Below are 60,948 nucleotides of genomic sequence, written 5' to 3'. Positions count from 1 at the left end.
CTGTGTTGGAGGAGTTTAAGGAGGTGAAGTCTCTTGAGCTTCCAAAGAGATTACCTCATCGAAGGGAGATAAATCATGAGATTGAACTCCTACCATACGTTAAGCCCCCTGCTATGGCCCCATACTGCATGGCTCTACCAGAGTTGAAGGATCTATGAAGGCAGCTAGATGATATGCTGGCCTCTGGCACTATTCGTTCCTCAAAGCACCCTTTAGTGCACCCGTGTTTTTTCAGAAGAAATATGACAGGTCCCAATGGCTATGCATGGACTATAGGGCACTGAACAAGGTGATAGTCAAGAACAAGTATCCTCTGCCATTGATCACTGCCAACCTGCTCAATCAGCTGATCAATGTTTAAGTGTTTTCAAAGCTAGACCTACGATCAGGTTATTGGCACGTCAGGATCGTAGAAGGAGATGAGCCCAAGACTACGTGCGTAATAAGATATGACGCATATGAGTTCTTAGTTATGTGGTTCAGTCTGACAAACACTCCTGCAACCTTCTCGACCCTTATGAACAAAATTTTCTACCCGTACTTGGACTAGTTTGTAGTCGTCTACTTGGATGACATCGTTGTCTACAACAAAAATTTGGAGGAGCATGAGCGTCACTTGCGCAATGTGTTTCAGTTGTTGAAGGATAATAATCTATGTGTGTTTCAGTTTGGCATCCCTACCTCTTGGGATCTCAGTTCATCGTTAAGATGGACAATATAGCTACTAGCTACTTTCAGACACAAGAAGCTTAGACCTAAGCAAGCTAGATGGCAACATTTTCTAGCAGAGTTTGATATGGTAGTGGAGTATAAGCTTGAAAAGACCAATGTCGTAGCTGATGCAATAAGTAGAAAGATCGAGTTGGCGGCCTTGCAAAAGGAGGAAGCTTCGTCTGCTTAGCCTTAGAGCGACCTCCTCAACCGTATTCGGGAAGGCATCCAATCTGATTCGTCATCTCAACACCTAGTGACCCTAGTTTAGCAAGGGAAAACTAAGAGACTCTGGATGCAAGATAACCTCCTTGTGACTAAGGGCGGCCACATTTTTGTACCGTGATGGGGATTATTGTAGAGATTGATAATCAAGGAGTGTGATGATACTCGGTACTCAGGGCACCCAGGGCAACATCAGACGCTCTCTTTAGTAGAGCAGACCTACTACTGGCCTTTTATGTAGGATGATATTGAAGGTTACGTTCTCATCTGCCTGGTCCGTCAGCAGGATAAGCCGAGTAATCAGAAGCTCGCAAAACTACTCAAACCTCTTCCTATTCCAAGCCGTATATGAGAGAGTCTCTATGGACTTCATTTTGGGACTACCGAAGGTGAACGATTGCAGTTTGATCTTTGTGGTGGTGGTTCAGTTCTCGAAGTATGCTATCTTCATGTCGATGTTGCCCATCGGTACAACCGAGCAAGTTGCAGGTTTGTTAGTGAAGCATATTGTGACCAATTGGGGGATCCCAGAAAACATTGTCAGCGACCACAACCTGCGCTTTACAGGAAAGTTCTGGCAGGAAGTGTTTCGATTGTTGGAGACAGAGTTACACTTTTTAATGTGCTTTTACTCCTGGACAAATGGCCAAACAGAGAGAACCAACGCTCTCTTTGAAGAATATATGTGACACTATACAGGTTCAAATCAGAAAGATTGGGTTGACCTTCTGGACATTGCTCGGTTCTGCAGAAGTGTGAATCAACTGGCCATAGTCCTTTTAAGTTGGCAATAGGGAGACAACTCCAGACGCTGCACACCATTGCGGGAAATTATAAGGGCAAGGCACCACTTGCCCATCGTTTTGCTCAAGACTGACAAGATCAAGCAGAGCTTGCCAAGGTGTTCCTGCACAAAGCTGCCAAGAGGATGACGAAGTTGGTGGATCAGAAGTGTCGCCCTGCAAAGTTCAAAGTCTGAGACCTAATATTGGTCAAGTTGTACCCGGAGAAAACCAGGGTCTTTCAGGGTCTCTATCAGGGCCTCGTCAGCAAATACGAAGGTCCTTTTCCTATCATCAAGCGTGTAGGCAACCTCACCTATAAGCTTGAAGTTCCTCTGCACTTTCAAACACATCCAATCGTTCATGCCAGTAACTTAAAGTCATTTCATGTCGATGAAGAAGACAACAGCCACAACCAGCTGACGCGAGCGCCAACACCTCTCTGCACAACTAAAGCCAAAAAAGTAGAGTACGTCATGAATCATCTGTGCAATCGTCAAAGACAGATCAAAGAGTATCTTGTCAAGTGAAAATAATTGTCAGAAGAAGAAGTAAGTTGGGAGAAAACGAAGAACATCTACCGGTTTCCCTCAACAGTGGATGAGTATGAAGCATGGCCCTTGTCGTCGATGACGTTGATAGCCTATATATGAGAGAATGTTAGGTCCAAACTTTTTATGCAGTTTTTGCCTTGTACTAAGCCTACCGAAAACCCTGCGTGGCTCACATGAGCCTTTTGGCCTTGTAATGTTTGTACAACTTTAAATACCTATAATTTGCATTTTTCTTAATGAGATTGTGGTGCCCGACACTACTGAATATTTTTTGCATTCAATGAATTGATTGTTATTGAACGTTTCTCTCTCCCTCTTTATTTTCTTCTTCTCTTTGTACTCTCTCTCTTCAGTATGATTGTTGTCTTCTTGCAATTATGTGTTTGCATGCAACACTGTCTGCACACTTGTTGCTTTGAAAGATCTGTTGCCTTCGCTTTTGAAATTCACTAAAGGGCTTGTTGGGTCAAGGTTTCCCACCGCCGCACGGGCATATGAAATTTAGCCCGTGACAGTACACCCCATTATCCATGTATGTCCAAGTTATCCACACAACATAAATCAAACAATGGACATAAGAAACACCACTTCTATGACAACAGAACATAAAAAACTTCTGTCTGTTTTGTTCGTTGTTCCATCCAATTTGTTTAAAGCCATTAAACATAACCTAAGAAACCTCTGAATCTCAAATTGAATTTCGATGAATTCATGGTTTTGAAAGCCATCGCCCGTAGTTACTCCACTATGATCCCCCCCTTCCCGTCAAAAATCCATGCCACCAAACAGCAGAAAATGCTTCCAAAACAGGCTCCCTCCCAAAAAGAGCCTTAAAAGGAAACCCCCCTTCCCTTCCCTTCCCAAATCTGTGCCACAAAACAGCGGAAAATGCTTCCAAAACAGGCTCCCAAACAGAGCCTTAAAAGGAAATATCAACAATCCATGTGATCTTTCTTGCCTCCTCCCTGTTAGGCAAGTGAGGATATCAAAATAATGTGTGGGATTCCATCAACCAGATTAAAAAATCAAGACCAGTTGTCTAATTAATGGATCCACCAACGGCAATTGGATCGACTTGCCTTCTATAAAATGTACCCACCTACTTGACTGACTCCCTCGTTGAGTTGAGGAAAGGCTTCCCCGTAACCATAACCATAACCATAGGGTTGCTTCCATAAATAAATAAAGACGTGAAGATATATAAGGATGAATTGCGAAATTTGTTGGCTCACAAAGGTTTTCATATTCTCTCCAAAACAAGACAAAACATTTCAAGGAATACCGTTCCTGGTTATTTATTAAATAGGTAAAACATTAATAAGTTCGGTTGATTTCGGGTCGTAATCCATGGGGCTGAGAGCGACCCATCCTAATCTTAAGTTACTCCTGAACTCAACAAAAAGCATCAAAATGCGCTTGCAGGTTTTTTCTTATTTTTTTAAAAGGCAAGCTGGGGTTATACAACTATATCATTGGGTTTTGAACCTGCAACGTCCAAACACAAGGCGACGTGCACTTACTGCTCCTACCAGCCGAGCGGAAGCCCCGTTGGTGCGCTAGCAGGTTTTGATCTGTTGCAACGTTGCTATCCGCTGCATCAACTTGCTCCATCGGCTCGGTGGGCAACCATCAAGAGTGGTGAGAGTTTTACACACCACAACTTTTACTCTTCATCTGAGCCAACCGCTCATGATCCATGCAAAACATGCAATGTTGTCGGAATCTCAACGTCGTGAATTGATCTTCAATTCGATTCTAAACTGATTTCTGATAAATACGATACGATACTGATAACATTGGTTTCGAGTCTGTGTACTGATGTGCCAAAAAGGCAGCATAATGAAAATAATCTTTCAGGTAATGACGTGCCATCGGTGCCGCCACCGCCACAGTTTGATTGTGGCTAAAATTTGCGAGAGCCCTCCATCCAAAAGGGCCGTCGGGGTAGGGATGGCAGTGGACCGGGGCAGGGGCGGGGGACAAGGTCTCCACCCCTGCCCCGTTTCAAAATCCTAACCTTCATCCTCACCTCCATCCCCATAAGTCAATTCCCGCCTTCATTCTGGCACGGGGATAGATTTTAACCTTCATCCCCGCTTCCATTCCCGTTTCATGCTCTTCAACCCCGGTCCAAACAGAGCGAGGCGGGGTGGAGTCCCATTGTCCCCCGGTCCACTGCCATCCCTACGTCGTCCATGGTTTCTAGCCCATCGTGGGGACCCGTCAAAGTGGAAGAAAAACAGGTTGTTTTCCACCACCAAGCTCCTAAATTTTCACTACCAACTATGCACGATAATGAAACCCCACAAATACCCAAGCAAGAGAGAAGGAATAATGAATAATCAAACAAATCAAATCGGCCATAAACTAGACAAGCTCTTTCTCTTTCTCTCTCTCTTTTAATATACAAGATTTTCTTTTTGTTTATGCGATCTTGCGTATGCATCTTAGTGATCTTCCACTCCCTCCTGCTGATGCTACCTATCCTTTGTCACAATTTGGGCTATGGCGTGAGCTCATTTTTATCTGTCTAATGTTCTTTTCTCTTGTGCTTTCTTTATTTGTTTTGGCTTTTGTTCTTGTTCAGTTCATGGGTTCAACATTTTGTTGATCTTCATGAGTGGTAATGTTGAATTACTTTCGGCTCTCTCTCTCTCTCTCTCTTTTTTATTTTTTCCCCTTGTGTTTGTTGGCTTGGGGAAGCAGGAACCAAGTGGTGTTAAAAAGATCCGCGGACAGTAACTCTCGAAGCAAGCGAACTTGAGCATCATTCACGTGATGTAAAGTATCCCTACTTTCCGGGAAACTAAAAGAGAGATGCGATCTAAAGACAAAAGGGCATCAGTTAATTTTAGTATTTTTTTCTCCCCCGTTATAATTCATGAGCCCATGATTTAGTAGGCTTGCCTCTTTTCACCTTTTTTATTTTCTTACCAAGGCCTCATAAATACTCCCCCAGTTATTTACTGTGATTCCACCAAAAACCAGGAAGAGAGAGAAAAAAAAGGATCATGAAATAAAGGAAAAAGAGAAAGCAAACACTATCCACCGATCAAGCTCGCAATAATAATAATGATAATAATGATGGTCACGCCAATAGCTCTACCAAACCACCACCACTACAGCTACTGCTGCAGAGGCACAGTACTAGTGCTAACACACACAAAAAGAACCCATACCATCATATTTCTAACAAAAAAATCAGGTCTCTACCCCAGATGGAAATGTTATTACACAACCAAGATATCACAGAAGAATAGAAATCATCCACCGATCAGAAACTCCCCAGAAGCTAAAAAAACTATAATAAAATCCGTCCATCTCTGCATGGAAGACCGGCTCAGGAAGGAAGGGTGTTCGATTACCGCACGAAGGCAAGGCAAGCAGCCACGGCGAGAAGGATAGCCCATCCGAGGCCGCCGCTGAGGGAAGACGCGGGATTCTTCTGGTTGGGTGAAGAAGCAGGACCAGCAGGACCACCGGGAGACCCGCTAGGAGATCCGGCAGAAGGAAGAGGTGACGATCCAGCAGCAGGAGGAGGAGATCCAGCAGCAGGAGGAGGAGCGGGCGAGGCGGGGGATTTGGCCGGGGGAGGGGAGGAGGCGGGGGATTTGGCCGGGGGAGGGGAGGAGGCGGTGGCCGCGATGACGTTGATGGTGACCTTCTGCCCGAAGGTACAGTGCTGGCCGATGCTGCAGAGGAAGTAATGGGCTCCTGTAGAGTTGAGAGTCACGGTCGCCGGACCGGTGGCGAAGCTGTCGATGGGGCTCACGAACGTGCACGCGTCGAACTCCTTCTTTGACACCACTATCACGTTGTGGGCTCCCGTCGGGAAAGTAAAGACTGGCCAAATACCAAATCGAAACCGATCACCACCCATTGCCATCAGCAACCGTGATACCAAGCTTGCAGCTCGGAAAAGAAAGAAAAAAAGAGCAAAGAAGGTGCGGGATCTGCACACTCACCAAGTTTATCGTTAGGGCGGAAGGTCTTGGATGAGGCCCATGTGTTGTAGAATGAAGTGTCGCCTGGGATGGTCCAGCCGGTGCTGTCGCCGACGGTGTAAGTGGCTGCCGATGCAGCGGCAACCATCGTCATAAGCGCCAAGAAGACCGAGGAGGAAACCGTATCCCGGGATGCCATTTGTGTTCCAAGGTCGACCCCTGTTGTTGGATTCTGTAGTCCTCTTTGTCTTTTGTCTCTTGCTCTGTTTCCTCTCTCTCTCTCTCATCAACATGAGAATGGAAAGGGCAGCCCTCTCCTCCTTTATTTATAGGAAGAGTAGGACGGTGGACAGAGAGGGTTTACAAAGTCCCGCCCTACTCTTCCTAATTAGACAGTAATACAAAACATTGTTGTATCATATCGTAGACGATAAGTATTGTTATTTTGGATGAAAACAATACGATACCATACTTGTATAGAGTGTATCATATAATATACCTTTTATATTATATTATCATATTATACGGTGCATATTATTTTTTTAATCATATTTTATAAACTTGGTTATTTTATTTTTGTTTATATAATATGAAAGTATGAGTTTGATGACATTGTTTTTGTAAAATATATATGCAATATTATCTATAATTCTATATTAGTTGATGTTTGATGATGTTTTAAGTAGTTTATAGAGACATAAATGTGATTTTATGATTGTATTTTGTGCAATGTTTCATGTGTTATGATTTTCTTAAAATTTTGGTTAATTTTTTCTGATTTTTTTGAAATTCTTTTATTAAAAATGTACGTACCTTTACGATACTTTTGGTTCAACCAATTAATACAGATAACAATAGGATACTTTTACAACCTTGAAACATAAGATATGGAAGAAAGTTGTACGGAATTCCCATTCTGCCACCCATCGTCATATTACGCCACGTTGTGATGTCAGCCGATGAACTTTGGAGACGTGGGAGGGAAGTGGTCCCTTCGGGTTGAAAGTCCAAATCCCAGTGTGGAAACGCGGAGTCACGAGATCTAAGGTGATTTTTTTTTGCTATATGATCGGACGGCTGAGATTGAAGGATAGAGATTGCGTGATCCCAGCCGCCAAGTGCCGACCGTTTCCATAATAAAATATGAAAAGATTTCTTCTCTTTTTTCCAGCGGAATAGTCAAAGTCAAAGGGACGGACTTTGGGCCTCAATTTGTCGGTACTTGCCTACCTAACCTACTCGGTCCAATCAGTCAACGCCAAGAAACAAAGAACGAGGCCCGGACCAGTTTCAGCCCCGCTTGCTTGCTGGGTCTATTCAGTTACTATGCATTCGATTAATTTAATAAATCTATCTTTAGAGATTTCGGATATGGATCTTCCTTTTCTTTGTTGCTAAGTTGAATTTTAATAAAAGAAAGACCCGCAAGTCTACACTTATATTCCATTATTGTCCAAGCCTGGGGTTCATACCAACTACTTGGGCTGCCTCAATGGAAAAAACAAAAACTCATTAATTTGTGTTAAGTCGAAGCGTGGCTTTCTTTAGGGCAAGGGATAAGCTCACCAAGTTTTACATAACTATTCAGAACTATGCGGTGGCGGTGGCGGTGGCGCTGGCGCTGGCGGTGGCGCTGGCTCATCCTGTCATACCTATAGTTGTCGTGCCCACAGCCTAAAACTCTGAGGCTACGACCCCTCTCTCGGGCACTATGCTATGCATGGGCTTAAGCAAAGGAGCGACGTGAATCAAACCTTGACTGTCCGTCTAGCAGCTAAGGCCCCACCCCCGCTACGCCAACCCCTCATGGGGCTCATCCTTGCGTGATTAATTCGACAATTAGGAAAAATCCAGATTTCCTTCCTTTCTATTCTACCGAGCTTCTCAATGAATGTAAAAAATATTTAAAAGCAATTTTTTAATATTATTTTAATCATTTTAACATGTGTTACATTCTGATTGTGACAGAAAATATTTTTTAATTGTTTTTAGACTATTTAGAACCATTCACTTGAGAACACACACACACACCTTCTCTAAGAAGGATTTCTCTGCCACGAGTGTGCCCCTATGTGTCATCTGGGATCCTCATACCCTTCTTAAATCTTATGATTCAAGTTGTTTTGATCAAATCTAACCATGAGCATGATCAATTCAGTAAGAATCAACCCTTGGAGCGTATTCTTTTCAATAAAAAAATATGATTTTTTTAAATCACAAAAAATTGTGTTTTGCCAACCATTGATTTTTGGATCGACAAAAAATTTGGCAAACAAGTCGGATTTCAGCTATTTAAATGTCGATATTTACTAAATGAATGATATAGATCACATATGAAGAGTCTGCTTTGATTAAATCAACTTCCATCAAGAAATCCTAAAAAGCTGTCAGGACTATTGGGCAAAGCATACAATGCAATAGAAATAGTAAAGCATAAAAGAAATTAAAAAAAAAAATACACTGATTTACATGGTCAACCCTATATAAAAGAAAAGAAAATAAAATAGCAAAGAATTCACTATGTGAAATCCGAATACTTTATTCTCAAGATCTCAAGCTTGAGGATATATTGTTCTTGCTTATAACAACAATCCCCCTTTAAAGTATTGTTTTTTAGCATAATGTACTCTTTTGGTGGTAGAAGTAGGGATGGACCTTGTCCCCTGCCCCCGCCCTCCATCTCGGCACCGGTTTTGATTTTAACCTCCATCCCCACCTCCATCATTGTTTCATGTCCTCCATCCTCGGTCCAAACGAGGCGGGGCGGGGCCCATTTTTCCAGTCCACTGCCATCCCTAAGAAGAAGCTTAAGTCTTGTTTTCTCCCATAATATAATCTTATATTCTCATGTCTCACATATCTCTTAAATAGAAGGCTTAAAACTAGGGATGGCAGTGAACCGGGGGAAAGCGGGGCCCCACCCCGCCTCGCCCCGTTTGGACCAGGGATGAAGGGTATGAAACGGGGATGGAGGCGGGGACGAAGGTTAAAATCCATCCCCATCCGGGGGTGGAGGCGGGGATGGACGTGCACTTTTCCCCGCCTCGCCCCGTTTGGACCGGGGATGAAGGGTATGAAACGGGGATGGAGGCGGGGACGAAGGTTAAAATCCATCCCCATCCGGGGGTGGAGGCGGGGATGAACGTGCACTTTTCCCCGCCCCGCCCCGTCCCCGCCACGATCCCCGCCTCATCCCCGCACCGACCACTTTTCCCCGCAATATCCCCGCCCCGCCTCATCCCCGTTTGAACCGGGGATGGAGGACATGAAACAGGGATGAAGGTGGGGATGGAGGATAAAATCCATTCCCCGCCGGGGATGGAGGCGGGGGTGAAGGATAAAATCTTGAGGCAGGGCGGGGGTGGAGACCTTGTCCCCCCCCCCCCCCCCCCCCCCCCGCCCCACTGCCATCCCTACTTAAAACTAATAAACCCACTGCTTAAAATATGGACAAAGTCAAAGACACAATTGACTCTCTACAAAAAGGGACTCAAGATGTGGGCCACCCAAATGAGGATGGACCTACCCAACCCAACAAAATTTTGACCGGAACTTGATTCAATGTTAATCAAGTTCAGACTCGAGATTGGATATGAGTACAAGTGTAAACTCACCTGAGTTATTGGTTCTAGTATAAATCAGACCTATTTTAAATCAGGTCTAGGAGTTAAACCCAGACCTGAACTGAAACAGAAAGGGTTCAATTTTGTTTTAGGAATAAACTAGGTTGAGCTTTCATGGGTTTGAGTGTGAAATGAATTGGGTCTATAACCTTCAGGAGTAACTTGGTCCTTGTTCATACAAGATTAGGTTTGGATTGGGTTAAATTTGAGTGAGACAAATTAGTTCGAACTCCTTACAAATTTTTTAAACTTCTAAAATCTAAGAAGTCTTGAGCTAAAAAAATAATCTTGAACAAGTTTGTTCATATTAATAAGCTCTACCATGTCCACTTATAAATTGATGAAGAAATTTGAGTTTTATTTTTTTTTAAGAAAATTTGTTTATCATAAAGGAAAGTGATTGGGCTATATATATATATATATATATATATATATATATATAGAGAGAGAGAGAGAGAGAGAGAGAGGTAGTAAACCCGTCTAAGTTGCTCAAAAGAGCTCAGCGCATCTGTTAAGACTCTTTTGTGCATGTCACCCAGTTGATGGGATGTCATGAGTTCGAAACTGGGGTCTCCCTTGCAGCAAGGAAATTGAAGCTGGGTTCCGGTGGGAAAGGGAGACCTCAAGGGTTTTACCAAGTAGAGTTCTGCTAATGTGTGGTTGGTGATAGGGGGTTTTCCTTAGCTTAGCTGAAGAATAAATAATTAAAAAAAAAAAAAATATATATATATATATATATATATATATATATAGAGAGAGAGAGAGAGAGAGAGAGAGAGAGAGAGAGAGAGAGAAAAACTCGTAACAGTGGATGAGCAAATCGTCCACTGTTATCGGACTGTTTTCTGCCACCAATCATGCATCGATCAGTGGACAATTACCGGTGGTCTTGACCGCCGCTAATTGTCCAAAATCAACGCTGGATGAGCGTTCGATGGGCATCCAGCGTTTGAGGTGTTTACTGTTATTGACTCTGTCTCTCTCATATATTTATACTAAGTTGGATTCAGTAGAACTGTGTGGGACAGAAGCTTGGTTCAATTCTATACGGGTCAGAAGGCAAACTTGTTCGAGTACAAACAAAGTTTGCATTCTAAGTTCGTGCTGGTATATAATTTAATGAACCAACTGGGTTGGGTAAAAAATGGTTTGGGTTTGGTATGGGATGGGTAGAAGATAGGTTCAGTTTTGGTCGGTTTAGGTACAAACTACGTGGAATAGGAATAGACACAGTTTTGGGTACATATATATGCATTCCGGTCTATAATTTTCTTACTGAAGAATCAACCTTTTTTTCAAATGGGACTAAATTTTAGGCCTGACCCCCACCTCATAGGTTTATCAAAATCAGATTGGATCAGGTCTAGTTCATTTTAGAAATTGGTTCAGGTAGCGTATGCCTGAACCAGTTGCACCTTTTTTTAGATTTTCATTATTCCACCAAACTCAACTACACCAGGCAACAATGAATAGCTGTATGCAACAGGTATGGCTAGCCCACGGGTTTTTTGAACCCCGGACCGGCTGGGCTGAGCTTGGGCAAGAACCCAGTTGGCCCATTCAAATTGCAGGTCAGGCTAACCGTTGCCCACCTCTATTATTATATGAAATGGGCAACTAGGGATGGCAGTGGTCCAGGTTGTGGGCGGGGGACAAGGTCTCCACCCCTGCCCCATCTCAAAATCCGGACCTCCATCCCCGGTCCAAACAGGGTGAGGTGGGGCGGGGCCTCGTTTCCCCTCAGTCCATTGCCATCATTAGAAGGATTGGGGACAGGACGGGGCGGGGAAAAGCGTAAGTTCATCCTCGCCTCCATCCCCGCACAGGTTTTGATTTTAACTTTCATCCCTGCCTCCAACCCCGCACGGATTTTGATTTTAACTTTCATCTCCGCCTCCATCCCTGTTTCATGTCCTCCACCCCTGGTCCAAACTGGGTGGGGCCCCGGGTTTTGATTTTGGATTTTGATCTCTTATCCTGGTGATCCCTCGGATCCATTATCCACTATCACCGAAGCAAGGCAGTTGCTATATCCCTCTAATTCAGGATGGCCTCCTCCATGGACAACCTTCTCATCCTTTTACTGGTCCTTATTTTATTGAAACATGAGGCATCCTTTTAATTATCAGTTTAGTTTTTTTCCATGAAGGATGAGGAAATCAATCATAGATCTAGTGACGTTGGCAAGCCCAGTGGCGGAGCCACAGGGGGGGCAGGGTAGGGTAGGCACGTGCCCACCCTGACTTGAAAAACCTCCCTTAGGGGTTATCTGGCCCACCCTGACCTGGAACTCTAAAGAGAGGACCAGATCACAAGGGGGCTCAACCCACCAGGGAGGAAGTGTCCTCTTCCCCACCCGACTCTCTCTGTCTCTCTCTCTCTCTCTCTCTCTCAAGTCCCAAGCATGTAATCCAAGTCCAACATTCGCAGGCTCTCCAACGGGCACAGGATGGTGGCTACTGCATCTTCTTTTTGTTGTTTTTTTTAAGGGTTTAAGGCTTTAGAGTTTTTTTGAGTGTTTTTTCAATTAGCAATTAGGCTTTTAAATGTTTTTTTTTTGCAAATGAGATGAATTCCACATTAATTTATGTTTTTTTATTTTCAATCAACATTAATGTAAGGGCCTCGACACTCATGGGATTGGAACCTTGATCACCCATCTAGTGGCCAAGATCCCCTCCACTGCACCAAACCCATTGGAGCTTTTTTATCAGTTTAGTTGTTTGTTCATTTGGTGATGGTGTTGTGTGCTCACAGCTATTTAGGTAAAGCAGACCTTCTACATAAAACTATCCAATGTACCTTGGATACCGTCCATCATCGAAATGAACCGACACCCAAGAACCATCAAAAGCTTCTCTTTTTGAATGAACCGCAACCGTCTTTTATTCAACCACTCATGGTTTTTGAACTTGTGACGAAAAATCTAGCTTACTTATCCTTCAACGTTGCCACTCTCCCTATCAGAGAACATGAATTTTAGATGATGGACGATCAAAGCCCAAAGATCTCAATTCACCTCAGTTACTGCCAGCTCCCTCTCTCTCTCTCTCTCTCTCTCTCTCTCTATATATATATATATATATATATAAAGGTTAATATTTAGTGCTATTATAAGCATTGAACTATTTAGAATAAATTACCTTCTTTTCATTTTTTTTAGATTGAACCTTATGGATGTGATTGGCAAGGCTCTTTTAGTAAAATATAGGTTTTGAATAATGTGATTGTAACAGGTACACAGGTTTTTAAAGGCTCTAAAAATCAACAGCCCATAATACACTAAAATTTCATTATTCAAAAACGTTATATTTTAAATCAAAATAACACAATCCAAGGTTTAATCCTTAGCAAACAAACCATGCTAACCACGTCTATGCGGTTAGATTTGGTCTAAAGCTTGTACTTATGATTTCTAGTATGTGTGTGTGTGTGCGCTTCTATGTTGGTACTTTTAACCATCATAACTCCTAGTGGTACAAGCTTGATTTACATATATCAATACCTAAAAGAAAAATCTAATCTTCAAATCATGTTTAGCATATTCAATTATTTTTTCATGTGTTAAAGTTGATTCCAATATGATGTTTTATACCATTTTTAAACCACCTTTGCCTTCATAAATTGTGAGCCGTTGATTTTTCATCGTATCAAAAATCAAATAAGGTGGTGTAGTAGACATTATAAAGCTCCCTAAAGTATTAAATAAACCCATGATTAGCGTTCCTTGCCGCAAGTTCAAAACCCATGATTAGCGTTCCTTGCCGCAAGGTCGAAGCTGGATGTACTCTTCGAAGGACAGGATTCATGTGGGACCTCAAAGCTTTTATCAGCCGAAGGCCAGCAGCCAACGTACACTGGGTGACAGGATTTTTTCCTTGGATTAACCCAAAAAAGAAAATTGGGAGAGAGGTTTGATTAAAAATCTGCCATAAATCTGTAACGTATCGACACGGTGACGTGTTGCTTACTCGATTGGATCATTGTTTGTTTGGTAATTGATCGTTGCGGTGGACAATCCCAAGAAAGAAAGGCACAGGGAAGGCTCCGCCGATGCCGTTTTCGCCCCCACAAAACCTTACTCTTCCTCCTTCCTGAATTCCTTGCGTCGGACATCCCTTTTGATTTCTTGGTTTTGGGTGTTGGGTGACGGGGTATTCGATGGCGCCCATCAAAACTCTCCTCCCCTTCTTCGTTGCTTTCTTCCTCCTCGCAAGTCCCATTTTCGCAAGGGACGTCGAGTACTGTGGTGAGCCCACTTTAACTCCTTCCCCAACATCTTTCCCTTTCAAACTCTTCTTTTTCTCCGGTTTCTCACCCTTTTGTTTTCTGGGGGTCTTTCTCTTTCGGGTGCGGTTGCAGGTGGGAGAGATGACTTCGCTGTGAAGGTGAAGGGAGTCGACATCGATCCTGATCCGGTCGTGAGGGGAAAGCCCGCTACTTTCAGCATATTCTCCTCCACAGGTAACCATTTATTTTCTGGATTTTCTTCTTCTGTTTTTTATCTCACTGTGATTAGAATGTTAGTCACCCGCCCTCAGCTTCTTAGCTGATAGGCATGAGCGTTGCTTTCCCTGAGTTTTTTGTCTTTTTTTTTATCGATCATGGTGGGGAAGGACGTCGCTTTTTTGTTGTATGTTGAATTAACTGGTTGTGGTTCACTCTAAGAAGAAATAAACTAAGATGTTCTTTTGTTTCTCTGAATTCCTCAAGTTCCATCAAACATTTGGGTGGGCGTTCCCCTTATACCTCAAACGCCATTGATGGGTGGGATGCTATTTGTTTCCGTTGAATGTTTTTTGTTCAATGGATCTTTCCCATCCATCAATGTATGTGGTCTGTTTTTCTTTTTCTTTGTGATACAGAAGGGAAAGTTTATTGCAATATACTATAGTCATCTGTATCAGTCCCGGCTACTTCTCAGGGATAGCTTTCCTCAAAGGTTTGAGAAGAGTTGGTTTTTATTGGAAAAAATTCAGAGAAAATCTCAGCATTTTAAAAATGAAAAAAGTAATGAATAGTACAAAAGATAAGAACTAGTGAGGTTTTAAAATTTAAAAGAAACAAAGGATTAAAAATATATATTTAAAACATATAAAAATAAGACTTGAAAATATCATGATGCATCACAATATTAATGTGATATTTATACTGTTGTTATATTTTGAAAATATTGCGACATTTTCACATTTTTTATTGGCTGTTTTAAAAAAAGAATGTTAATATCATTATCTTTTCATAATATCAGCGATACTGGTTACCATAGGTAAAACAAATGCAGATTCCTATTTCATAATCCTTGCCATTATTAAGAGAGGTGAATCTCTCCCTCTCTGGCTCTATCTTTGGACTGGCTCAAGTTGGGAAGGATGAGGCAGATGTAGGGTGCCTTCATAGACAACTTCCACATGAGAACGAGGAGGTAAAATATTCAAACAACCTTGGCTCAAATTAAGTCATTTGTCTACATGTTTCCCAACTTGCACAAGACTGACAAATAAGGGATGATATTTAATTGCATTATCAAGAGGCCAATCGGATCACTGGCAGATGGCATCAAGAAGACGTCATTATATTGATGAATTTCATGAGCAATGCCAATTTACGTTGGTGTTTGAGGAATTAGGCATAGTTCATGCTAATTTACGTTGGTGCTTGAGGAATTAGGCATAGTTCAAGAGGATAGAGTTCCAACAAATGGATATGGTATGGCGAGGGATTGTTTTAAAAAATGTACAATGGGTATTTAGGCATGAGAAACTACTTTCATGTGAAAGGTCACATAAAGTATAGAACCAACACTTAACCATACAGCCTGTCCATCAAACCGCTGAGCTTCAAACACATGTATGGTTCTACAGAAGGGTTCTCCGAGGTAGATGAAGCTGGTGGTGCACGCAGAGAGGAATGTAATGATCTTTCAATGAGGGAAGAAAAACATCTCCGGTTGCATTCTTGATGCAGAGCACGAACCAGACATGGTTGGGGTCCACAGGATCAACTGGATGCAATTTTATACTTTGGATTTTATTTTTTTTTTGGATCGTAGCTTGTATATAGATATCGGATCCATATTAGATCCATACATATTTAGGAAATTTATCTTAATTAGAGTTTATCTAATTAGGCAGTTGGTATCTGTTAGAATTAGGATTACATGCCTCTAAAAAGATGAGATCATGAGAGACTAGGAATTTGAGCAGTTCAGATTTGAGATTAATTCCATTTTTATTTTAATTCAGTTATTTCCTTTTTTCTCCTTTTTTAGATAATTTAGCTTCTTAGCTGCACTAGGGTGCCAATTCTTGCAGGGTTCAGGAACGATCCTCCTGTTCACTGCATCAATTCTCCATCCTATAGCAATGGTAGCTGCATTTTGTTGTTACAATTTAGCAAGATGGGTTGAGACACCTAAGCTATAGATGGCCACTGTTTTTGCATGATTGTGCTTGTGCCTGCACAATCATGAGCACCCATGTTGCTAATCCACAATGTGCTCTATATCAGCTCCAATTTTGTTTTTTCCCTTTTCTCCTATTTTAAGAGTGGCAAAGGAGGATTATTGAGGTGGGAATCTGCATTTATTAGAGGCAGATGGGTTGGTGGAGATGAGCAACTTCTTTTGCTCATTGAGTTAAATAGGTTATCTATGCTGACTGGAGGACAGGGCAGATTTTGCAATCTTTGCATATCTCGATCCTATCATGGTCGCTCCCTTTGGAATTAGCCAAACTTGAGAGGGAAACTTGGATATTGAAACTGATCAGGAATGTGGACAGGAATGGAGGGGTTGCTTAAGGAGATCTTATAGATGCTTGGTCACATAGGCATGTAGCAATGATAGTTCAACTCTTTATTTTTTCTTTATAGCATCTTAGGAATTGTATTTTTGTTTATTTCATTATCTGTCCCTGAATGTGCTCCTTGGTACAATTCAATCTTCTTTATTTTTATCTTAGTGCCTGCAAGTTCTGCTAGCCTTTTTTTCAGAGCGTTGCTTCTTTGTTTGAAATATGGTTAAAGTTGTTGAATAGCTAGTACTCTTATGTTGCACCCAGCTTGATAGCATAGGTCTAAATGATCGATCCATCCTATCCATTCTGCTCCTCTTCTTAGTCGCTTCTTTCAACGTCAACTAGTGCTGGATTTAAACCATGGTGTTCTTCCTCACAATATTGGAGAACTTGCCATCCTAAATCTTGGATATTATTAGGGAAATTCTTCAGGTTCTATTTGGTGAATATGACTGAACAAGCTTAGCAATCGCTAAATGATGAGTTATACATGAACTTGAACTCTCAAAGGATTAAGAACTATTGGAGAAGCTTAGAATTACAGAATATGGTTAACATAGAATATCGACTTCATTCTACTGTGAACAACAGGATTTTTTACTTGATCAATTATCTTAGAATGAGGTTTAAAAATGAGGTTTCCAAATGTGACTGCAGAAATTTACTTTGATCTAAAATAATGTTGACAGTCTTTTCCGTTTGATCAGGGGAAGCTATCTCTGGTGGGAAGCTGGTAATTGAAGTCTCCTACTTCGGTATACATGTTCATACTGAAACCCACGAGGTTTGCACTGAGACGTCCTGCCCGGTTTCAGCAGGTGACTTTGTGCTTGCACATTCCCAGAGTTTGCCGGGTTTCACTCCTCCTGTAAGTCTTGCTTATATTTCCTTTGACTAGTTATGCTTGCATGAGCTTTCCTGAAAACACGATTTGATTTTTAATCCATCTCTAAATTGTTCACTTGTTTAATTTGTACAGATCATACTATCATTCTTTTCTATTCATTTTTCATTTTTTTTTCATTATTGTTCTCTTTTCTTTTTCTGGATTCTGAATAGGATATTTCATGTATGTTTTATTTGTAGGGCAACTACAAGCTGACCATGAGGATGATCGGCAGTACGGGCGAGCAGTTGACTTGCATCAACTTTGGCTTCAGAATTGGTGTAGCCTCATCTGTTGCTGCGGAGTGATCAGCTGGAATTTACTCAGCAAGAAGTTTATTTGTCTCTTCGTCCATGAAGCTGATCTTGTTTATGAATCTATGAAACTATACTGGATGCTTCAACATACTGCCTTTTGTGTTTCAGAAGAAAGCAAAGAGGAAGGGTCAACAGACTACTTTTATATTATAACTTATTTCTGTTATCGTGTGTAATATTTCATTAAGATGAAGGGAAAATATGACATGAGACCTAAAGATTTTAAAAGAAAATCCCTGATTCAAAATGAGGATCTCATCTTTGAGGAGTTCTTGGTGGTATTCTTGTGCCTGCCGTGCCTGGAAACTCATGAGGTCTCTCTCTTTGCCCTTCTGCGTCTAAAGACTAAAGACAAGACAATCGGGTGGCTATATGGTATTGGACTAGGTGAGTACTGATTAGGGTTTGGCCTCCAAATCTCCATCTCCTCTACGGTTGGGAAGCCAACAGAAATGAGCATTCTTGCCTGGTTATGGCTGATTGGGTATACATTGAAACTGGGGTTGGGTTTGGTTGGTCCTTCTAGCAATTCAATAATATGAAGAGGGACAGCAGCTAGAATATAGATGCACACGTAGCAAGTGAGCACAATATGACCCTTGGTATTTTTGGCTAGACAAAATCAGCGGTTGCGTAGGAAGCTCGGTAGCGGCCATCTTTCAAATCGAATGCTAGACCAGTGCAACCAATGTGTCCGCTTCAGATAGCATGTTTGATCCTGGCCTCCTTTACAGCTTTGAGAAGACAGTGATGGACCGTATATTCTTAGTCAAGGCAGCAACAGCATAGCCAAGCCGTTAGATGAATCCCTTCCCCCTATTTGAATCCCAAAGAGGCGCCCACCGGCGCGAGCTAACCTGTTTTGTGCTCAGCATAAAATGGGTGCATCCACTCTATGAGCATGACCGACTTCATGCTTAAACTGAAGTTCTAGAATGCCCAAATGTCAGGAGTCAACATAACTTTCTAAGGTTAGAGATGACAAATACCATGTTCGAGGATAACAATACACGCTTTCACAAGCTATAACTTAAGACGCTCTGGATTGCATAGTTTCAGAGACGTAGCAAAAGCTGTGTGTACCTAAAGTCCTGAGAAACTAAGAGAGGCAATACACATACAGAAGACTACTGATACAAAAAAGAAAGAGTCATTTGTTTCAGCAGCTAACTGCTGAAGGCTCTGGGGCATGTTGGCCGTCCTCATGGCTCAAGGAATGAATATCTCGGACCTCCGGCAGACTCTCGACCACCTTTTCCTGTTTCTCAACTGAAACTACCTCGGTAGACTCAGGCACAGGTGCCTCATATGGAGGTGGATGTGCAATGGCCTTATCATTCTCCTTCTCAGATGATTGTTCCCCATTCACATCAACTGGCAAAGGTTGAACCTCATCATTGGCATTAGTTGCATTCCGTTCCTCTTCCACTTTCTCATCAGTTTGTTCCTCCGGCTCGGAAGGCGGCTTGTTCTCCTTTTCTTCTTCTTTCTCTTGGAGGTCAACCATAGTGTCTTCAACTCGCTTCTCCTCATCATCCTGCTTGATACCATCTTTGTCTGTTGCAGTTTCTTGTTCAGCATGTTTGTCGGCATCTCCACCTTCGGCTGCATCTTGCATTTTAACTTCAGCATCTCCCCCACCTTCAGCTGTATCTTGCATTTTAATTTCAGCATCTCCCTCACCTTCGGCTGCATCCTGCATTCTAACCTCCTTTCCAGCTTCATTTTCTGCTTTAGCAGCCGCAGCTTCCTCCTCAGGAGTTTCTTTTTCTTCCTCACCTTTTTGCTTGCCAGCACCCTTCTTTGAGCTTGATGATTTCCTCTCACGCTTTTTAGGAGGCTCATGTTCTGGCGTTTCAGTTGCCTTTGCTTTCTCACTTATTCTTGCAGAGCGCCTAGGTGTATCACCTGCTTGTCAGATAAAACAGCAGGTTATCACCAAGCTCCATGTGTACATGTGTGTGTGTGTGTGTGTGTGTGTGTGTGTGAGAGAGAGAGAGAGAGAGAGAGAGACCAGTCCCCCAATCAAATTCTGAGGGTGAAAGGCCCCCCGGGTGTGCTTTGAGATACTTGTCCAGTTGTGTCTTGTTCCTAATCTCCTCCCCAGTTGGTGAAACAAAAACAATCTCGTTCCTCCTCGGTGTCCCTCCCTTCTTAGGAATGAACTGTGAATAATAGAGCAGGAATTATGTTATTCTCATGCAATTTTCTGTCAAGGCTCCATATGGCAGGACAAACGCATATATAGGCTTTTTGTTTTAGAGAACACAGACACGTTGCAATGTCAGAGATGCTTGCTCTTTTATTCTTTTTGAAGAGATTAAAAAAACAAAAACAAAAACTAATTGAGAGATATTATAACTACAGAACTGCTAAATGCAGATCAGAAGGCATCTTCCAGAAACAGATACTCAAACCATCAAAACAAATTTTGGAAGCAAGTCACAGAGTGTATCATATATAAGATATGAAATGAATAAGGATAGAAAGGCATGCAAAGCATAACAAAATTGATAGAAACAAGTTGATGCATGAATTGGTGAAAGATTTATACCAGACTAGAAACTTGGTCCCTGAATATATTCCCAAGAAGCAAGTTGGCAGACAACTTATAATAACAGTCTTGATCCGAGGTATAAAGACCCACTGTGTACATAACTAACATTGAAGGTTTACCTCACAGCAAAACAATCTAAACAAAGCCTAGTCAACCACTTAACAATGCACAAGCTACAATAAATCATGATTTTAGGGTAAGATCTGACCCCGAATCAGCCTAATATCAGACTTTCTGGGGTTTATGACCTTGCAATATACAGAGTGCAATAGAATTACTCAAACATTTGTACCAAAAGAGAGGGTTTTTGAAATTTAGAAATTCATGATTTCTAACATAAATCTCTATCCGTTATTTTGTTATGGTGGGAAAAAACATTTAAATGCAAAAAAGTAACTTGTGAAGAGGACACACAAAGCTCTTAAGTTTTTATTATCTCCAACTATATTCAACAATGGAGACTGGTTGGAACAAATGATGAGGATGACAAATGGTGAACAATTGTGATGACCGTTATGATTCAATTTCTTAAATGCAAGACACCTTTATTAATAAAAACAAGAACATAAAATTAAACAAGCACTCGCCCTATGCAAGTATTTGATGAGCTGTCAACACTCTCCAAAAGTAGCAACAAATGAAGTTCTTAGAGCCATCCCCTGAAATAGGAAAGCTCCTCTATCTGTCACCAAATCCACCAAAAGCTACTCCAACGATGGAGCAACAGCTTTGTTAAACATTGAAAAACTTTATCTGCTCCCCATATGCTCTTGGGTGAGAACGGTGCCACACTATCAATCATGTTGATATTCAATCAAACTTTTTCCAAACATCTCAACAGATGCACACTCCTCGTCTAAATATTATTTTTTTCTAGTACATTGGCAACTGATGCATTTAGGGCATGTTTGGCTGCTCCCAGAACATGTGATTTAGAGTCTCATGAGAAAGTGATTCTCCTGTTCAGTTGGCATGTTCGGTATTATGCAGAATTGTGACCTGGGTCTGAACCAGCTCTAATTCAGATCCAGGTCCATCAGACCTAGGTTTGACCCAGGTCGGAACCATCAGACCAGATAGTAACACCTGGCAGCAGCTTTGTGCCAGGTGTTACAAAAGATGGAAAAAAGGGAAAAGAAAGGAGAGAGAGAAGAAGGAGGAGGTGGGAAGAAGAGGAGCAGGAGGAGACTGCCAAAGGACCACCCCCATCACCGCCTGACACAGCCAGATCGATGGCTGCCTGCACCTCACAGGAGCTTCTCGAAGGGTTCAGCCTTCCCCAATCCAGATCATGAAGCCAGTCTAAACGGTTGCCAGCCTGACTGCCGTCGCCCAGGGACTCTCTGGCGGCCACCCACAGGCCACGCTGGACTGGAGCCACCTCCAGCAACCATCGTGGGAGCAAGCACGAGCCGGCGGTGGGTTGAAATCAGCCGCCGGGCTCTCCTCTTCTTTGCCTCTAAATCAGGCAGGTGGAGTGCCAGCCACCGACCGTGCCCCATCCGCCGGACAGAGCAGGCCGGCAGGAGACACCCCCGACAGCGATGAGCCATGCCTCCTCCTCTACTAGCCATTGGGTGTGATTTCGAATCATTCTGATTTGACATTCTGATTTGAAATCCTCAATCAATGAAATCTCATATTCAGAAGAACATGAGATTTCAGGGGCTTTTAGAATCACTTTCTCAGGTTCCCCTGAGAAAGCGATTCTTTTGGAACAAACCGGACATGCCTTTAATGTTTTTTCTGAGAAGGGAAATTTTATTCAGAAGAAAAAGAAAGATCAGTAATACTTCAGCTAGGGTTGACAAAATATCAGTGCAAAACAACTCAAAAAACCTGGGACCCTTTACCTGGGACCCATAAAGGGTCTAAGCCAAGCAAGATCTGAGTTCCCCCATTTGGCTTTGATACACAAAAACACGTAATTAAGAATTGAGCACAGAATGTGAGTGAAACCTTTTTTTGCTTCCCTTGAAAATGCAGTTAGCCCTTTCCTTCCAAATCATCCACCAAGAAATAAATAGCCAACATTGCCATACGTATCTCCATCTCTTACTATTCCTCAATGTATCCTGGCCTAATTTGAGACCTCTGATAGGGGAGATAACAACAATCTTTAGATTTGGCCAGGAATTATTCTTGACCCTTAACAACAATCTGATGCATTTAATGTTGCTCACTTGCCCAGTTATACACATGAATATATAGGCCATACGTGCAACTCTCTAGCACTTCAGTTTATGTGCTGATACAAGCACACAAGTAATAATATGAACGTTACATGTAACTCTCATCTTAAAAAGAAGACTTATTTTGGGTCTATCTTGGTTTTCTGATTCAACTATGCAACATGATATACCTTTTTATTAGCTTCTGAACCACAGAATCATGATTCAAGAGCGAGGACTGCCACGGAAGGTAGAGAATCAGGCTACTAAGAGGCAAAATACTAGAGTTTCCTAACAATTGTCCTATAACATCATTATAGCAACACAGTAGTAGGTCTTCACATGGACTTCAAATAGAGAACCATAACGCATATACAAGATCATATTATGCTTTTGTTTTTTCAATTGGTCTTCTTTTAATTACCTAATGGAAAAAATTAATGTGATATAACAGTGGAACATATTAAATAAATCCCTTATAGCTTCATCTGAACAAAATGGTTCTCCTATACTCGGAAGGTGTTCTCTGTTCACTAAGCAGCAGCAACTCACTGAAAGAATGATACGAAACTCTAGTTCTATATAAACAACTAAACAAACAATCCTTTTTTGGACAAAAGAAGGCTCACATATACAAAACCAGCAACTTAAAGAAAAGTACTTGGAGGAAGAATGATGCATTGTCATGTCATGGGACAGAGCAACCCCAGTCTACTATATGCCAGTTTCTGAATGGGATATAGGTCTATCACCAGGACCCTTGTTTCTGAGATTTGGTTATGTACACTACACCTAGTTGCTGTGCTTCTCAGGACTTTAGAGTCATCCCTGTAATGGTTATACTTGATTCTTGCATGTCTGAAAATGAAAGATAATCTTACTATCTCAACTTTCCCAGGTCATTACAAATTCTAATAATATTTTTAACCAGCTAAAGATCCTTTTCTTGCCTCCCACAAAAAGGAGATGACAAATGATTCTCACTATTGAACGGGAGATACAGAAGAAGCATTAAAAATTCAAAAGGTACACTGAGTCAAAATGCCTAGAAACTAGGTCAAAATAGAAGCTTAAACGGCCTTTCATTTTGACAGTAGACTCAAGCATGAACTACAAGAGAGAAAATAAATGGACGAAAGGAAAAAGAATCTTCCTCATGGAGGCTTGAATGGTTGCAGACGAAAAACATGCAATTCCATCAAGCCATAGCTTGAAAATGAAGACTGAGAAACCCATCAGCTGATGCAGGACCATCCCATTCGTAACCCTACTTAAAAACCGAAGAGCAAAACCAATACAAGCAATAAGAAAGATTAACTATACCAGTTCCAACATGTACCCTTAACATAAAGACCAAAAATTGCAAAACCAACACAAGCAATAAGAAAGTTTTAACTATACCAAGGATTGGGCACTGAACCAGGCTGCCCGCCATACACCCCGATGCCTTTGGGCAGGGCTTGGGCTGGTTTCAAGCAGTGTTTAAAAACTCACCTCAGTGACTCAGCTCGACTCGACCATTGACTGGGTCAAATTATTGAATGACCTGGGAATCAACAAAACTCAGCCGAGTAATACATAAAAGATATTTTTTATGTATATATAATCCATAATTCCATATTAGGTATAGTATATAAATGATATATTTGCATAAATATATAATATAATATGTATACTTTGTATACATAACAAACATGTATATTATGATACATATTATATGTAACATTTACAAATATAATATATATAAACATATTATATATACATTTTACATATTTTATAGAAAATATAAACTTGTCATGACTCGGCCGAGTCACCGAATTGACTTGTCAACCCATGCCAAGTCGAGTCGCGAGTTACCGGGTTTTAAAACATTGTTTTGAGAGGCCCAGCCTGGTCAACATATGCCCACCTTTTCCAGGCAGCACATGGGTCACGCATGACATAGGCTGATAACGTGAAGAGAGAAGACGAAAAGCTTGGAATACCTTAAAAGAGAAGTCACACAAAGCCTTAAATGTTCATCGCTTGTGCGGGGTTAACACACATTAGCTTTATTAATAAGAGATCCACTAATGGGTACTTTACAAAAATGACATACAACATACAATAAATAACAACTACACCAACAATGTAAGATATTATATAAATACTCCCTAACTACATTACATCAATCGAAATTCAAAAATAACTAAAATGCCACCAGACATGAAACCTAAGAAACAAGGACACGTAAATGATTAAAATGCTCTCGGTCACTAGGTCAACACTCCTCAAGTTGTACATGGGGTTCAAGCAGTGTTGTTAAAAACGCGCCTCAAGGCGCAAAAAGCGAGCCTCGCCTCGAGGCGAGGGCCTTTGTGCCTTGAGGCGCGGTAAAAAAGCATAAAAGCATATAGGCGCATGCCTCATGTGCCTTGAGGCGTGGCGCACCTCACTGTGAGGCACGCATTAAAAAAAAATGGTTAACCAGACTCGGTTTGGAAGAAAGCCTGATCCACCGTCTTATTCTCCAATCTTCCCGTCAGATTCATCGCTCCCACAAACAGAATCAGTATCCTTCATTTCTTTTGGGGCGTTTATGAATTCCATTGAGTGAAGAGATTTGGCGGTGTCAGAGGAAGAATTGGGAACTCAACCTCAGCCTACGAAGTGCGTCCACTATCTCGCCAAGATCGTCCTCAAGGGCAGCGCCATTCTTCACGCCGCTCACGGTCGCATTCGCTCCCCCAAAACCTTCGATATCATCCTCAACAAGGGTTTGTTTTCCGTGGGGTTTTTGGTGGTTTCAGATTCACAAATTATTTCTTTTTGATAAATCCTGAATTTTGACGTGATTGCGCGTCGAAATACGAGTTCCTGTGTGGTTGAACTGATCTAATTGACTGGTTCGTTTCGGAATTTTAGTGGTTGATCGACGTCACGATGATTTTATGATTTGTACCGGCTTCTTTGATCGTTGGCGAGCTTCTACACGCTTGAATTTTTGAGAATTGATGTAGTTCGATAAATTCACGGTCACAGTTGTTGATTGATACAGTTCTTTAATTTCTGTTCTATTGAAATTGGACAGTGTTTTAGGAAGCTAAATCAAGTTCCTTTTGTGTCCTTTTGTTCAAAAAATATTGTGTTTGGCCTTCTGCTGTGTAGGAACCTTGCTAGAAACAGCAAGAAATATGGTTCATGGGGCATGTGGCAAATGATTCTTAACTAAATGAAGCATCTCTGAATTTCCACTTGCACAAACAACATTACAATATCACATATAAGTTTCATATACCCTTGAATTTTTGTTATCGATATTGAGAATGAAGCTTTCACACCTTCGCTAAGCTCTGCAAATAGCTCCAAGTAGCAATGAATGAAGGAAATGGTGATTCTTAAATATTCAAACCTTCATCGGACGATCGCTCCAACTAGGTCTTGGTTTAGTCTTACCGAATTCATGCAACAAGTAACAAAGTGCATCCACTCCATTGTTCAGTCCAGAGTACTGTTATCAATGCTCTGATTAATATGGTTATTTACACAATGCATTCACCGTATGCATTTCATAGGACCTTCATACGTACCTGCGTTTGTTACCTATATTGCAAACAGTACACACACACCTTCACTAAGCACGACTGTGCACATTGTTCTCCAAGTAGCACTTGATTAAGAAAATAGTGATATCTAAGTATTTCAAACATTTACCGAACATCACTCCAACTAGGGTTGCGTTTAGTCTTACCCAATCGACGCAACAAGTGTCTCAGGGCATCCACTCCATTTTTCAGTCCAGAATCCAATTCATTTACCATGTCAATGCTCCAACTAGTATGGTTTTTTACATAATGAATTCTAATTTTTACAAGGATCAGGCTTTCTTCCAAACCGAGGTTGTTAGTGCTAATATGCATTTTGTTGTTAATGTCAGTTTTTTATTGAATGAATGCTCATATTTTATTTCTTAGATACTTAAATAGATCAAGTTGTTGCATTAATGTTACTTTTACATGTTAATCTCATATTTTTTCGTATTTATTTGAGATTTTTTATTTCGTGTTGGTTGGTGCTTCATCAATAAAGCATTTCTTATTTATTTATAATTTTAGATAATTTTTATAGTTTTTTTAAGTTTTAAAAAAAAAAAATTGAGGCTTACGCTTTGCGCCTCGAGGCTTACGCCTCGCCTCAGATTTTGGTGGAGCGCCTCGCTACGCCTCAACGCTTTTCACAACTTGATTCTATGAAATCCGAATATTTCTTTTAAAATGCCCTTTATGAATATATTTGTGACCGAAAGTTCTAATCTCAAATTATGTTTCTATATTACCATTCTCCACATTTTCCGCACCAAATGATAGTCAATATGTATGTGTTCTGTTATGAAATTCTGGATTGATAGCCAATACTAATGCACTTTCTGTTATCACAAAATATATTAGACTAACATGTATGTACACCAAAGTCAGGGCATTTTTTTATCCCTACAATTTCAAATATTTTGTCAACTAATGCCCTACATTCTGCCTCTGTGCTAGACCTGGACACACTCTTTTGCTTCTTATTCGTCCAAGAAATTTTCTTCCACGGAAGATGCAATATCCAAAATCAGACTTTCAAGAGTTTGGATCTCGAATTCAATCTTCACCTCAAGAATGAAATTTTACAACTAGTTGATACAATGATCAATTGCATGAAAAAACCAAAAATATAGAATTGTAACAATTTTTACCACAGGGCTGAATGTTTCTCTGTAGTCCATACCATGTTGTTGATTGAAACCTTTGGCAACAAGGCCAGTCTCATATTTTTCAATTGTCTCATCATATTTGTCCTTTGTAATTCATTTGCACCCAACAATGTTATTGTGAAAAAACACATCACTATAGGAGGTGGAACTTCCTAAACATAACATCATATTGCAGCAATAAAGGGTGTGATTTTGAAAATCTAGAGAATTATGATCTCATTGTTAAGTTGATAATGAAATTCTTATAGTCATCACCAAGTAAGCGTAAGGTATAACAAAACTTTATCATAATCACTAATAGGTTGCCCCAACGTTGTATCATATCATATCATATGATAAAGTATGATACATATCGTTACTATGTATTCTAACGATATGATAGACACTCAGGTGTATTGTATCGTATGATACACTTCAGACACACTTTAAAAGGGCCGAAACTTCTTTTACTTTGGGTTTTAAAGACCTTAAGGTCGATTTCTCCATTTATGTAGAGACCTTTAGAGAAAACCCATGCACCCATAGAAGACTTGAGAGCGTTTTGGTGTTCGATTCTTGCGCAAGGAAGAGGCTTTTGTGGTTTTCTCGCGTAAGAGTGCATTTTCACCAAATTTTCACTCAAGAAAGTGAAATAAAGTAAAAAATCATCTTTCTTTGCTTCATTAGTATATGATTGAAGTTGAAGAAGGGTAAGCTCCTTTCTTTTTTTATGCTCTTAGAAGATATTACTTTACTTTTAGTTTTTTACCTTTAATCCTATTTTTTGTGCCCTTACAACTCAAAATTTGTCTCTAAGTGTGTTATTGAGCATTGTTTACATCTTTACAGTGATTAGATTTAGTAATTCGTGTTTTAGGAGGTCGATGAAGGGTGAAGGTTGACTTGGAAATGTGTTTGAAAAGAATGGTAAAGTGTAACTTTTGTGGTTTTGTAATGCATGGAGGATTATATAGATTTAAATGTCATGTTGTGGGGAATAGAAACTCCACTGTAAAATTATGTACACATCACATTCTTACTGATGTTGTGTTGAGCTTCTTACTAGTCTTATAGAAGATAAAAAAAACACGAATACATGTAGCATTTGTGGGAGAAAAATTGCCAGAGGTGGTCCCTAATTCAGAAAATGAAGATAACCCATCATCACCCCAAGCCATTGAACGATACAACAAGCAAAGGAAATCATTGAGCTGAAGTTTGATAGTGAAGATGACTTTTATATAGACATATGATTCAGAACACTAGCTTGTATGCCCTTCCCCCTAGCATGGCATTCTGTAAATAAAAAATGTAACTTTAACTATTGTAACGAGTTATGAAAACCTTTTGGCTTTTGAATGTACCATTATTTTGTCTTAATCGATTGTATTTGTGGTAATTAGATGCGTGGCTAGACAACCAAATGTGAGGTTGTTAAATGTTTGATAACATATCTATGTTTAGTTAATCTTATTACATAAATATATTATGTTCTTGTATTCTACATTTTTTTGTTTTTTTTTTCAGCTTTTTTATATTTTTTAAGAATTTTTTTAGTAAAATTTAAATTTTTTTATGATATGATATGTATCTTACTTTGGGTCTGACCGACACGAGTTACGATACTCTACTTACAACCTTGGGTTGCCCTACTATGGCCAACTGACCAAAGATTTAATTGAGATGGCCATAAAAACAAAGACTTGTTTTCTTTTTTATTTTTCAAGAAAGTATGTCTCAATTGATGACATGAAACTAACCCTTACCATATGATTCATGTTGTCACGCGCTTAGATGTGAAGGCCCCCGCGGCGTAGCTTCAGGTAGTCACAAACATCGAACGCATGCCTTGCAAACTCGTAATACACGGGCAGGAGTGGAAGCAAGAGTACATGCATGAACAAGAATAAAGAGAGTAAGGAGGCAAGGATGCATAAAACTTCTTTATAGCAACTTGTAAGTAAAGTTCATAGAGAGGGAGAGAGAAGAGCCCCATACACGGGGTTCTTAAGCCAAAAGGCTATATACAAGCACTAGAGAGTGCCAAAGAGGTATATACATCAAAAACAGAAAGGTAAAAACATGGCGGTCCGAAACACGCTTCCCCGCCTAAGTTGGCATCGTCCTCGACGCCAATTGTTCATGGTAGTCCTCCACAAGTTGACGATGTTCAAACATGTGGGTAGCTTTCTCCCAGGTGGCTTCACGTTCTGGTAGACATTTTCATTGCACCAAGTACTTCTTGACTTCACCAAGGTAGTTATTGGAGTGGTTGAAGATGACTTCCGATTCTCTGCCTGGGATACTGACTATTGATGGCGGGCGCTGCGGAATGGATGCACGTTGAGGGTCTCCTTCATCTTTATAGAACGACTTCAGGTTACACACATGAAAGATCAGATGCACTTGAAAATTCAATAGCAAGTTCAGCTTGTACGCCAAGTTTTCAACGTGCTTGGTGATGGTGAAAGGGTCGTCATACTTGCGAATGAGCTCTCGGTGGTGGCCAAAAAAGATAGTTGTGCGGTCGGGGAAGAGCTTCGCCAACACCTTATCTCCAACATAAAATTTTGTTGGTTGATGCTTCTCGTCCGCCCATTTCTTCATGCGCTTGGTTGCCTTCTTCAGATACACATTTGCCAACTTTGTCTGATCCTACCAATTCCTGACGAACTGGTATGCATAAGGCGTTTTGCCACGTCCTCGCATGGCAAGAGAGTGTGGAGTCTGCAACTGTTGTCCTGTTGTAACTTCAAATGGACTACAATTGGACGACTCAATTTTTTAGAGATTGTAGCAGAATTGAGCAGCATCAAGAAAATCAACAAAATCTCTTTGATTGGCACTAACAAAATATCGCAGATATTCCTCCAGCATGTCATGATTCTCTCCATTTGCCCATCGGTTTGAGGGTGAAAACTTGTGCTAAAATGCAAGTCTTTCCCCATCAAGCGAAATACCTCTCGCCAAAATTTGCCAGTGAAGTGGGCGTCAAGATGTTTGACGATACTCTCGAGGATTCCCCAATACTTAATCACATTCTGTATGAACAACTTTGTGGTATCGACCAGTGTTGTGAGAAGCGTAGGCGTACGCCTCAGTACCTGAAGCGTACGCCTCAGAGGCGAAGCGCACGCTCAAGCTACTGAGGCGTTGCAGTGAGGCGTTTACCACTTTGTGCTTTTTGTAACATTCAGATTATCCGTGCATCATCCATATTTCCTTGTTAAAGCAAATATTTTTGGGATATGCACTTGCTGATGTACGAATAAGATGAAATAGCATAACATGGAGGAAATTGACGAGCTAGCTGATTCATGTATTGCATATGCTCTTACAGCCAACAATCCTGTGAGTTCAGTTTAATTTTCCAGTTGTTTTCTTTACACTTTGTAGTGGTATTGTGATTGTGAAATTGGTGTGACCTTTTTTATTGGCAGCAAACCATATTTTAAGAATTCTGCCATAACCAGTGTTGTGAAAAGCGTTGAGGCGTAGCGAGGCGCTCCACCAAAATCTGAGGCGAGGCATAAGCCTCGAGGCGCAAAGCGTAAGCCTCAAAAAAATTACCTTAAAAAAACTATAAAAATTATTTAAAATTATAAATAAATAAGAAATACTTTATTGATGAAGCAACAACCAACACAAAATAAAATCAAAAGTATAGAGTTTGTAATTAACACTGGACTTGCATTCTAGCAATATTTAAGCAAACATCAAATCAAAAGTATGCCTATTATAAGGGTTCTTACTAGATCCACTATATTGCCAAAAACAAACTTATTTATCTGTATGGTTGAAGAAACTGGACCATGACCTTGATTACGTTGTTATCAAGCATCTTTTTCTATTTTTGTTTTTTTTTATACGAAAACATGGTCCAGATTGATCATGGATTCACTTCCACCTGAATCAAACTCCAAAACCTCCATTTCTTAAAAAAAGGTTAGGCACAATTGAAAGAGGTTGGAAACAATCTTTTTCGGACGCATGTATGGCTGCAGTGCACTTTCTTAAAGAGTAACTCAATAGTTTCTTTTTCTGTTTAATGGCCTACAGCACCGTGATACTGCTCGTAGCAAAACCTCAATATCTGGAATTTGGCTTGGCAGTTAAATCACTGAAATATCTCAGTAAGCCAACCGAAAAATCTACACGTGAATGGCAATTGGACATAACAATTTTTAGGTTGAAAAACCATCCGCGCAGCTGGCTCAAATACTCAGTCTATCCATGCACGTGAATCGCTTGGTCCATACATAGTTGCAAGCATCAAGAGGACCAAATCAGTGTTTTTGCATCAGTAATCATTCACACTACATTTCCAACTTTTAAACATTTAAGCTTGTTCTTTTTTTGTCTATGTTGTTGATCAGCACTATCCAAAAGAAAGGTTGTAGTAATAGCCAAGGATGAATGAAGGGGGTCGGGGTTACCTGGTGTCTGGCAAGGGTTGCCAGCGTCGCGGCTACTTCCGGCGAGAAGGAAGAGGCGGGGAAGCAAGAGAGTGAGAGAGACGAGAGAGAGGGACTGCAAGAGACGAGAGAGAGAGAGAGAGAGGGGCTACGAGAGACGACAGGGAGAGAGGGGCTGCGAGAGAGGAGATTAGGGAAATTAGGGCTCCCAACCCTTATTAGGGTCGGGGGTGAGATGTTATTGTTGGTCAAATGAGGGATTTGACTCTTATTTGACCAACAAAATAAGGCGTGTGCGCCTCACGCTGAGGCGCGCCTCGTCTCAAGGCGTACGCCTCAAGGCGCAAGAGGCGTACGCCTACATGGGTTTACGCTTTTTAACTGCGCCTCAAGGCACAAAAGCCCTCTCCTTGATGCGAGGCGCGTTTTTTGCGCCTTGAGGCGCGTTTTTAACAACACTGGCCATAACCTTTTGCTGTTTGAATGATTTTAACTATATTTTGAAATTATACACCTTGTTGCATTGACAATTTGCTTCAGAACCATGCAGTATCATGGATCTGTTGTAGTATTGGATGGGTGTCCGCAAGTATCAGTTATTGTGAATGCCATCTTTCAGCTATAGAATGCTTTTTTCCTTGTTTATCGTTTTTCTTTTCTCACATGCTCTGCTTGTACTTGTAATCATCTTTCTTGAGGTTTGCATGAGTTATCTTACAGCCTTAACAGTTCGTGACATATAATAGAAGGCCACCCTGCATGTTGGCTTAATGTTTCTTATCATCTCAATGTTTTCATTGAACCATCAGACAGGGAATAGATAATTCGAACTGATTCTCTGTTGGGACTCTGATCAGAGAACTGCATCAAAGCCATAAGTAATCTGGATGATGAGAAACCCCAGAAAGGACAACCAATTACTCATGAATGGAGTGGTGCGTAGAAATGAGACTCTGATTAATATGTTATTATTGGAAGTCAATAAGATTGAAAAAGCTGGACTTAACAAAAAAATATTGCCAACTTAATCTTCTTGCCAAATGACCTCATAGATCGCCAATCGAGCTCACAGAGCTATTGACGCCACGCACGCCAAGTGTTTGATGGTATGTATGAGAGGGCAGTGGTCTTGAAGCTTATTTTATTATTTTGATCATGAAGCTTACGCTCCAACGCCTCGAGGCTTACGCCTCACTTCATAACATACTCAGCGCCTCGCTTCGCCTCATCGCATTTAACAACCTTGGTATCGACAACTGAGCAGGTGGAAGCAGCAGACACAAAGATAGCATACTTCGAAAACTTGTCCACAAGTAGATTGAACTACAACCATGAGCTTTTGGCAAGCTCATGATGAAGTCAGTGGTGATGCACTCCCACGAACGACTTGGCATTGGTAGAAGCTCTAATAATCCTCCAGGTCTCTGGTTTATGGGCTTGTCTTGCTGGCAGATCAAGCAAGTCTGCATATAAGCATCCACATCGTCGCGCATCTGCAACCAATAGAATGCACGTTCCAACAACGCCAAAGTCCTCTATTGCCCTGGGTGACCCACCCAGATGGTATCATGGCACTCGTGCATTAAGTGCCTTCGTAAAGTATCCTGTTGCAGAATATACAAACAATCTCCTATGGAGCGGAAGCAAATCTTCCCTCAACCAAAATCTTTGCATCTTTCCTTCTTTTACCAACGTGATCAACTGTTGGGCCGTTAGATTATTCCTCAAAGCTTTTTGAACTTGCTCGAGAAGATCGCTCGTTGGTTGGTTAACTTTACTGTCTCAAGCGAGCACTGCTGCAAGTTTCGCCTTCCGACTCAAGACGTCAACAACAACATTGGTCATGTCAGGCTTGTACTCAAGGACCATATCAAATTCCGCCAGAAAATCTTGGCAGTGGACTTGTCTTGGACTCAGCATTTTCTGAGTCTGAAAGTAGTTCGTCGCTGTTAAAACTGCTTGGATTGGCAGTTCTATCGTGAATACCGAGAAGGAGGAGTGGGAAGAGAGGAGAGGGGATTTCCTTGGAGTCGGCAGCCTCTTCAACCAAGCGTGCTGCACTAAAACATCATTAATATAGAATAGGTTTACAATGATTTTACAATGGCAAGATTGCCCTTGGTTAGTAATATAAAATACATTATGATGTATCAAACCACGTGAGCCTATTCTATATGGATATGGATCTAGTACTGGATCCATATCCAATCTATATTCTAATACCCTCCCTCAAGTTGTACATGGGATTGAACCATGTGCAACTTGTTCTTCAGATACCAAAAGCGATTACTTGTGAGACCTTTTGTGAACATATCAGCAACTTGGTCTTCTGAAGGCACATAGACCGGTTCAATCTCTTTGTCTGTTATCTTTTGTCTGATGAAATGTTGGTCAATCTCAATATGTTTGGTCCGACCGTGATGAACAGGATTGAAAGCAATTTGTACAGCACTTCTATTATCACACATGAGGGTTGAACTTGAGATACTCTCTCCCATTTCTGTAAGGAGATGCCTAACCCAGGTTACTTCTGCTGTGGTAGCTGCCATAGATCTATATTCTGCCTCCGTGCTAGACCTTGCCACAGCTTTCTGTATTCTGCTACTCCATGAGATAAGATTGCTTCCAATGAAAACACAGTATCCTGAAACCGACCTTCTTTCATCTGGGTCTCCTGCCCAGTCTGCATCTGTATAGGCCAATATGTCATGTTTCGATGTTGCCCATGAAGATTGAGCATATTTGAGTCCATCACCCACCGTGCCTTTTAGATATCGGAGAATACGCTTGACGGCATCCATATGACCAGTCTTTGGTTCATGCATAAACTGAGATACTTGATTTACAGAATATACAATATCTGGTCTAGTAAAAGTAAGATACTGTAACATGCCCACTAAACTGCGATACTTGGTTGCATCAGGATACAACTCGTCATCACAAATGCTGAGCTTTTGATTGACAACACTGGGTGTAGGCACAGGTTTGCAATCTGTCATTCCTGCTTTGGCCAAAAGATCAAGAGTGTATTTGTGTTGAGTTAATGACATTTCTCCATCCTGTTTGTCCACCTCTACACCAAGAAAATACCTTAGCTTTCCAAGATCTTTCATCTTAAATCGCATACTCAGCAAAGCTTTAATTTGTTGAATACGCTTTGGAGCATTACCAGTGACCACTATATCATCAACATATATAAGTAAGAAAACTACAGTGGTTCCATCCCTGTATATGAATAAAGAACGGTCTAGTTGGGAACGAATAAAACCATGGTTCTGAATCTCTGAGGAGAAGCTTTCAAACCATGACCGGGAGGCTTGCTTTAAACCATACAATGCTCTGGTTAATTTACATACATATGCTTTTCGGTCTCCCTCTGCATAACCTTGAGGTTGCTCCATATATACCTCTTCTTTTAAGTCCTCATGAAGAAATGCATTTTTGACATCAAGCTGACTAAGGCTCCACCCATGCTCAATGGCCAGGCCGAGGATAATGCGAATGGTTCCCATTTTCACTACTGGACTGAAGGTCTCATCGTAATCTTCACCATATTCTTGGGTGAACCCTTTGGCAACAAGACGTGCCTTGTTTCGTTCAATGCTCCCATCCGGTTTATATTTAATCTTATACACCCATTTTGAGCCAACAACATTTTTATCGGGGGGGCGACCAACTATCTTCCATGTTCGACACTCATGAAGTGCCTCTATTTCCTCATTCATCGCCTCAATCCATTTGTCAGATTGAACAGCTTGACAAAATCCAAGTGGTTCTTCATGTTTTTCAACCTTGGATAGGAAAATCTGAAAATCCATAGAAAAGTTATCGTAACTTACCCATTTTTCAATTGGATGCCTTATCCTGCTTGATTTTCTTGGTGCCTCCACATTATTGGGGAATGTCATGAGTTCTCCAACAGGTGCATCTGTTTGCGCTTTGGGTCTTCTTGTGTAGACATTCCCTTTGTATCTCTGACATTCTGTTTTCGACACCTTATCTGAAACCATCTCATCATGTATGTTTTCAGGAGCCAAAGCGGTACATTCAGCAGCATGTGAGATAAGTTCAGCACTGAGCCATGGATTATACCAATTATCAGCCATATCACCATGTTCACGACCATAGTTGGCTTTATTTTCTGGAAAGCTATTTTCATCAAAGACAACATTTCTGGAAATTCTGATCTTCTTATTGATAGGGTCATAACACCTGTACCCTTTGTGTTCATCTGCATAACCTACAAATTGGCATATAGAGGCTTTGTCCTGAAATTTATTTCTCATGGATTTGTCAACATGTACATAACATGTGCATCCAAAAACTCGTAACTCATCATAATTAGGCTGTATACCAAAGAGAACATAATAGGGAGACTGATTTTCAAGAATAGGCATAGGAAGACGATTTATCACATGAGTGGCAGTATGAAAAGCTTTTGTCCAAAGGTTAATGGGCAAATTACAACTATGCATCATACTCATTGCACTCTCCACAATATGCCTGTGTTTACGTTCAGCAATTCCATTTTGTTGTGGAGTATACGGGCAAGAAACTCTACGATGTATCCCATTATCTTGGAGGAAGTCTAAAAACTCTTTGGAGGAATACTCACCACCTCCATCACATTGGAGAATTTGAATATTTTGGGAGAATTGATTTTTAACATAGGCATGAAAGTGACGAAAAATAAGAAAAACCTCTGATTTGTGTTTCATGAAGAATATCCAGGTAAAACGAGAGAAATTGTCAATAAAGGATACATAATATTTACTTCCAGAAGAAGAAGCATTGGGAGCTGGACCCCAAACATCAGAACATATTATCTCAAAAGGAATAGAAGATCTTTTATTTATTTGATGAAAAGGAAGTACATGACTCTTGCAAACTTGACAACTGGAACACATTTTATTCTTTAATGAAAATGAAACAGACTCTGAAAGAAAACCATTGGACACTAACTTTTCAATAAAGACTTGACTACAATGACCAAGACGAGAATGCCAGAGATCTGGCTTATTACATTTGGATAAACTTAGGACGTTTTCAGAGACATGATCAGACTTGGGCTTCAAGACACTGGAGGCTGGATCTTCATTGAAGACATACATGTTTCCACGTCGTTCTCCTTTAGCGAATATCTCCTTCGTTTGAAGATCCTTGACAAAGACAGAAGTAGGAGTAAATTCCACAGATGAATTGGTAGAGTCAACAAGTTTAGATACAGAGACAATGTTTTTCTTTATATTAGGTGCATGAACGACATCAGATAAAGAAATAGATGACTCAGACAAAGGAATAAGGACATTGCCTATGTTTGAAATAGGGTGGTGAGTCCTATCTCCAGTTACAATATTAGATTTTCCAGAATAGGGAAACAAAGTAGAGAATTTACCTGCATTGCCAGTGACATGAGTCGCTGCCCCGGAGTCAACATACCATATTCCATCATCATTCTGTTTCAAGTTCAAGTTGGCCATTGCAGATAAAAGAAGATCCTTAGCATCATCACTGACCCGAAAGGTACCTGAAGTTCCTGGTGTAGCAATATTTTTATTATTTTGCGCTATGTTTCGATTCTGCGGGTTGAACCAACAGTTGGCTTTGATGTGACCCCGTTTATTACACTGATAGCATGTGGGAACATTCCTTGAAAAACTGGCTGTGGAATTTGGTGTGGGTAACAATCCACGTCCACCCTGGATGGCAATTCCCCTGCCTCTGCCACGTCCTCCTCGTGCTCGATCAACTATCATTCCTGTGGCAAGAACCTCATGCGTAGATGATTGTCCAGCTGAAGTATCAGACATGCTCTTCAGAGTCATTTCGTATTGAAGCAGTTTGGCGCGTAATTCCTCAAAATTGAGTAATGTAGGTAAGCACAATAAGGAGGTCACAAGGACATGATATTCTGATCCCAAGGCATTCAATGTTTGTTGCACCTTTTCTTTATCTGATACTGGATATCCAACCATGGCTAACTGGTCCGTAATGCTTTTAACTTGATTTAAGAATTCAATAATGCTCATTGTCCCCTTTCTTAACATCTGAAATTCGCGTTTGAGAAACAACACTTTAGCCTCTGATATCTGAGAATATGTCTGAGCTAAAACCTCCCACAAAACTTTGGATGTGCAATCATCAGGAATGGAAATCAATATCTCTTGAGATAATGTGGAAGTGATGTATGCAACAAGAGCTTGATCGCGCTTCATCCAGGAAACAAATGCAGGATTGCGAATAGTATTCGGCAATCCTCCATCTTCTTTGGTTTCGGTTATGATAAATTCTGGAGGTATAGGAGTAGATCCATCCAAGTGGCCTGAAAGGTCTTGACTACGAATAAAAGGAGCAATTTGCCTTTTCCAAGTCAGGTAGTTGTTGGTAGTCAATTTTTCTGAAACTAGTTGTCCAAGGAAGTTGGAAGAAAGACCCGAATTGCCTGAAGTATCCATTGGTAGCTGGTTGACAAGGAGAAGATACGACTTGCCTGAAGTATTGGTGACTGAAACTGAAATGAAAACTCTAGTGGCTGAAGCAATAAAGCGACAGAGCAATTTCAAGATAAAAGGTTAAGTAGAAGAGAATAAAGCAGTCGTGACAAAACAGATTTTAGACCAGCAGTAACGTGATGTTCAGAATTGATGGAGAAGAAAAACAGAAAATAACGACAGCGTGGGAAAGAAAAGAAACAGTTTTCAAGCGATGAATGGGAATGAAGCTGAAAGGAAACTCAGCGAAGTAAAATAGAAGAAACAGTTGATAGAAAAGAAGTATTTCAGTAGTAAAAGGAAGAGAGCAAAAAAAAAAAAAAACTCGCTGAAAAGGGAGAAAGAAATGAATCAGGCGTGACCTGTTTCAAACTCGGCTGAAGTGGAGGAAATCGGTTGTTTTGAAGAGGAGGATTAGAAGACTCAGCTCGTCTGTGAACTGGACTGAAGGTTAGGCACGGTAAATCTCGACTGATGAGGGACTGTTCACAATCGCTGATGAGGGAAAAAAAAAATCTCGGCTGAAGGCTTGGCACTTTCACGATCGCTGATGAGAAAAAAAAAAAAAAACCTTGGCTGAAGGCTTGTCCTTTTCACGATCACTGATGAGGGAAAAGACTCGGCTGAAGGCTTGGCAGGAAAAGGCTCGGCTGAAGGCTTGGCAGATGGTATCACGTCGGCTGAAGGCTTGGCAGATGGTATCACGATCCCTCACGAGAGCACTGTTATGCCCAGATTAATCAGCTGCTCTGATACCATGTTAAAACTGCTTGGATTGGCAGTTCGATCATGAATACCGAGAAGGAGGAGTGGGAAGAGAGGAGAGAGGAGAGGGGATTTCCTTGGAGTCGGCAGCCTCTTCAATCAAGCGTGTTGCACTAAAACATCATTAATATAGAATAGGTTTACAATAATTTTACAATGGCAAGATTGCCCTTGGTTAGTAATGTAAAATACATTATGATGTATCAAACCACGTGAGCCTATTCTATATGGATATGGATCCAGTACTGGATCCATATCCAATCTATATTCTAATAGTCGCAACATTATCAGTGCGCACAACAAATTGTAACCCCAAAACTTAGTGTCTCTATGTGTGAAGACAATGCACGACTGCTAACATTTCACGCTCGTGCACAGTGTATCGACGCTTGTCATCATTCAGCTTACGGCTGTCAAATGCAATGGGATGTCCTTCTTGGAGCAACACCCCTCCAATCGTGAAGTCAGACGCGTCGGTCTGCACTTCAAATAGTTGTTGACATCTGACAACCTTAACACAGGTGCTTCTGTCAGGGCACGCTTCAACTTCTCAAAAGCTTCCTGACACGCATCAAACCATAACAATGGCATGTCTTTCTTTAGCAGATCAATGAGCGGGGCGACGATTTGAGAGATGAATCGTCGATAGTAATTGGCAAGTCCTCATAAAAAACGTAATTCGAGAACCTTAGCAGGCAACTCTCATGCTTGAATAGCTTTAACCTTCTTGTGGTCCATTTTCAATCTGCCTCCCACAATATGGCACTTTATTTTTATTTGTTTAAGCCCTCTAAGGGGCAGCACTCTTAGTTTATTTATTTAATTAATTCTTTTAGTTTTCAAGGCAATAAAGTGTAACTTAGTTATTTGCAAAATACAAGAATTTTTCTCGTTCCTTGGGTTCGATCCGAACTTCACCACTAGTGTGGACCGGTTTTTATGATTTGATGCACGGTTTGCACAAACATTTTTATTGAAAATATATTTTAAAAATACTCTATTGAAAAAGTTGCATCAGGTAAGATCCCACAGTGTGGATCAGGTGACTTCTACTACTTTCCTCCCATATTTTCTGTTTTTCATGTGCATTTATCTAGTTTCATACAAGCATGGGGGAGTGTCATTGATGACAGTGTCATTCAAGCATTGGGGAGGGTGTAGTTTGCACATCCGATTTCGCATTTGGTTTTTTTCTGTCTACTTGCACATTGATGAAAACTCATAAAAATTGAGCTCTTAAGCAACGAGTTTGACCTTATATAAATGTTTTACATAATCTAATGTTTTTAGGGAATTTTTAAGCCCCACGAAAACTTTTTTCTGATACTGATCTAGAAAAACATGGTTATTTATGTGGATTTCAAAGAAATGATGATAGATGCATATTAGAGTTTATTTTGAATCACAAGTATGAATATGCACGGTTTATTTTTGAAAAACTAAGCAAATGAACAACATTAAAATAAGAGCTCAAAAAGTGAAAAGAGCATAAGTTTAGCTGTTTGATCTCTTTGTATTCCCTAGTAGTTGAGCTCAGACACAAGTTGAAGTGTTTGATTCTCATGTCGAAAAGGATAACAAAGGAAGTCACTTTTTTGTCTAATAGATGTTGACATTGCACATGACAAGAAACAAACTATACGTAAAACTATAAAAATTGAAGGTCTAGTGATTTGAGCAATTAAGTTCGAGGGATACTTTGTATCTGGTGCCCTAAGGTCGTCTGGCCTGGGAGTCCCTGATCCAAAGCCCGTAACACGGGTCACGAAAACTGAAAATTTGATATAGTGCTCAACAAAAAGAAGATAGAAGTGTAGAAAAATTGAAAATATGAAAAAAGAAAGAAAATCAAGAGCAAAAAAGAAAAGGTTTACTGCTTAGGAATAAGTATTGAGAAAACCTGTGCCGAAAACATGAGTGAGGAAAAACAAATAATGGCATGTATATATTTGATTTTCCGAGAATAAAGCATAAATGATTATGATTTTTCTTAAGAAAAGAAAAAAAAAGTTTTATTCTGTAGTGGCCTGTAAAAGTCAAGGAAGTGAATTTCCCCTGACTAAATAAGCACTTTTCCCGCTTGAGATACAGCTCATGATCCTTCAAAGTCTAAAACACAATCTGAAGGTGTTGAATATGCTCCTCCATAGAGTCGTTGTCCACCACTATGTCGTCCAAGTAAACGACAACAAACTTAACAAGGTGCGGGTAGAAAATCTTGTTCATCAAGATTGAGAAGGTTGTGAGCGCGTTCGTCAGGCCGAATGGCATAACAAGAAATTCAAATGCCCCATAACGCGTTACACAAGTGGTTTTCGCTTTGTCCCCTTCAACAACTCTTACTTGCCAATAACTTGATCTCAGGTCCAACTTAGAGAAGACCTTAGCCTTTCTGAGCTGATCAAACAACTTTGTGATCAAAGGAAGCGGATACTTGTTCTTCACTGTCAATTTATTCAATGCCCTATAGTCGACGCACAGACGCTTCGACCCATCATACTTTGCCTGAAATAGCATGGGCGCTCCAAAGAGAGATTTGGACAATTGGATGATCCCAAATTAGAGCATGTCATCCATCAGATTTAGTAGTTCTTGCAGCTCAAGAATTGCCATACGATATGGAGCCATGGCGAGTGGTCGTGCACCCGACACTAGCTCAACTTGATGATCTACCTCACGCCGGCAATTCAAAGAGCATAACATCGCCGAACTCCTTTAATACGGGCACTAGCCTGAGATATCAACGGCTTCTCCAGCTTCATATGTTGCTTGAATTGTAACGAGAAGTCTCAATACCACTTTTCATGCCTCTTCAGTTAGAGCGCAGACACCAAGCACTCGCGAGGTTTCTCTGCAGGTAGCGAGGTAACCATGCAGGGTTGATTCTCACCCTCAAAGCTGACAACATTAAGGTGAAACATCAGCACTCACCCTCAAAGCTGACAACATTAAGGTGAAACATCAGCACTGCCTTGTTACTTGTCAAAAATGTCATCCCAATGATGACTTTAAAATCATCTATAGGTGCGACTAAAAATATGGTCCTTCCTAACTAGTTATGGATTCGCACTGGCGCATTACGGACAACACCGTAAATGGCCCTTGCTTCGGAGTTAACCACTTTCATGCGACTCTCCTTCTTTTCTCATTGTAATCCCAAATGTTTTGCTTCTTCACGAGAGATGAAGTTATGCGTAGCACCATAGTCTACCAATGCCTTGGCGAGTCTTTCATTGAGCAAAAGTTCCAAGTACATTAGTTCTTTGCATATAGGTAGTTTTATTGTAGTTGTCACCTTCACTGCATTCATCATCAGCATTACCCCAACAGTTGGCGCCTCTACAGGTTGATGAACTTCCCCACCTTCACTGCATTCATCATCTGCATTACCCCAACAGTTGGCGCCTCTATAGGTTGATGAACTTCCTCACCCTGAATTGCATTCGCAGCTCGGGACGCACGGTTATCCTCATTCCCTTGACCGCAATTCCTATTGGGACACGTATCGGCCCAATAATCACCATGGCAGATATGACAATCACGGCGATGATAGTTGACCTCCTGAAAGTTGTTCCTGTTCTAATTGTTATTATTATTATGGTCATCCTGTCGACCATGATTTTGCTGGTTCCCATGGCCAGCATTCTGCCTATTATCATTCCTTTGATTATCCCTTCGATTATTATTGCTACGATCATTTTCATGTCTACCTTGAAATGTCGTGTCGTGCCTAACAAGCTCGACAAGCTTCTCCGCAACAGCAAGCACCGCAGCGAGAGTTGGAGAATCATGTCGAACGAGTTCCGTGGATGCTCACCCCTGCAATCCATGGCTTAAGTAGAACAATCGATCTGTGTCACCCATGTCCTCGATGTCCAACATCACCGAGGTGAACGCCTTGACATAGTCATGAACTGACCCTGACAGTTTTAATGTCAACAACCTATTGCGAGCCAATCTTTCTTCATTTTTGGGCAAAAAAAAGTTGCGTAGCTCTTTCTTAAGGTCCTCCCATGAGTCTACCACGACAAGCCCACACCAAACATCGCCTAAACGATGTCTCCACCAAAAAGTCGCTTTGTTCGCAAAGTACATTGTTGTGGTGTGCATCCTATCTGCGTCTTTCTCCACCCTAGCAGCATCAAGATATTGCTCCATCTGGTAAATGAAGTTCTCGAGTTCTGAGTGCTCCTATACTTTGCGGGCTCAGGTAGTTTGATATGTAGGTCTATCCACATGCACCACAGCTCCACCAACTAGGACAATCCTCAATTGTTGCTCCAACTGATCATTCTTTCGTCGAACAACATCCATTTTTGCAGCTATGATGTTGAACCGTCCTAGCAAATTATCAAACTTGGTGGCAAGGTCATCTACTGAATTCCCAAATCTAGTGGCAAGACTTTTCACAAAATCCTTCACCCCCTCTACTGAAGTCTTGATATCTAGGTTGAGATCCATAAAAGCAGCACAAGTCCCATTAACCAACTCTTCTCCACATTGGTCATTGTCCTCGTCAACTCGATGCCATCACACACAATAGCTGACACATGATCATCAGCCATGAACTTTTCTTCAGGAGGAACCATACTACTTGAAGGAGTCATGATATGTTTTTTCGATGCCATTGTCAATCCCAACATCGACAAGGCTCTAGTACCAAACTTGTCACGGGCTTAAAAGTGAAAGCCCCTGCGACGTAGCTTCAAGTAGTTACAAACACTGAAAGCAGGCCTTTTAAGCGCACAGGCAAACTCGCAACACACGCGCAAGAGCGGAAGCAAGAGCACGCACATGCACAAGTACAAAGAAAGCAAGGAGCAAGGATGCATAAAACTTCTTTATAGCAACTTTTAAGCAAAGTTCATAGAGACGGGGAGAGAGGGGGCCTAATACACGGGGTTCTTAAGCCAAAAGGTCATATACAAGCACTGGAGTGTGCCAAAAAGGTATATACATCAGAAACAAAAAGGTGAAAACATGGCGATCTGGAACACATGCAATGAAGCCCACAAATCAAAGGTTGTAAGGACGCCAAGTGCCTACGCAAGAATAGCCCTCTAGTATTGAATTGATCCATTCTACAAGTTCTTGATCCTAAATGATTCACTTCTTGTATGCTGAGTTAGAAGCCATGTGTACTTCTCCTGATCCGCTACACTTCACCTCTTCTATGGCAATAGTTGTGAATCAAGCAATACTACTCCCATCAGTGTCGTCCATCAATTTGTGGTATTTGATGTAGGGAAGAACTCCCTTCCATAAAAAGTAATTGAGGTCATCAATCTTAACATGCACCTTGAGAAAAGTCAACTGAGGTGCCATATAAGGATTAGGTGTAATGATGACATTAAGGACATTGAGAGAAGTGCTAGTGGCTGAAGTGGATGAAACATTGGCATTCTCCATAACGAATAGTCTTAGTAACCAAAAGTAAGAGAATTCAAAGAGAAGACAGAGAATAAAAGAATGTTTAGGGGAGTAAAAAAAGTAAAATATAGAGTGATTTGGAGAGTATAAAAGGGGCATAACTAGTCAAGAACCATGACAATGAAGGAAGGGCCAGAAACTGATGATATCAGCAGGGGTGATTGTGATGCCAGCAATGCTGATGATGATGCCACCACTGTTACTGCAGGTGGAAGACGAAGAAGAATGGAAGGAGAGAAGAAAAGCTTGGACTAATGGAGTACCTAAAGAAGATGGAATGGCACTACTACCATAATAACTTGAAGAGAGAAGAGAAAGAGCTTGGAATACCTTGGAGAAGAAGTCACACAAAGCCCCAAATGTTTCTCTTTTATGTGGGCTCACACATTAGCTTTATTAACAAGAGATGCCTTAATGGGAACTTTATGAAGGAAACCATACATAAACACTCACAAGTATATTACACAACAAGAAAGGGAAAACTACTAAAATGACACTAGACATCAAACTAAAGAAGCTAGGGCATGTAAAATGACAAAATGCCTTCCGGCATGTGGTCAACATAGGCAACACGGATCGGGCCTGAGGAGGGTTTTTAAGCCTCACAGCAACTCAACATAGACCAGCTGTCTTAGGGCCACAGCCTATTGATGGGCTAGGACAACTTATTGCCCACCCTAATTGTACAAGTTCCAAGTTCCAAAAAGACGATCATACATGTGAATAGACAAAAGTGTCCAATAATTCTAACTCTTTTTCATGTTTTTTTGTTCTTTTTTTTATAGACAAGTGAGGCAAAATCCTGCTGGAGTCAAAATAGAGACCCTTGGGTTCCGTTAGTGCAATTCTACCAGTCAACCTATCATATTCAACCCTAAAGCTTGCCCCCTATATATTCAAATCAAAAGAAAAAAGAAACTATTTGTGCGTCAATATTAAGGATAGGATAAGAGAAAGCTCCATTGACAACAGTGTTGGACTGTTCTAGAAAATGCTCAAAAGGATTACTATTCACTTGTGCCTTCAAAGTCCAACTATCCAACTAATGAATCTGTTCAAAGGTTTAAGCCAATTAGATCACGTGAAGATACAAACAACAGCTTCAGGTAAAGTCCCCTCACCAATTGCCTATCACCATCCATGCACCTTGATTGCTATTAGAGTTGTTTGCTGCTGGGAATTGTACTAATTAGATGAAAAGGCCTCTTTCTAAACAACAATGTCCATAAAGATCATAACCTTTTTATCATGTCATGTTTACCAAACATTCTGCATGGTTTAACTTTAGACAAGAAACATATGCTTGGTTTAAAAAATGCAATCACTCTCAAGTCAGGGCATAAATCATCTTTGGTGGTTCAATAAGATAGTAGTTAACGTGACATAAAATAAAGGCAATCTTTTATCTTTCAAGCGCATCTCATACTATTTAAAACAGGAGTATCTTATGCACTATTCAATTCACACACATGTCCACACATATGATAGAAACAATGCTTCACGTATCTTACATCTGAAATTTTGGAAGTAATTTCAGACATGAAATGCCATTCCATGGTTCTACTATGTTATACACAATGCTTCATTTCATAGTGATGCAGCGGCGATTGGATTCCATGACGCACTTGGGTGCTGAAGAGGGGGAGCACGACCTCCACGGTCGTGCGACATGCAGAAACAAATGACAAATGAACACCGAAAGCTAACGGTGCTTGATTTATTCAATAGAAATTTAACCAAACAATGAAATAAAAGCGACAGGAATGGAAATAACAATGAAAACAATGAAGGAAATGAGAGGCTGCTGCAGACAGAACGTGACTGGAAAAGAATATCAGCAATTATCAATCTTCTCTGCCCCCTACGTAACCCTAGGGCCAGGTATAAGTAGACGGCTAAATGGATCTAGGTCTTGGGTCCAGTCTCTGGACCTGAGAAAACTTCAAGCTGTTGATGTGTTGCGATGTTGCTGTCGATGTGCAGTGCCGCTTCAGACCTTTGCTCGCCTGGAATAGGTGCGCAGGGGCACGTCCTTGCACCGTGGTACGTTGATTGCGATCAGATCCAACTCCTAGGTCCGATTGTCCATCCCAGTGGGGTCGGGTTCCCTGGCCGTGCTTGGGTCATGTTGTATGGATCCAGGTCGGTCCTGCTCTGCATCATTCTTCCCTGGTTGGGAAGAAGTCGGCTCTGACGACTTGTTGTCACCACAGTAAGCATATAGATCAGACACATTGAAGATAGGCGAAATGTGCCAATCTTCGGGCAGTTCAAGGAGGTAGGCATTCAGACCCAATCGCCGGAGGATCTTGAAAGGGCCATATTTCTTAGGATTCAACTTGCCATAAGTACCCACTGGGAAACGCTCAGAACGAAGGTGCTTCCATACTAACTGACCAACTAGAAACTGGACATCTCGACGACCTTGGTCTACGAAAGCTTTGTAAGTTTCGTAACTTTCAACAAGTTTGGCTCGGACTTGTCTGTGAATATCACGCATGTATTCGACAGCATCAAATGTGTCTGGGGCTGGGGCTAAGTCTGGGAGACTAGACACAGGTGTTAGATCTACTACATGGGTTGGTGAACGCCCATAAACCACTTGAAAAGGAGACTTGCTCGTAGATTGGTTGATGAAACTGTTGTAGCGAATTCGGCTTGTGGTAAGACTAGGTCCCAAGTTTTGACATTCTCGCCAACTAGACTCCTTAGCAGGTTCCCTAGGGTGCGGTTCACGACTTCGGTTTGGCCATCGGTTTGTGGGTGGTAGGCACTGCTGAACTGGAGCTTGGTTTTCAATAAAGTCCATAATGATTTCCAAAAATGACTCATAAAGCGAGTGTCACGATCTGAAGTGATCGTGTGAGGCAATCCATGAAAGTGGGTCACGTCCTTGAAGTAGTATGAGGCTACTAACGAGGCGTCTGTGGTTCGCTTACACGGGACAAAGATGGCAATTTTGGAAAATCGGTCAACCACAATTAAAATGGAATCAAAACGATGCGAGGTTTTGGGAAGACCCATAATAAAATCCATGGAGATGTGTTCCCAAGGTCGCTCAGGGATGGGCAAAGGAGTATACAAACCATGATTCTGACGTTGACCCTTTGACACTTGACAGACTCGACAGCTTTGGACAAACTTGACATCTTTGCGCATTTTGGGCCAAAAGTATCGTTCATCTAATATTGTGAACGTCTTATCATGTCCAAAATGCCCAACTAGTCCCTCTTCATGCAACTCAGAAATCAATTGTAGCTTAAGAGAGAACGCAGACACACATAACTTATTACCTCGAAAGAGGTAACCGTTATGTATAGTGAACCGTGGGTCTGTCGTGCTGGCAGAGGAGATGCACCCTTCCCAGACCTACTGGAAATCAGGATCTATAGGGTATAACTCCTTGCACTGCTCAAGCCCAGTCACTTGGACGGAAATAGTCATCAAGAGACTATTCTTCCGACTAAGTGCGTCGGCTACCTTGTTCAGAGTACCTGATTGATGGTGAATCGTGAAAGTGTACTCTGGAAAGAAACTGACCTACTTGGCATGTCTAGCACTCAACTTCTTTTGGCTATTCAAATACTTCAATGCCTCATGATCCGTATACAAGACGAACTCCTTATAAATGAGATAATGCCTCCAGTAACGAAGGGCTTGTACAACGGCATAAAACCCGACATCATAAGTGGAGTATTGACACCTTGTATGAGTCCGCTTTTCACTAAAGAAAGCAATGAGCCTGCAGTTCTGACTCAAGACGGCACCAATTCCCACTTTAGAGGCGTCGCACTCAACCTCAAAGACTGCGTTAAAATCAGGAAGGGCTAGGACGGGGGCACTAGTCATTTTCTCTTTGATGAGTGTGAAGGCTTTGCCCGCGGCCGAAGTCCAACGGAAACTAGTACCCTTTAGGCATTATGTGATAGGGCCCATGAGGGTGCTAAAGTTCCTCACGACACGATGGTAGAAAGTAGCTAGCCCGTGGAAACTACAGATCTCTCCTATAGTCCTTGGGGTAGGCCATTCTACAATCGCACGGACTTTGGCGGGATCTGCCTTTACTCCATCAGACGACACAATACAACAACAACAACTACGCCTTCATCCCAAAACAATTGGGGTCAGCGATATGAACCAAAAAAGAAAACCATTCTAGGTCTTCCACATGAATCCTTCTCCTCCAATCATTTCTATCCAATGCCATGTCCTCGGTGAGGTTCAAAGCATTCATATCCTTTCTTATCATCTCCATCCATGCCTTCCTAGGCCTACCCCGACCTCTTTTAACTAATATATTTTCCCATTTCTCCATCCTTCTAACTGGAGCATCATTAGGCATTTGCCAAATATGCCCAAACCACCGTAAACGATTCTCTCTCATCTTATTTTCAATGGGTGCAACGCCTACCTTCTTACGTATCTCCTTGTTCTGAATCTTATCTTTTATTGTATTTCCACACATCCATCTAAGCATACGTATCAGGCGACACAATAAAACCCAAAAATACCACACTTGACATCATAAACTCACACTTTTTGGCATTCACATACAGCTTCTCCTTCTTTAAAATCTCGAGGACTTGACGCAAATGACTGAAATGATCAGACAATGAAGAACTATAGACCAAAATATATTATGACGAACTTCCCTATACACGGACGCAACACCTGGGTCATCATGTTCATGAAAGTACTTGGGGCATTTGATAACCCAAATGGCATGACTAACCACTCATACAATCCATCACGTGTCTTGAATATCGTTTTTCACTCATCCCCCTCTCGGATACAGATTTGGTGGTACCCACTTTTTAAATCGATTTTGGAAAAAATAGAGACCGGCCAATATATCAAACATGTCATCCAACCGGGGAATGGGAAAACGGTACTTGACAGTGGCGCGATTGATCGCTCTACTATCAATACACATGCACATGGACCCATCTTTCTTAGGAGTGAGAAGGGCGGGCACTGCGCAAGGGCTCACACTCTCACGAATAAAACCCTTTTGCAGTAACTTTTGAACATGCCTCAACAACTCGGCATGCTCAGATGGATTCATGCGATACGCGGGGAAGTTAGGTAGACTCGACCTCGGGACAAAATCGATGGCATGCTACACCACCCTCATCGAGGGTAGGCTATTGGAAAGGTCGCCCGGCATAATGTCGCGAAACTCCTCGACAAGGGGCGCGATGTCCGCGGGAACGGGCAAAGACGTACTCATAGACGGTTTGGCCACCAGGGCATAACAATAACCATCCTCCCTACATTGGCTCAAGAAAGTCCAGTATGATAGGCCCGCGAGCTGGGGGAACTCGCTCAGGCATATCCACAATGGGAAAACCAATCTCCTTGATAGGGAGGAGGACTATTTTATGCCCCTTAAAAATAAATGAGTAAGTGTTCCTACGGCCATCGTGGATAGTCTTGCGATCAAACTGTCAGGGACGTCCCAAAAGGATATGACACGCACTCATAGGGGCTACATCACACCACACCTCATCGTGGTAATGCTCCCCCATAAACAACCGAACTAGACAACGCTGGGTAATGGGGACTTCGTTCCCTCTTTTGAACCACGCCATCTTGTATGGTTGGGACAATTTTTTCGTTTTCAGATTCAGGGTGGACACGACACTCTCAGAAACCATGTTCTCACAAGACCCAGTGTCAATGATAACATCACACGCATGCCCCTCACAATTGCACCGGGTTCTAAAAATGTTGTTTTGCAACCATTTTGCGGGACTCTCGAGGAGCGGTCAAAAAATGACTGATGTACAATAAATTTTCGACGTTACCGTCGAACTCTACGACTTCCCCTTCATTCTCTCCCTCGACCGACGACTCACTCTCACTATCGGATGCTGACTCAACAATACTCTCGATGAAATGGGCGTTCTTGTTCACGGTGGGGCACTTAGACGCTACATGTCCTAACTCCTGACACCTAAAACAACGGATGGTAGACTCACTAGGCTTGGCCTTGGATCTGGTATGGTATGCTGGGCCGGACTGGTCAGGCTTGCTAGGGTCTACTCTTGGGGTGGACTTTGAGTCTTCCTTCCTAGGGGAGCTCGCTCCCCTGGTAGGGAAACTCGACTTGGGTCAACTGGACTGGTCACTCCGGGAGAATCTATATTCCTGCCTCCTTTTCAACTTTTCTTCCACATTCATGGCATAACTGCTAGCTTGATCCAATGACTCGACTGTGACACAACTGAAATCATCAGAAATAACAGGACGGAAACCAGAAATATACCTCGTGACTTGCTGGCGAGGTCTCCTCGATATGCACTCGCAGGGATAGACGATGGAACTCAGTAGTGTATTCCGCCACGGTATGGGTGCCTTGACGCAGGGTCAAGTACTCCTTGTAGGCCTTGTAGGCTCTCTCGGCATGGTCTAAAGGCACGAACTTGGACTGCATCAACTTCTGCATCTCTTCCCATGTTTGCACACGCTCTTGCCCCTATCGTTCCCTCGACCTTTGTAGCTCAACCCACCATGTATGTGCTAGGCCCCTCAATCGAGTGGACGCTAGAGAGACACAGCGATGCTCAACCACTGAGTGGTAATCGAAGAAAACTGCACGGCATAAGCCCAGTCGAAGAATTGCTCAGCGTCGAATCGTCCCGCAAACTCTGGAAGGTCTAGCTTCACCCAGTAGGTGGAGGGGTGCTCTGACGCTCTTTACTGACGAGGTTCTACCATTCCAGCAGGGTACTCGTTCCAGAAGGTTTCATCGTCCATCATGGCAGCAGCATCCTCGTCACGGTACTGCTCAACTGGAGGCTGATACTGATGGATTCCATTGACATGCGGTCGGTGCTCAGGTCACTCCGGTCCCTGTTGAATCTGCATAGCTGCTGCCTGAAACTGTCTCGGTCTGGCCCGCCCTTGAGTGGGAGCCATATGATGTCGGCGTTGAGGCACCGGTATAACAGCAGGTCCTACTAAAGGTGGAAGGGCTGGTCGGTTCACGGGTTTTGGGTTTGTTGGAATGGGATAATATAGGTTTGGGTTATGGTAGAGGTAGTGTGTTGGGTATGGAGCAGGGTTCAAGATCGGGGATGGGTTTAGGGTTTGGTACGGGTATTGGGTCTGGTTTGTGTAGTACTGGGATGACTCACCCGATTGGATCTGGATCGGGTCTAAACCTACACTATTTGTCAGACCCAGAATGGGGTGGGTAGGATCATGAATCGAGTTGTGGTGTAAAGAGGTCTGGTTAGAACTCAATCCTTGATCCATAACAGGATGGGTCTGGTTTTGACCAGGCCCAAATTCAAACTGGGGCTCCGTCCGAGTCCAATATAGGTTTGGGTCGGTATGGGATCTGTATTGGGGTTCAAAACTAGTTGGTTGGATCTGGTTCGGGGCAATCCACGAACCAGACCCAACTGGGAGGTCGGATAAAGGGGCTCGAAGCTCGGACCCACTCCTGGGGACCTAAAGGATGGTCCCCGAGAGTCGGGTCTGGGCCCTGTTACCAGAAGCTCTGGGCCGGAACCTGTCAGGTTCGGTCCGATCCACAGGGGACCACACCCACCTGATCGCTGGTGGGCTGCTGCCGAGCCCCCACGCGCGAGCTCAGGGAGGGGCGCTAGGTCAGCCCTGGCCCGGGCTAACGCTGGCGCGCCTGCAGCCTGGCCTGCAGGCCATGTCTGGCCTGCAGCCCCTTAGTCGTGGCTCGAGGCCAGGCCTGCGCACCCAGGCCGACGTTGGGGGGTCCCTCAACGACCCCTTGGTTCGGTTGGAAGGCATCGACTGCCTGATTCGCAGCCGTTATCGAGTCCGTGTGCAAAAAAGGTACCAAGTGTTGAGCGGTGGCGCGGCCAGATAGAGGGTAAATCGGCTGGACTGGTTCGGCTGCGGTAGCATCTACGTGACTAGTTGCACTGTCACCCAATCCCGCTCCTGTCGCGTGCGGCTCCACCGACGACTCAAGCTCCACCGACGACTCAAGGACGATGATCCGACCTTTGATCCCATCCAAACGTTTTGACATGTCGGCTACGTCCTTGCTTACACGTAGCAGATTTTTCTGGATCTTCATCATCATATCGATCATCCGCATTATGGGGTCTTCGTTTACGATACCCGATCCCTCACGCTCCTTCCCGCTCGTAGGATCGTCCCTCGCCTCTTGCGCCATACCGTCGACCAAGGAGGAAGGGGCTGGGCTCTGATACCACTTTGATGCAGCGGCGATTGGATTCTGTGATGCACTTGGGTGCTGAAGAGGGGGGAGCACGACCTCCACGGTCGTGCGACGTGCAGAAACAAATGACAAATGAACACCGAAAGCTAACGGTGCTTGATTTATTCAATAGAAATTTAACCAAACAATGAAATAAAAGCGACAAGAACGAAAATAACAATGAAAACAATGAAGGAAATGAGAGGTTGTTGCGGACAGAACGTGACTGGAAAAGAATATCAGCAATTATCAATCTTCTCTGCCCCCTACGTAACCCTAGGGTCGGGTATAAGTAGACGGCTAAATGGATCCGGGTCTCGGGTCCAGTCTCTGGACCCGAGAAAACTTCAAGTTGTTGACGTGCTGGGATGCTGTTGTTGATGTGCAGTGCCGCTTCAGACCTTTGCTCGCCTGGAATAGGTGTGCAGGGGCACGTCCCAGCATCGTGGTACCTTGCTTGAGATCGGATCCAACTCCTGGGTTCGATTGTCCATCCCAGTGGGGTCAGGTTCCCTAGTAGTGCCTGGGTCATGATGTATGGATCTGGGTCGGTCCTGCTCTGCATCACATAGTTATGAGATCAGGAAGCGGTACGAGAATCGGAATCGGGAAGAGGTCAATCCAAATTTTGGGAGGATTCGGGAAGCAGGAAGCGAATAGGAAGCAGTAGGGGGAATAGTTTAGGAAGCGGTACAAGAAATTATGAAAAGTAATGATAAAATGACGGATTAAGAAGACAATCAATAAAGAATGAAGTTTTTTTAATAAAAAAGGAGTGTCAAAATGAATAATTAAGAAATGACAACCACAATTGACAATTATATCATCCTATTAGAAAAACTATCTAAAATCATTTCATAGAATAACTAAATAACATATACAATTAATAAAAATGCAAACCCTTTAAAAACTACAAGTTCATAATTTATTTTGGAGTTTGGTTACAAAGCATTGAAGTAATAAAAATTGTGTAGCAAATAATGTGTAACTCATCACATATATTACAATTTTAAGAAACTTCAACTAAGCCTAACAGTATAATCAACATTATATGATACCTTTAAACAATAAGAAATGTATAAGAGTGGACAATGTTATATAGATCCATACCTGTAAAATGATATTCAATGCCAATCTAAAGTGGAAGATCCTTGATTTCTTCCATCTAAAAGATAAACTTATGGAGCAATAACAAAATATTTGATATTATATCAAAATTTACAAATATGTGCAGCAATATAATGTCATGTGATCATATTAGTATCATTTAAAAAAACTATACAGTCACACTGTTCAAATGCTTGTTAATGAAAAAAAATATAAACTATATAGTAATTATAGCCAAAATGCCAAAAGTACAAAAAGTGACCATCTAAAGTATATCCACTATGTGGATCATCAAATAATCTTTTGTTTGCCTTCCGGTCTGTGCTAGATTGCCCCTTCTCTGCAGATGCACTTCCTATAAAATAGTTATAAGTTAGTTTGCCTTATTGATAGAGTTATATTAAATTCACCTCTTCCCAACCTCCCACCCAAAAGGCTAGTAAATCGACCATGAGTAACTGCCCTACTATTTGAAGAAGTAGATGCTCTATGTGCAATTTGATTAGCTTCTCTTTGAATGTGAAGACTTGATAGGAATGGAGAAACTGGTATTTGAATGTGAAGACTTGATAGAAAAAGGTAATTTTCTCATGCCCTTTAAGTTTTTATTTTAACACATACTAAATTCTTAAAGTTTTAGAAACTAAAAAAAATCCTATACATGAGGAATTGAATTCATTAGCATGGGAATTCCAATAAAAAGAACTCATGATTGGAAATCGGGATTCCTATGTATGGCAATCACGAATCCCTTGTTGGGGAATTGTGATTCCAGACCGCTTCTGCTTCCTGCTTCCTGGGAATCGTGATTCCCACCCTCTAATAGCACTTCCGGTTAGAATGATATCTAACCCAATTTTTACCTACAAAAATCTGATGCATCCACTGAATGGATAAATGGCATAGATGCCACTAAATAACTACAACCATATAAGGATGTTTAATCCCACAAGATTCATTATCCGGCATCTTGCTTAGACATTGTAATATGAGCTAAACAAAGCATGAACTACAATGCTGCATGGAATTTTCATGGAAGCATTTTCATAATGTGACAAATTTCATGTGATTTGGCAAAGTGGCCGCATTAAATGGCCACTTTATTTTCTTTAAAAAAAGCCCCGACTTTATATTTGAATTGAGGTCTGGAGTATGGACAGATAGATCAAATGGCTTCAACTGTCTCCAAATGTCACAACGATCCTGTACAGAAAATGATTTATATTTACAATTTTATTAAATTCATAGAATAGGCAAAACTGTGGAAGCTTACACATAAATGAATGTGCGTATGAGAGAGAGTTAGGGTGAGAAATTACTTTCTAATAGCCAAGTGCCGATGGCCCATCCTCCCTCTCATTATCTACATCTATGATAGTTGTCCTTCAGATATTTCTCTAACAACATGGACCCTTAAATGTAACAACCATCAACTAATCCAACCCAAAAGTAGCATATTAGCATCCAAGATAATGTACCATATGCTGAAAATCATATAGAAAAAATGGTAACTTGACCAACTTGTGTCTTTGAACAATAAGTTCTAACTTTTGGCAGCTGTTTGTTGCCACCTGTGGAGTTATCAAAGTTTTCTCTCAAAAATAAACTTCATATTTTTCTGTTCAGCTCCAAATATATAATCTCTGATTTTGTACAATTGGTAACACTACATGATGGGAACTTGAACTTTTGGACTTTGTACACATTATTGATGTCAATGGTCTTTGGGATGTTAACAAGCTCACCACAGATTTGCAACTTATAAATTTAGAAATTCCATGGTGGTTCCGTGATTAATTTTCTAGTATGTTTGCACCTTTATTTACAAGGTGACCACATTTTCTTTGATTCTGAAAAAATAAAAAATAAAAAAGCACACCATACATAAATTGTTGCAAGCAGAGGTAAGTAGGCAATCTTGTAAAAGAATAACAAACATTAAATAACTGCACTTTTGATTGCAAGGAATTTCTCCATGTGCTTGTTTTTATAGATCTATTAAAATTCCTTCATTGTAACAACTAATGCATGAAGTTTCCATGGTGTTTCTAAATTTGTCAGGGGCAGAAAAAGGTGGCAAACTTGTTAATGTTTGCTAAATGATACCGAAGTTAATAAGTCACCTAATTATTTTGCCCAAAAGCTTTACAAAATACTGTGTGTGCCTTCTTACACTAACTGTCACCGCCAAAGGCACCTCTATTGAACTTATAAAGAATACATGTTAAAAAATCAGTTGCAATCCTCAACTGCAATTTATAAATATGCCTCTCACTTTTTTAAAAGCATTTAATTGCCTGTGGTGGTGATAATTAATGTTTTAAACCATTCTGGTGTTTCAAAATTTGTTTAATAACAAAAAAAATGATGGATTTGTTAACAGACGTTGAAGGACATGAATGACCACAACATTATTTAAAAATTAAGAGAAATTGAAAATGAATGAAGTGGAAATGAGCTAGAATTGTATTGCATGATATGACAAATATCGGTTCTAATGGAAACGATGCTTCTTAAGACAACTATAGTTGAATGGTATAGAGTGCCACACAATGTGACACGAAGAAAAAGCACATGTATGTGAAGCACATACTAAGTTGGACATCTTGAGTAAAACAAAGGACAGAACGAATATAAGGAGAAGGTTAGAAGGTGCAACTTGAATGCACCAAAATGTTTTACTCATACAACAACTTAACAACGCCTTCGGAAAGTGATAATTACTCCAATAAGAAGAAAACCAAAATATTGGGAGGCAGCAAAAAACATCAAGAAATGCTGAACAAGTTAATCACCCAAGGTTCAGGGAGACTTCGAGTAGGGGGAGGTTAGGGGTCAAGGCAAAATCCTTACTGATTCCTAGAAAATTGGAGGTCTCCAAATTCCCTGCTAGCATGAAAACTAACAAACTATTTTTCTATTCCCTGCATCACACAAATATGTGAAATGCATCATCCATGGCACCCAAATGGACTTTTACTGTCTTAGATGGAAATGATTTTCATCACCCCTACAATGCCACCAAATAGGTGGGGCAAGGCTTATCTATGAAATCCAACAACAAACACGTCGGTGTGCGGCCAAATGTGAAGAAAGCAAATTCCGGAAGATGCAAGCCACTACTTCCCCTCAGAAACATGAGAAGACCAACAGTCATGAAACAACCTCCAAAAACCGATCATGCTACACTGGAACAGTGGAACTGCTTCGGGAGCTAAAGCTCTATGTGATAAATGCAGCACCAAAAGCAAAAAAACACAACTTTATCCGTAACCAACACTTACAATCCACAACGCGTGAGAGAGAGAGAGAGAGAAATTGCTGGAACTAATTCAACCTATCATACTTCGGAGAACAATTGGAAGACCCAATTGAACCTGTCATACTTCCGCTCACACAAACGTGTTTTCGAGAAACCCTAGCTTAGAGATAAACACAGAAATCTGCGAAACGAGAACAAAAGAAAACTGCAACCCTACTGGCCATTCAAAATAAGCAAAAAAAAAGTACCTTTCGAGAAAGAAAGAGGGTAAAAAAAAGTTAGAAAAACGGCTCGGAGAAAACGAAGGCATCGACGAATTGGGAGAGAGACGAGCAAGTAAACGAAGGAAATGCAACGAGGAAGAGAGACAGAAGTGGTTGGGGGTGGAGAAACATAATAATTAAAATTAAAATTAAAAAAACGGACCTTTTTGAGCCAACCAGGGGGGGCGGGAAGCTCCATGGAGACGACCTCGGCGTCCTTTTCCGACGGAATCTCGGTGTCGGAATCGATTTTCTCTCTCTCACCCGGTGAGTCCGTCATTTTCTCTCCTTTCTTTCCAACCCCCTTCCTCTTTCTCTCGCTCTCTTTCTTCTTCTTCTTCTGTTTGAGTGGTTTTCCTTCCCTCGCTCCTGCTCGTCCTCCCCTTTCGTTTGATACTCTTCCTCTTCTCGGAAGAAGAGGACCAGCGAGAAAATCCCGTTCCAGAGTCGTAGTTGATAAGGGGCCCTCGAGTCCGCTCTCTGTTATATATATAATGAGGACGGTTTTCCTTTACCTTTCGGTTCCAGTTTGCCGGTTGCTGCGGTCCGTGACCCGCGACCGTGGGTCGCGTTGCGTACCCCACGGGTTCCCCGACACAAAACCACGTGTGTACCCCTCGCGTTATTTATTTATTTTTTGTTTAAATAAAAATGCTCTTTAACAGTGGACCGGGTTTTGTAGGAGCATCCTTGGGTCCGGAATGGCACGGACCAGATCGTGTAGTCCGGCCCTCCTTCCTGGCTAAGGCTGGAAACGAGATGAACCGCTTCTGGCTTGGCTTGTATCGAGCTTGATAAAGAGCTCGTTCAAACTTGTGAAATAGGCCCAGCAAGTAGGGGTGTCAATGGGTCGGGTTTGGTTCAGACCCACGTGCAATTTGACCAGATTTTTGGGTATGGTATTGGGTCTGGATCCAGATCCATTATAAGATAAACCATACCCAAACCCGATAAGAACTACATTAACCAGACCTAGACCATACTCGGTAAAATAATATTTTTTTATCATTTTTACATTGAAAATTTGTGGGTCTTAATCGAAACCCTGGTCGGGCTTGGGTCTGGTATAAAATTTTACAAACTATACCTGGGTCCATGTATTAATCAGACTTTCGGGTCTGGATACGGGTCTTACTCGGGTCTTCTTATTTGTCACCATACCCGGACCCTATAGGGTTTGGTTTGGGTCGGGTCTGGGCAAACCTGACCCGTTGACACCCCTACCGGCAAGCCAAACACAACCCACTAATGTTCGACTCATCTTGATTCAACTTGTATATACTCATTAATTCATACTGAATATGTTTTTACCTATATTTTATATCACTAGTTGTTTAATGTGTTTGGCTTGCAAGCAATGAGCTTGGAGTTCAAACCTCATTGGTTATAGGTTTGAAGCGATTATTTGTTTCATAAATGAGTTAGTTAGAGCTTGGCTCAATAGGTTTAGGGTGCAAATTCTATTGTTTTCATGTTTGTATAAATATAATATTCTTTTTTTTTTGTAAATGAGCTAACTCATGCTTGGCTCACTTAACTCTTGCTCTTCCTGAGATCAAGCTTGACTCAACACAAGAAACAAGCTAACCTTGAACACCTTTAGCCTGCTTTGGTTCCACGGTGATTGCCAGAAAATGTTTAGATACTGACTTGAATCGATTATTTTTTAATAAATGTCAAAAATAGCTTAAAATTATTATTTTTTAAATATTAATTTAATAGTTTTAATGCATGTCATGTTCTGAATGCCGCGTAATATTTTTTAATTAGTTTTTGGCTGATTCAGAACGATTCACTTGGGAATGGGTATCGGGGTCGATTCACCTGAATCGTTTGCCATTCCGACTCCTATAATGACAACATTGCTCTCAAGTTTGAGGAGCTCGAAAGAAGCACGTGGTCTCGTGCTTCCTCAAAAGCAAATTACTTAAAGAAGTGAGTTTCTAAGGTTTTTAGAAGCTTCCTAGAAGATATAACTATAACCAAACCGGCCGGCATTAGTTTGTTAGGTTTTTTTAATCAGGAATTCTTGTTGAGAATTGGATCAGTGGGCCTGGCCTCCTGGCAATTTAACACCGGGTGGGGTCTCTGGCCCTTACGAAACCCACCAGTTAAAAAGGCATTGAAAGTACTCACGTTTGTTAGTTAAACATCAATAAACAGTCAGTGAGCTCCACCTTCAAGATGAGTAAAAAGATCATGATCTATATGATTGCACAAATATTTGTGCATTAAGTGTTTGGATGTAAGAAGAGATAAGGAGTTAATTCAAAAGAGAAAACAATATGGAGATCACTCCTTTATGGAGTACTTTTGGAATTTGATGATGTGGAATAGTCCCATATTAAAGAATCTCAAAAAGGTTGTGGGCTTTATAACCTACATAGAGATTTTATCATTTGTTCCAAAAAACAATGGGATGGGATACCTACCACACACACGTGCACGCACATACGTCTGCCTGCGGTGCTGAGCCAATTTGGGTAATTGGCCCTTTAGGGTCATATTCATTTAAAGTCCAATGTTTTTTTTGTCCTACATTTATTGTTTTTATTTAGATTAAATTATGGAAAAAAGAGAAATGGATAACGGATCGTTTCGTTAATAAGTCACGTTACTTCGTAAATGGTAACGGGTCTCTTCTACATTTTAGTACACATTCAGGGGTTATAAAATGTGGCTAGAGGCTTGCGGTTATAGATATACACAGACGAAGACGCAAGTGACTCTCTCATTTTTTCTCTCTCTCCCTGCTCTCTCTCTTGTTTTCCCTGTGGGTATTTCTCGAAAAAGGAAGTTTTGCATCAGTCGTTCGCTGAGGTTGTCTTCGAAAGGGCGATCTACCATCAGAGTGCATTAATCCATATCGTCGAGGCTACTGTATCTTGGGGGAAGGACATCAGACCTTTTTGCATCGTATGTAGGGGCGAATCTTCTCTAAGGAAAGTATTTTTATATGCCTTAGCCTTTTGCAGAATATTAACATGCTTTCATTGTTGTTTTTATTCTATTCAATGCATATGTTTGATCTGTTGATCTTGTCTGAATTTTGGTTTAAAACCGCATATGACATGCTTGAACCCTGTTACGATTTGAATCAAATATTTTATTTGCAAATCTGTTTTGCAACATGATACTGTTTTTTATTCTAGCAGTCTTAGAGAATATTCTAAAAATGTCGATAGCATCGGGTTTTATACCAAAAGTAGACATGTCCGGTATGCCTGAAAAATTTGCCGGTTAAAATTTTAAGCATTAACAACAATGCATGAAAATCTGATTCACAACTATAGGCTTGTTATCTGTTCTAGAGTTTGAATACCCTTCAATTTCTGAGTCTGATCCTGATCTTGCCGCTGTTATCGCGGCTGTAGAGTGGAAAGAGAAGGATGGTATATGTCGTGGTTGCATTCTGTTGGTTTTGTACAACACTTTGTTCGATGTATACAGTTCCTTTTCTACCACTGCGAAAGCCTTATGGGATCAACTTAACAAAAAGTATAATACCGAAGACCAAGGTCTTGAGAAGTACTCGGTTGCCAAGTTTCTGAAATATCAGATGGTTGAGGGCAAGTCGATCACTGAACAGGCATACAAGTTTCTGCTATTGCTTCATAGTTTGGCTGAGGCTGATATAAAACTTCCTGAGAAGTTTCAAGTAATGACCATCGTGGAAAAATTTCCTAAGTCTTGGGTAGACTTTGGCATGTCTCTCAAGCACCATAGAG

General features: G+C 41.4%; 3 protein-coding genes across 4 annotated transcripts; 1 reads left to right on the top strand and 2 right to left on the bottom strand.

Annotated features, from left to right (window-relative positions):
• Window positions 1–5,458: 5,458 nt before the first annotated feature.
• Window positions 5,459–6,509, bottom strand: LOC149831783 (blue copper protein-like). Its single transcript, XM_090012234.1, has 2 exons — window positions 6,238–6,509; window positions 5,459–6,115 (listed from the first exon to the last, which is right to left on the bottom strand). Exons 1-2 carry the CDS (start codon window positions 6,413–6,415, stop codon window positions 5,634–5,636), a joined length of 660 nt encoding a protein of 219 aa, XP_089868360.1. The 5' UTR covers window positions 6,416–6,509; the 3' UTR covers window positions 5,459–5,633.
• A 7,201-nt stretch (window positions 6,510–13,710) lies between these two features.
• Window positions 13,711–18,069, top strand: LOC149831782 (uncharacterized). Of its 2 annotated transcripts, none has more exons than XM_090014124.1 (4): window positions 13,711–14,088; window positions 14,202–14,303; window positions 17,341–17,487; window positions 17,720–18,069. In XM_090014124.1, the coding sequence occupies exons 1-4, from the start codon at window positions 14,001–14,003 to the stop codon at window positions 18,010–18,012; spliced, it is 630 nt and encodes a 209-aa protein (XP_089870250.1). In that variant the 5' UTR covers window positions 13,711–14,000; the 3' UTR covers window positions 18,013–18,069. The 2 variants fall into 2 exon arrangements, with proteins under 2 accessions (XP_089870250.1, XP_089870251.1); XM_090014125.1 differs by having other exon boundaries at window positions 13,713–14,088; window positions 17,341–17,501.
• A 711-nt stretch (window positions 18,070–18,780) lies between these two features.
• LOC149831781 (uncharacterized) lies at window positions 18,781–57,672 on the bottom strand. Its single transcript, XM_090014123.1, has 3 exons — window positions 57,384–57,672; window positions 19,851–20,001; window positions 18,781–19,744 (listed from the first exon to the last, which is right to left on the bottom strand). The coding sequence occupies exons 1-3, from the start codon at window positions 57,498–57,500 to the stop codon at window positions 18,996–18,998; spliced, it is 1,017 nt and encodes a 338-aa protein (XP_089870249.1). The 5' UTR covers window positions 57,501–57,672; the 3' UTR covers window positions 18,781–18,995.
• Between the last annotated feature and the right edge of the window lie 3,276 nt (window positions 57,673–60,948).

The sequence above is a fragment of the Nuphar pumila genome, chromosome 7, assembly GCF_984573655.1.
Source record: "Nuphar pumila chromosome 7, dmNupPumi1.hap1.1, whole genome shotgun sequence".
Lineage (NCBI taxonomy): Eukaryota > Viridiplantae > Streptophyta > Magnoliopsida > Nymphaeales > Nymphaeaceae > Nuphar > Nuphar pumila.
Note: the sequence above shows the minus strand (reverse complement) of the source record. Positions and strands in the feature narration are given on the sequence as shown.

What these genes read in the sequence shown, in the direction of transcription:
- LOC149831783 (XM_090012234.1), bottom strand. Translation starts at nt 6,415, where the DNA reads ATGGCATCCCGGGATACGGTTTCCTCCTCGGTCTTCTTGGCGCTTATG. An exon ending in CCGCCCTAACGATAAACTTG is followed by an intron (nt 6,116 to 6,237) that starts GTGAGTGTGCAG and finishes GTATTTGGCCAG; the next exon opens with TCTTTACTTTCCCGACGGGA.
- LOC149831782 (XM_090014124.1), top strand. Translation starts at nt 14,001, where the DNA reads ATGGCGCCCATCAAAACTCTCCTCCCCTTCTTCGTTGCTTTCTTCCTC. An exon ending in AAGGGACGTCGAGTACTGTG is followed by an intron (nt 14,089 to 14,201) that starts GTGAGCCCACTT and finishes GTGCGGTTGCAG; the next exon opens with GTGGGAGAGATGACTTCGCT. An exon ending in ACATTCCCAGAGTTTGCCGG is followed by an intron (nt 17,488 to 17,719) that starts GTTTCACTCCTC and finishes TTTTATTTGTAG; the next exon opens with GGCAACTACAAGCTGACCAT.
- LOC149831781 (XM_090014123.1), bottom strand. Translation starts at nt 57,500, where the DNA reads ATGACGGACTCACCGGGTGAGAGAGAGAAAATCGATTCCGACACCGAG. An exon ending in CCCCTGGTTGGCTCAAAAAG is followed by an intron (nt 20,002 to 57,383) that starts GTCCGTTTTTTT and finishes TATTATTCACAG; the next exon opens with TTCATTCCTAAGAAGGGAGG. An exon ending in AGAATTTGATTGGGGGACTG is followed by an intron (nt 19,745 to 19,850) that starts GTCTCTCTCTCT and finishes TCTGACAAGCAG; the next exon opens with GTGATACACCTAGGCGCTCT.